The 53,607-nt window shown below is 44.4% G+C and overlaps 2 protein-coding genes across 3 annotated transcripts; both read right to left on the reverse strand.

The window, feature by feature from the left end:
- Positions 1-3,371: 3,371 nt before the first annotated feature.
- Positions 3,372-29,250, reverse strand: msrb3 (methionine sulfoxide reductase B3). 2 transcript variants are annotated; one of them, XM_018756063.1, is made up of 7 exons: positions 29,129-29,250; positions 18,024-18,151; positions 12,391-12,499; positions 11,354-11,431; positions 9,740-9,768; positions 4,705-4,802; positions 3,372-4,420 (listed from the first exon to the last, which is right to left on the reverse strand). In XM_018756063.1, exons 2-7 carry the CDS (start codon positions 18,097-18,099, stop codon positions 4,214-4,216), a joined length of 597 nt encoding a protein of 198 aa, XP_018611579.1. In that variant the 5' UTR covers positions 18,100-18,151; positions 29,129-29,250; the 3' UTR covers positions 3,372-4,213. The 2 variants fall into 2 exon arrangements, with proteins under 2 accessions (XP_018611579.1, XP_018611578.1); XM_018756062.1 differs by lacking the exon at positions 18,024-18,151.
- Positions 29,251-34,582: 5,332 nt separating this feature from the next.
- Positions 34,583-45,424, reverse strand: lemd3 (LEM domain containing 3). Its single transcript, XM_018756116.2, has 13 exons — positions 43,880-45,424; positions 41,584-41,624; positions 41,260-41,329; positions 40,968-41,044; positions 40,651-40,730; positions 39,868-40,013; positions 39,526-39,627; positions 39,307-39,409; positions 37,987-38,165; positions 37,695-37,776; positions 37,156-37,261; positions 36,989-37,067; positions 34,583-35,009 (listed from the first exon to the last, which is right to left on the reverse strand). The coding sequence occupies exons 1-13, from the start codon at positions 45,276-45,278 to the stop codon at positions 34,846-34,848; spliced, it is 2,628 nt and encodes an 875-aa protein (XP_018611632.2). The 5' UTR covers positions 45,279-45,424; the 3' UTR covers positions 34,583-34,845.
- Positions 45,425-53,607: the final 8,183 nt, after the last annotated feature.

Raw genomic sequence — 53,607 nt, forward strand, 5'->3', positions numbered from 1 at the left:
TGAGTACCAGTTTATTGCTCTGATAGGGACACACCAAAGAGAGATAGCTGGACGTAGCATCTCATTCAGCAGAGGCAAAAAGGGTGCTGTGAAATGAAAGCTGCATCACGCTGGAGGAGACATGTACAAATAGCTGAGCTCACAGCTGGGCCACATAAGATCTAGTGCTAATAAAGCATGGTGGCGCAGCTCAAGAAGAACCATTACAATGCATGCAGCATCGTATGAGTGCTTTTGCTGCAATGGCCTTGTGCCATGGTCTGGGAAAACGTTCCCCCTCCAGGGAAAAGGCAACAACTGCTCCCAGCAGTCCTATCAGCTTGGCTGGAAAACATTACAGAGAGCCGCGGAAGCGGAACATGACCCGTTGGCAAGGTAGGGTCGCCCCTCTTTGATGGGCGTTGGGTCCTGTCCCCTCCCTGTTGAGCCAGCGGGCCGCCCTGGGTGAATCCTGGGTAGGACGGCCTCCTGCAGAAAGCAGACTTGAGGAAGGCCAGCTGCCTTGCCAGGGCCCGGCGTTCCTCCGCAGTCTAAACACACCTGACTTGTAAATATTCTTTATTGCGTCCGTAACGTAAACTGGGCCTCCAGCAGGCCAGGCCTGGCGCTCTCTCAGTGCTGTGGTGAGGAGGACTTTCCCACACTCATAAAACGGGTCCCGCTGCTCTGTGTCTAAACAATAGCACTCCTAAAAGGGAGCAACGGGGACTGTGCCGGCCCCCGTTAAGAGGACCCTGTCCGCCAGTTCAAGCCACCCACTAAGACAGAGCCACAATAAGCGCTGGGGGTGGGGTGAACTGCCCCCTTACACTGCCTGTCGGAGGGCTTACATCACGAGTGTACCCATATATGGATGCTTATTCCATCACTGCTGTATCTGCTCAGACTACTAGTTTACACAAGTGATCAACATCACTACCTACCTGCACCTACAAAGAAAAAAGCATATATTGCAATTTTATTACTTGGCAGCTTCCATTATTCTAAGCAACTCGCACAACTTAGACATTTTAGACATCAGTATTTACACAACCCCACCTTTTTCAATCATATGTGTGGCGTCTTAGCTGCTGGGTTGCCTGATGTCACCACGCAATGTATCGACCAGCTTTTACATGGAGTAAATGCATTGCACTGCCCACTAATGATAATTCGGATGCAGGCAAAGGTCATCATCATAACAGCAGAGGTTGCGGAGGTTATGGTTCTGATAAGGACAAGTTTTGCCTACGTCAATTCGTACTCACCAGACTGAAAGTACTGTGCAGGATTAGCCTGTAACATACGAATGAAGTCCTAGCACTGATGGTTTGGAGCACTTGTTGGAAACACATGGAAAGCTAACAGTGGTAATGAGCTGGGAAGTCCAAGATTGAAAAATCAGTGTTTTAGGGAGGGGATTAATTTATGGAAACTCAGAATAAAACTAATACGTAAGCAAAGAGTTGGGGGGTGTGGTGGCGCAGTGGGTTGGACCAGGTTCTGCTCTCCAGTGGGTCTGGGGTTTGAGTCCTGCTTGGGGTGCCTTGTGACGGACTGGTGTCCTGTCCTAGGTGTGTCCCCTCCCCCTCTGGCCTTACGCCCTGTGTTGCTGGGTAGGCTCCGGTTCCCCGCGACCCCGTTTGGGACTAGCGGTTTGGAAAGTGTGTGTGTGTGTGTGTGTGTGTGTGTGTGTGTGTGTGAGATAAAGCTTACCACATTAACTACATCTTGCATCACCCTACTCATACCAGCAAGAATGGCAAATGTGTCCGTGAATGAAAGGTGAGCAAGGACAGAACGAGAACTCGAGTGGCCACATGTTAGCACCACGTGGCACTGCGAACGCTTCACTCACAGTCCTGCATGATGTGTAGTTTGCCTTGTGAAAATGACAGTTCCAGTCACAGTCAGGAAGTTACTGAGCAGGGCAACACAAGTGTGCTCTCCGCACATGGAAAATGCCTTTGTTGTTTTGCCTCTGAAATAGGGGGTGTGGTGGCGCAGTGGGTTGGACCGTAGTCCTACTCTCCGGTGGGTCTGGGGTTCAAGTCCCGCTTGGGGTGCCTTGCGGTGGACTGGCATCCTGTCCTGGGTGTGTCCCCTTACGCCCTGTGTTGCCGGGTAGGCTCCGGTTCCCCGTGACCCTGTAAGGGACAAGCGGTTCTGAAAGTGTGTGTGTGCGTTTTGCCTCTCAGGTTGTGAGAACTGGATTCAGCAAAGCAGGCCAAGCTGAGAACAAAGCAGGATTCCAAGGCCATTTCCCTGGAGACCCAGTGCAAGCCCCTGTGGCCAAATGTTTTCATTGTGCATACTAGGCTACCAGATAGTGAATTCCTCTTGCACCGACACATGGAGTTCCGCATTCAGCAGTGTGCGCCAGCTGAGAAATATGAAACGCACACAAACAAGCAATTAGGTGAGCAGCAAACACCTCTCATGCACCACCGCTGTCCTCTGTGGAGATGTTTTCCCAGGATCTGCTGCGTGGGAGAGGGTGGCAGGGGGTGTAACCGCTGCATGCTCAACTGCTCTGAGCCTTGCCGCTGTCCCAGGAGCGCAGAACACTCGGGGGGGGGGGGGGGGGATTAACAGCGAGCCATCAATAACACTGCCAGGTACACAGAGCGCAGCATGGGCTGCGTTGACCCAACCGCCAACACCTTCATATCAGTTGACCCATGTGTGAACCGGGCTCTGCCAGCGCCGTGCTCACGCCTTGCTCTTCACAGCCCATCAAGTGTGCTTATGTTTGTCGAAATTTCATGAACAATCTGGAGTTACTGTGTTTCACCACCAAGCAGGGAGCTCTAACACACTTTTGCTTGACAAATTGAGTTTGATCACCTTATGGAGATTCAATTCAATTCAAATCAATGTATTTTTATAGAGTGCTATTCTCACACAGTGACACGGAGCACCGAACAAAGGATCAGGAGGCGTTAAGAAGGTTAGCTATACATCAGATTACTACAAGAACTACAGTAGGTGTAACTGATATTTATTTGATCTTGAATTTTACTAATAAAAATCGAACAATCTTAAAGTCTGTTGAGACCAACTGAAATTAATAAAGACAAAGAGGAAGCACTTTAAAAACCACTACACTCATATTCACTTCACACTGCAAATTCTTTTAGTAGCTCTTCATAAAAGAGGGAGCTGGTAGTATACTGGTTAATGCTGCTGCCTTTGGACCCAAAGGTTGTAGGTCTGAATCTCATTTCTGGCTGTTATACCCTTGAGCAAGGTACTTACCCTAAATTGCTCTAGTAAAATTACCTGCCTGGGTAAATAACTGTAAATAGATTAATACTGAATTGCCTCAAAGGAGAGTGCCAGCTAAATATTTATAAAATAAAAACCCAGAAGTATGAAAAGTAAAATGTGTCAAGTTTTATTGAATTGCAGTACTTCTCAATACTGCCAGTGAATCAAAACAAAAATATTTAATCGAAGCAAAAGGCACTGGACACAGGAGGCAAAACGCACCCGCACACATTAAGATCATCTTTGTTCAGACTAAACATGTCATCTCTTCCATCCTATTTGAAAGAATGCTTTGGTCTCAGCCTGATGCTCATTACAAAGCACTTGCATAGTGTTTTTCTTCAACTTTCCAACTAGCAGTATCAAATGCCATGTCAAAATATAGTCACAAAGTATACATATTTACTTCTCAACATATAGCTCTGGAATATATTTTTCTGAAGAAAAAAATAACAGCTATGAATATATTATAAAAACTTTTGTAAAATGTTTAAAATCAATAGTGCCTAACAAGGAGAACAGCAAACATCTGTCTTCTTTACATAACACAAGTCTTTTTTAGCTGGACTGAGTCTTGGAAGGAGATATTAGCAGGGAAGATATTAGAGCAGTTAAGTATAGGCTGGGACTATCTATCCTGTGGGCATTTAGGTTAACGATACTTGTTGCTTAGAATGACGGAGACAGTACGGTGTTTAGTTTTAGACCACTGAAGCCCAAAGTGTCTTCCGCTGGGGAGCGCCACAAGTGTTTAAGGCAAAGGGTGTTTGTGGCCAGAAGTGGACATAGGCAATCATATCAAAGGGTCATTCAACGATGACCTTGAGTCGGGGGGGACGACACGGGTGGCGAAGCTCATCTGCAGCGTTGGGTCTGTGGAAAGTGGGAGACCATGGTGAGATGGAGACAGGAAGCCCATATGTCCATGGAGACAACAGAGGTCAGGAGGCTCAAGCTGTCACAATCAGAGCTCTGTTTTACTGGAGGCCATCGCCCCCTCCGTGGCACTGCTGGGGGCACCTTTGCCGGCCCCTCCCAGCTCTGCTGCCACAGATGGGCTGGGGGCAGCCTGCTCCCGCGGCTGGAAAGCCAGGGAAGCCGAGTTGATGCAGTAGCGCTTCCCAGTCGGTCGGGGCCCATCGTCAAAGAGGTGTCCCAGGTGAGCCCCACACTGGAAAAGCAATGAGGTGAGCTTTACCGGGCCATAGGTAACCTGGAATTGTCACTCTTTTCACGGATGGTGCAAAGGACATAGTGACTGAAAGATTAAGGGTTCAGCTGTACAGGATGATGTCTCAAGTCCAATGATAATCACTTAAAGGAAGGGTCTTCCTCTGTTTTACCCCCTGGGAGAGGTACTGAGCTGCACTGATTCAGTAAATACCCAGCTGAATAAATGAGGAAAAGCTGTGAATGTGCTTGGAAACGAGTCCCTGTCCATGAACCGAGGCATACCTGACTGCAGGTTGTCTCCACTCTGTGCATGCCGTGGGAGAAGTCATCTGTCAGGGTCACAGATTCCTCCTTGATCAGGTCGTAAAACGAGGGCCATCCTGTACACAGAGGAGCAGAGCGGCGGTCGGATGCATCAACGTGCCAAGCTGCTGCAATCGCCATTTTTATGCAAAGTCACACTCCGCCCCGACTGTGGTACCGAGGCTCTACTGCATGGCTTCAGACTTAAGTGAGGCTACAGTGCTGCAGGAAAACGTTATGAATGATGGTTATGAATGATTTAAGGCTGGTGGTTACGAAGGGCTGAAATATCGTGCAGCAAACCGTTCTTGTCAGAGTCGAATCCTTTCAAAACATTTCTGGAAATGAAGCAGTTTGGCACTGGCAGTATATCACAGCAATGGCAGCACACAGAGCGAAACACCCACACAGCCCACATTCTTGAACCAGCTCCCACCCCAGAAATAGTATCGGCAAGAGTCACGTACTGGCAACAATCGCAAAGGAAAAATAAGTGAGAAGACGCAGGCACGGCATGGCATGGCAGGCTGCAGCGACGTCAGCGAAGCGGCTGCAATGTCATGCTCCTGCAACAGCTTTGGGACAAGGTGTGTGTCCGCAAGGCTAAAACCATTTTTCAAAAGTGGGCAAAAGTCCTGCAAAGAGAGACAGACTCTGTGGAATGGGATTTAGCTTTGGAATGTGCATCATGGTGCACGTCACACAAGCCTGACATTGTAGGACCTTGGCAGCCCTTACCACCAGAACACAGTGAAATACTGTGATTGTGTGTTCAAAAGTATGGAAATGACGTCACGCCACTCAGCATTTATGTACATATGCAAACACGTGTGTGACCACGGTGTGCTTGTGTGGTGATGTGTGGGTGTATCTGCCAGCGTGCCTGCCTCTCAGTGTGTGTGACTGCATACAAGTGTGTGAGCGAGAGAGGGAGAGACTGGAAACAGAGAGATGTAGGATTCCCTCTGCCAGTCCTTGGCCGCATCCCTGCTACTTCAGCAAGCGGGATCAGAGACAAGTTCCTCTTTCTTTTTCGCTGCCTGCCAGCGCAAATGGTTTATTTTTCTAGCTCATTCCAACTAGGCTCTTGGTTCAACCCCCTCTAACTTCCCTTTCATTTCACAAGAAACTCCTAACTTCCTTCATAATTAGAGACTGGGACATGATGTGTAAACAGTGTGTTCCAATACTGCAAATATGAAAACGTGGACATTTCTTTACAGACATTTCACGGCTGCGGTTGCAGGCAGTGACGGCATCCATAGGTCACATTATTCATTTAAAAAAAGGGAGAAAGAAAAAAGCAGGAGCAGACAGTTTCTTCTGTTTTGCCTGTAATGCTGCGTTTCACAATGACAATATTCCTTTCAGCTAGAATTTGATGACAAAAGACTCTTAAACCAGACACACCACTAGACTGCACCATTCTACACAAACACACGACACACTACTCACTAAACACATCTGTCATTTTTACATTAAAAGAGCCCATGTGCAGATACTTGTGCCACGTTCACTAGTTTACACTGTGGTGTGAGACAAACTGGCTGTACTCAAGAATCATGTGTCTGTATCCAAATCCCTCCTTCTGTAACATAATTCAATGTATTGTATGTATTGTTCTCCGCAATGTTTGTCGTTTTGGAGAAAAGTGTCTGCTGAACAAATAAGGGCGGCTGGTGCGTCAAGGTTGGAGCTGCTGCCTTTGGCTCCAAAGGTTGCGGGTTCGATCCCCACCTCTGGCTATAGTGCCCTTGAGCAAGGTGCTTGTCTTGCAATTGCTCCAGTACCTTCACCCAGCTGTGTCCCTGGGTACCTAGTTGTGGCCCTGTGATAGACTGGCATCCCATCCAGGGTTCTTCCCCCACCCCTTCAGCCTTATGCCCAATGTCTCCAGGATAGGTTCTGGCTCATTGCAACCCCGCTCGGGACCAGCAGTTCTTGAAGTTGGTTGAATGAATAAATGTAAACACTGAGCCTCAGGGTTTTTGTTCAGTAAAACCATGGGCAAACCTTCACAGATATTCTGACACGTAGTACCAACAGTGGCTGTGTTTCAGGCTGGTGTCTTCCAGGTCCTTTTCACATGATCACAACACATCGGACTAGCAATTACACTTTCTGAGCATAGCGTTCTGGGAAAGAAGTCCTACAAAAAAAAAAATCCAAAGATTCCGGATGCAAACCAAAGAACACCTTAAAATACAAATATGTGGAATGTTGAAAATTATTTACAAGTGAACGGAACAACCCTCCAAAAAAGTAAACAGGCAATAAAGTGCCTAAAGAAAACCTAATGTGGCCTAAACATCAAGCAGAAAGGCAGAGGAGAACTGAAGCTGAACAACCGTGAAGAACCACCATCAGAGACGAGGAGCAAGGTTGTGAGAGAGGAAAGAACCCGCCCATCTCTGTCCACATCTCGGAAAACTCAACTTGAATGTTCGTAACAGAAGAAGTCGGTGTGAAATCAGGCAGAAGGGATCTGAGGTTCCATATCCTGACCATTTTCTCCCTATGTGGCTTCTTCCCACCTTTCACCCCAGAGCTTACTGGTGCCATACACTTGTAATGTCATACCACCTTACCATTCTTCTACACAGACACAAACATCTGACAAGCACAGATTACCAATTATAGCTGTTTTACAAGATACCAAAGCAACTCAGTTTTAACCTACCTACAATCATTTACTCATATATACAGCTGGGTAACCTTACAGGAGCAATTCAGGGTAAGCACTTTGCTCAATAGTACTACAGCTAGGATTCAAACCCGCAACCTATGGGCCCAAAGGCAGACAAACTTTAACCACTACACTGCCAGCTGTTGTTGCTGCTGCTCTTATCAAAGTAGTATATTAGTGACATTGTTGTGACTGCTACTGTGAGCATGTGGCGTTAAGGTGGCATGGTGGCACAGCGAGTAGCACTGCTGCCTTACAGTGCCTGGATGGTGCAAGAGGACATGGGTTTGATCCCTACTCAGTCTGTGGGGGGTTTGCATGTTCTCCCTGTGTGTGTGTGGGTTTCCTCCCACAGTCCAAAGACATACTGTTCAGGTTCACCCACAGTGTGAGAGTGACAGAGAGAGTGTGTTCCACTGATGTATGGAGGAGTGACCCATTGTAAGTAGTATATCTAGCAGTGTAAGTCACTGTGGTGAATAAGGTGTGTGGGCTGATAACACTACATGGAGTTCATTGGAAGTTGCTTTGGAGAAAAGCATCTGCTAAGTGAATAAATGTAAGGTGTTCTGGAAATGCTCCACCTGTACTTGTGTGTGGCCCTGCCTTACAAAACACATAGTTCATGTACCTTTCTATACACGTCAATAAAATAAAACACACTAACGCTAGGTGCCTGAGTAGGAAAACGGAAAGGGCTAGTGGGAGGTATCCGTGAAACTCAGCAAAGTGGTCAAGAAGGGTGCCCAGTACAACAAGCAGACCCCTAAGGGCAAGTGCCAGATAAACAGGGAGCCTCCAGCTGGACACAACTACAAAGTGACAGCATTCTGTTTGATTCCCAGAGGATACAGGAATTGAAGGACTCAGAGGGGGAAACGCCCGTGTTAGGGACAGTTGGGGAACTAACCCTCAGACACACTCTATGTGCATTCATCCCATCTTCACCCCAGAGCGGATAAGTTCCGCTCAAAAACTCGACACTAATTTATTTGGCCTTTTGGAAACTAGCCTTGGCCGAACGCGTCTGAGAACTCCATGTCCTGCGTTGCTTTTATTCATATGGTAAGTACTTTCACAATTTCTCGAGATGCATTCAAGTCGTAGGCTAATGACGTTCAAATGCAGCCGGCAACCCAAATAAAGCATTAAACAAACAAAAGCAGACGGCTCTAAAAGACTCCATGCTGTTTAAATTAGTCTATCTCATGGTGCTCCAAGCTGAACCGTGACAGTACAGTACATCTCAGAATCAAGAATATATTTCAAAACTGCGTAGGAGAGCAAAACTGAAATCGTGTTTGATGTCAAAAGGCAGCAATTAGGAGCAAAGGAATTCATCTGGATTATGTGTGACAGAACTCTTGTGTTTACAGCCAATAAAGTGGATCTCAAAATCCCAGATAGCATTCATTAAAAACGCCTTGCTGGAAATATGTTAATCTCCTTAAGTCAGCGCATTGTTTTACATTAGTGGCGTAATGGGCAAAGATTAATAGCCAGGTCTATCTTCTTTAAGCGCTCTTCTGCTAGCCCATTAGACAGACCACCACGTACACACTCATCCTTGCGATGAACCATAAAAAGGCTTTTAAGGTCGAGCCTTGAAGTCACCAGAGAGAGTGAGTGAGAGATGGAGGGAGGGAGGAACGCTCTCATCTGCGCACTGTGTAGGTGTGTGGCCCGCATCGCCTGCCGGCCTTCTTCATCGGAGCAGCCAGGTTTTATCAGACATCCCCTTCCATACCATTTGTACACCGATCAAGCGAGTATAACCTGGCCACAGTAAATTCAGTAATTCCACTGAACTGTATACATTTTTGGCTATTTTATCAACTTACATGTGGCCATTTCAACAATATGTTCTTTTATGAAGATGTGTCAGTTTGAGCTTCATCGGTCTACCCTGGACACAGAAAAGGGTCAGAACCAAAAGAAGAACTGATCACCGAGTCCCTTTCAATTATATATTCATATCTTATTCATACTTTTTGTGTTTGTTTGCTCTCTCGCATCATATCCCATCTGGACACATGTGTGGATGAAACTAAAGATGCTTAAGGTGCACGGTGTGTGTGTTTGTGTGTAGGAGGCCTTCCTCATTGCTCAGCTGCTCTGAATCGGCCCAGACTCTGGGGCACAGCAAACAGGGGTGCGCTGCTTTAAAGGGTGTGTGGAAGGCAAGTGTGTAAGTGTTGAAGCTGAAAGAAAGGTAAGAACACAGGGTAAAACCCAATAATGACCACAGCAGATGGACTTCCCACAGTGTACAGGAGTGGAGTACAACTTTAAAGAATGTCTTTCACCCTCGTGTCAAGATAAACATACCTGATCCAGAGTCAAACTTCTTATCAGAACTGCAAGACAAAGGAAAAGGAACAATAAATAAGGAACAGTTTTGTAAAGATGCAGAGCATTCACATGACATGTTACACAGGTAAGATTAAGTGATGAACCAAGTGACCCTACAAATAAATACAAATTAGCAGCAGGGAAGAATTAAGTGGGTATCAGAAACAGTAAGTAAATCAAAATAAATTCCAGTCAAAACCATTTTAGCACAAGGATGTTGGATTATAACTTGTTCCACATTATCAGGTAACAGCTGGACCAAAAAAAAAAGAAAGAGAAAAAAAGGCAAATATTTGTTATAACAGACTGAAAGTCAAAGTCACAGATCTGTCGAGACAAAACGGGCTCTGTTCAGAGCTCCCCCTTGTCCCCACTCCTGCCCTGGAGAAGGTGAGGAGAATATCTTGCAAACAGCGACCGGGCAGCTCGTGCACGCCGAGAGGAAAAGCAGAGGTTATCAATCTCCGGTGGGAACGCGGTGTCGGAGCGGCCGGGTAATGCGTCCCATAAATCGGGAGGCCCTTTGAAGCCATTTGCGGAGCGGTGGGAAAGCCGCTGTGGCAGGAGCACCCAAAGGCCCCCTCCGCCAACATATGTCTGATGTGCTGTCAAGCAGCATTAACCCCAGCGGCCCTCTGCCAGGCTGCACTGTGCCGAGCCATGACACGCCCGCTGCCCTCTTGAACTGATCGCAGGGAAGAGGCACAGAGCGAAGAACTGGGGGGCTTCGTACGACCGGCGCCCATCGGGTATTTTGGAAACACCTCCGAAGAGCCCTGTGCTGCAACTGCTTTTCATCTTGTACACTTACGCTACAGTAGCACCCCGTTGTTTATCGAGCTGTGTGGACGTCACCCGATAGATCCACGGCTGCGGGTTCAGGCCCATGTTAAGGTGAAGACTTCATCGTTACTAGAGCCATTTTATTTCCCATGTTTCCATTTCCAACTCTTTCATTACAACACTCTCCAGTTAATACTTTGTTGAGAAGCGTGGAAGGCGGAAGTGCCTGGGATACGACCATGGCACGTCACATAGCTATGAGCTTCCCTTAGCTTCCTCGCATCTTCGTCGCCTATGCTCATACTGTGACGGCTCCGGTGCTCCTCTCGCCTTTCAAATGTGTCATTTCTACTGTTTCACACTGAGTTTTCTATTGTGTGTGTTTGACTTTATTATTATTATTTTTATTGCAAACTACAGTTTGGATTCTTGGAGAAAAGCTTTTGAGGAGTTTAGTGGTGTTTTTAGAATGGTTTGGGGTGTAAAGGGGTGCAGTTTGGAGGGCAGGAATGCTCCCCAAAAGAAATAACGGCAAAAGTTCATTTAGCATCTTCACCTATTGCTCTGTTGGTGGAGAACAAATTAAGGGTATTAAGCCAGGAAAGCCTGTACTGTCATGTCTTCCCACAATACATTGTGTTCAAGAGAATTGTCGGAATGGGTGTTTCAATGCCATACAAAGGCTGGTTAAAGTGGGGAGGGTTCAAGTCTGGGACTTGCAAATGAGGGTAAAGGAAACAAAAAAAAAAAAAAAAAAAAAAAAAAAAACAGCCAGCCAGCCATCAAGCAAGACACCAAGGTACTCACTCGAAGAGAGGGGCTCCACACACCACACATGTATAGATCCCATCATCCTTGTGGTCGGTGAACTCCCCTCTGAAGGCACTAAGTACAGAGGAGAGATGGGTCAGCCGAAAGATCGGTGGAGCCAACACCAAGGAACAGTCTGGGGGCACCAAGCACAAAGACTGGATGCGACCTGTTACGAAGGGGCCGTCTGCAGAAAGCAGCCTAGCAGTGTGTGCAGGTCGTGTAGTCAACGTACCACAGAAGACAATAGTGGCAATCTGTGCATAGACTGACAACTTTCCACTAGAAAGACTGTATGATTTTGAAGATTAGAACTGAGACACACACAGAATGTCCATATGATTGGCAGCTTCTTTAGAAAACCATTAATACCGAAATGTACTTTCACAGCCGAAATCACCAAACCTACAGGCTGTGCTCTCAAATCACTCACTCACTCACTTTCAAACAGACACACTGAAACCACTCGTCCCAAGCGGAGTTGCGGCAAACCAGAGCCTAACCCGGCAACACAGGGTGTGGGGCTGGAGACACACCCAGGACGGGACACCAGTACATCACAAGGCTCCCCAAGCAGGACTTGAACCCCAGACCCAGCAGAGAGCAGGACGCGGTCAAACCCGCTTGCGCCACCCCACACCCCTTTCTCAAATCAATCACTCCAGACTATATTTATATATTGATATTTACATGGACTCCCCTGTAATCACAACCACCGTGATCAGGTGGTTGTGGAAATGATTAATTTTTTCCATTTTCACTAATATTAATTTTTAAAGTTAAGAAAAAGTTAGTCAATGTATTTACTGCAGCTTTGTGAGACTTTTAGAGAATCTAACCTGAAAACACATTGACATGCATCTGTATTGCTAAGCCTTTATTGATTGTCCATAAAACTTGCATTCTGTGTAAATCCAGTCCCTCCTACACTGTCAGACTTTCCCAGTTTTCATACGTTGAGGAGGCAGCGCAGCATGCAGCAGGTCCACCTGTTCTCCTGCCTGTGCTCCCCAAACCAACGCAAGGGGACCCACCTCTCAGTACCTCTCTCCTGGGTGACGTGGAACTGGATGGGTGTGAGGCGCCGCTTCAGCTCATCGTGAGAAAAGACCACTGGCCACGTCTTCTTACGTCGGCATGCTCCTGTGGGGGCCAGTACATGGTGAGCTAAGCAGAGACCCCCAAGCCCACCCAGAATGTTCACCCCAGCATGGTGCTCAGACATGCTCTACCCACTAGAGTTCCAGGCGAGAGTCAACTCAGCAAAGTCGTGGGGCTCATGATCCACAGCGATCGTTCAAAAGGAAATTTACGTCTTCAGTAGCTAAACAGGCTTTAACAGCCCAACCCAAATAATCTTGTCTTTATGTTGTGTTTCTCTTCCAGGGTCTCGCACACAATACCAGCTCTTGTCCCGCAGTGAACCCTTGTTCAAGAAGCTACACTTAAATCACAGCAAACTTTACTTGACGTTTATCCCAAACATAACTTTCGCTGAGACATTTTTCAAAAGGTAGCCTTATGACTTCCAAGCTATTTCGAAACTAAATGTAAAACTTTCTCTGCACTTCACACCGATTGCGCCACAGAAGCTACGTTAAGAGCCAATATTAATACACAGTTTTCCTACTGAAAGAGTGCTTCCTAATCTTAACGCTTAATGTGGACTCTTACTTTGCTGTGCCTCTTCAGGTACATTTCCAGCATGCACAGATTTCAGGGAATTGTGCCCCAGGACAAACGTCCCCGATTAGACTTGCGCTAACAGTGTTGGGTGTTGGGTTGTGCTCTTCTCTCCCGACACAGACACTGCGAGGGAGGTGTACAATTTTCACTCCTCCTCTGAACTACACGTCGGTGTAAATGACAGCTTTGGCTGCCACAGTAAACTTGAGGAGAGATCAAGAAAATAGGTAGGTAAATAAGGTAAGCAGGAGTTTCTTAGCTATTTACTGTAAGATCCTAAAATTCAGCTTTGCACAACCTTTAACCAAGGCTGACCTTTGGTATCAACTAACATCTAGAATGTTTTCTACAGCTTTGAAATACTACTAAATTAAGGCATTTTTTCCCATTTAATAATTCCAAACATTGATACATGCCTTTTTTATGCCACAAACTCAACTAGTGCAATACTGTACTCTCCAAAATCCAAACACCACCTTTGACAATTTCAGATGCTCAGGCAGAAATTATATCAAGAAGCACAGAGTGTGATTGTGTTACACTAGTTTGAGTGGCTGGAGTGATTCCCAGTGAAGTGCAGGACAGACGTTAAAATCGTTCTTCCTGCTCATAAAGCTCTGAAGGGTTTCACACCTCGTCCAGCAGAGCTCATTAGTATGTGGAAGGGCCCCTTCAGGAAGAGCCCTTTCTTGGAAGTCCTACAAAAAACAAACTAATAGTAAGTGGGAAAGCTTTCGGTTAGTGGCCCAGTAAACTGCGAAACAGAGCACAAGCTCATGTTAGAAAGGGCAGAATAATTCAATCTAGTCTAAGGCCCAAGGAATTACTTTTCCTGAGCACACTGGTTAAAGCTTCATTCAGTCCATGATCTGTCACTGTGTGCTGTAACCCATCCGCTCCTCCAAGACTCTGAGTGAGGAGCACCAGGTGAACTTTGTGTGCTTCCACCTCCAACCCGTCACTGCTGGCAATGCTTGACACACTGAAGATCACCTGCTGACAGACAAGCAGGGCTCGGATGTGAACCACAATGTCCGGGAAATGCTCACAAAATACTCATGTTTCCCCAAACTGAGCAATTTCACTATGTCCAAGAGAGGCAGCCAACAAGCTGCCCTTGGACACACACACACACACACACACATACACACACACACACACACACACACGTTTACCTTCTTCTGTACTCCTATAGTGTTTTGTTTCCATTCCTCTGCTCTCATGTGTTATTACTGCTACTTTTCGCAGCATGTTAAGTGTACCGGGGCAACATTTTGGGAATGCCATTCTACTCAAATTTATTGCAATTGTTGATTCAGGTTAATACTTGCATTGGGTTGAAAAAGAGATAAAAATACAGTTGATCCTTGCCTGGAACAGGAAAACAAACAGATTGCACTTTATTCCTACAAATTACAGTACGTCTAGAATACAAGTAAAGATGTGCTACAGCCAAAGTATTCCATGAGCAAAAAAAAAACACAACAAAAAAGGGGGAGAAAAAAAAAAAAAAAAAGGGTGGTGGGGGGGAACCCAAGTCTATAATGCAAAAAGAGAAGAGCAGTGACCATAAAGGACAAACAAACATTGAGGCCATGTGTGTGTTAAAAGGGAGCAGTTCTTTGGAAACATAGACCACATGTAACACACGTTCCCATTTGGAAAACTAGCGCCGCACCGTTCAAAAGTTCGGGCCATCTAGGGTTACAAAGTAAATGCAATCACTCTCAATTATTCCTCAATGGGGTTTTTGTTGAGGCTAAGACAAGAGCAAGGCGCTGCTGGCTCCTTCAAGAGACAGAAGAACACAACGTTGATGACCGAGCACAAACATTCAGTCTTTGAGAGAAACAAACGATGGGAAATCACTGTTACAGCAATCTCTCATTTTAATACCTATGGTGAGTTTGTCTCAAGCCACACTCTGAAATTACTGTAAGACGTCCAGGGCACTTTGTGTAGAGGTGATGAGTGAACCTGCACAGGAGTGCTAACAGACTGATTCTCAAAGCTTGCGGTGTTCAGCTCTCAATGCGAGCGGAAAGCTTATGGCCGAGACGACCGCAAAGACAAAGACGATGCGCGACCCTGATGAAGCATCCTAACTTTGCCAGGATGTGCAGTGAAAGCGTCCGTTTAGGTTTACAGCGCTGACATGGCGATGCCTTATGCAAAACTGAAGGTGTTAAAAAAACAGAAATAAATGAAACACTGATGGGTGAAGACTGTTGAGCCATGAATAAAATTAGCGATTCCAGAGAAGTACCACAGTACTCGAATCGTACATTTCCACCATAATGAGTCTTTGGGATGTACGAATATTCACATTTGCCTTGCTTAAAGGCTTCTTTCAGCCAAATCAAGCATCATCAGTGCATGTGTAACTTTACACTGGTTCATTCAAAAAGCAAAAGAATTCTTTCTCCCTAAAACAAATAAGTTTTCCTGAAGTTTCTGCCTGAACTCTTTGAGGAGGACCTGTAGGAGGTGACTTTCTTCTGAACTTCTTCCCACAAATAAATGTGACCAATAAGACCTACTATTGACTGCTGCAATACATATACATACATACAGTTTCAAACAAACACAAATTGAGATAAACTTTTTTTGATAAGTTTTCCTCCTGATATACGTATGGGGGCACATAAAAAGCCAATTGTGCTTCCAGGCATCTCGAAGCACAGATGTCCATCTGTATGTCATTTAGTCCAGGAGACACAACTGCAGTTTTAAATTACATGGTATTGGATTGCAATTGCCTGACATTGTAAGCTGTGCTCCTTCACTCTTTTCTTTTACCTTTTCCTTTTCATTACACTCTTCATCAGTCTGATTAAAGTTTATCCATTTTATGTGATTCCTTTGCCGTTTCAATTTTATGCTAGCGTTTTAATTTTTTCCCCCTCCCCCACCACATACGTCTCCCAGTGGTGATGTAGCCTTTTGTCGTTTTAAAAATAACCCAACGCGGCACTGTGGCACCCCATACACTAAGTATGTGGGGAATTCCCAGAAAAGATTGAAACCATGTGAATGAGGTAAATTATGAGGACTTTAAAGGACCCTTCTGTGAATGGACTCCATTGATGGACTTGTTCCATCCCATTGGTGGAAAGCTGCTTCTCGACGGACTGGGGGTGCAGTGCGGGGCGGCCGGCCGGCGAGGCCGAGGTGATCGTTCTCATTTACGGGACTCCTGAGCTCCATTCTCTGGGCGCGACAGGCGAGCGCAGCGGCGTACGGCAGCTTCAATTCTGGGAGGTCGGCGAAAGAGACTCTGCACTTTCTCCACTTCTCTCACTCTGTCTTTTGTGGGCAACTGAAGTGGCATTAGCAGAACTGCTGCAGGAATGCGCTGCATGTCATACCATACAAATTATGTGGCCTGGTGCACACAGAGGTCAGCGTCCAAATTAGCACATTTTTTCCCTACATCCTGGCTTTTCAACCTCAAATATAAATATTGTTTCCTAATTGTAAGCCAGGTTTGTTCTTTATAACCCCACCCCTTTGCTTATTTAAACTTGTCAAACTTTGGGCTCTATTTAAAAAAAGGCCCCCTGTTTCTCTCTTCCTGTTCCTAATAAGCCATTCAGTCCACCTAAAAGTTGAGAAATGCATGTACTATATAAATTACTCTGTTTGGATTGCATTAGACAGTTTTTCTACAAATAGCTCCTGAATTAATCAAATCTTTCAAGTATGTTTGCCCACAATGTCATGCAGATGCAAAGTTCTGCATGGCTTAATTGAGCCATCTAAGTACACACTCTATTGAGTATTTCAGTCTATGTGCACCTCTTTTTTCTTACCAACATTAACTTTTTAAACATTGCCTAAATTTATCTGTCACACCAAAACAATTAGCTTCAGACCAAATAACTGTTCCATGTTTATAAAGCTTATTCCAATTTTGTTTAAGGGATAATTACTATGCAGTGATACATCATGCATATTCTAAATGAAGATCAAGTAAAACTGAGTAAATTTAAATAAAAAAAAAAAAAAAAGAATACCTTAAGACACACAATTGCCAGCACTGGAACAAGCAATACAAGTGTTTAATCTAAAGTGTTTCTTGCTGGCACAAGAAACACTTAGATTAAAAATAGATTAACGTGATTATTGCAGTACAGTACAGGTAAGCTCAAAGGAAGCCAGGCAGCATACCTTATGTAGTCTAAAAGGCAACAAAAAAAAAGCATTTGTTTTGTGAGGGGTGGGTGGAGGTTGAAATAAAGAATGAGCCCAAAAAAGCAGTGAGCCAAAAAGTGCTACTTCCAAACAGGGGCGAGAGAACGTTGCAGGAAAACACACACACCCTTGACACAGTCCTGGAAGTGGCAGCTGGGCTCTTGTCACAGCCTCAGCATCACGAAGTCTGCTCAGCGATACACTTGTTGTTCATACCTATTTCTAGCCTCTCTTTTTTTAATAATACTTAAAAAAAAAAAAAAAAAAAAAAACACCTCTGGCTTCCCCTACTGGTCTCCTCTAATACTACAGCAAAAAGTTGGTATTTGATACTTAAATTGCTCATTTCTCATAAGATGTATTAAATGTCTTTCTTTGCTCTAAAGAAATACGAATCGAATGCAGGAGAATCTGGGAATAAAAGTGGGAATACTTTGAAAATAAATTACAATTAACCACTGCAATTGAGCAGTCATTCAGGGCAAAATACTTTTAAACTGAGGCCACAAACTTTTAAAAAAGAGCAAATGAGAGTTTTAAAGTAACCCTACTGAAGCACTATCTCCAAACTGCTGCCCTACATTTGTCCTGTAAAGGACTGCAGGCAGGTTTTTCTGCATTGGACTCTGCCCCTTCAACCAAACATTTATATAAACACACCCATGCAAGCAGAGACGCAGACACACACACACAGGAAAACCTTTCTCTCCGTGTCCACACGCACGCACGCACGCACGCACGCCAAGGGCTCAGAGAAGTAGGACACTCCACGCAGCACCCAGTTGACCTGAGGGGAGCCCACAGGGCCGCAGTGCCACAGGCTGGCTCTTAGTCACCAGGTGCAGCAGATTGAACCCCGACATGGCCGCTGGCTGCGACGCCCGCCCACAGTTTGCCCCCGGGGGGCCGCTCACACTACAAAGCAGGGAGAAGGAGAGAAACAGAAGAGGTCAACAACACCGTCCATCACATTGGGGGCCTGCTCCTGTGCCTGCTTGACTCAGCATCGAGGAGAAGCATGCAGAGAGCACGAGGTACACGTACACATGGAGAAGCTGGCAGTGGCGGTTAGTGATGGCGAAATCAATCAATCTCCATCGCGAATGGGAAACATCTCATTTCCCTCCATTTCCACCATTACCCGTGATTGATGGGATGCTTCCAGTGGGCCACGGAGGCCGAGACCCAGCGCCGCCGAGGGAATGGACGAAACATTTCGTACAATTAGGCTCGGAGGGGTTGAAAGTTCACCTCTCTCATTAGTGCAAAGGTATTAGTGAACACATGATTACTTTCAAACGCAACAGGACAAAAGCAAAGGTTTTTCAAAAATGTTTATTTTCTTCCTTCTTCCCTTCTGATGAGAAGACACCAAGCAGTATGCCTGCAGAAGCATAAACTGAGGTCTGTTCCACTGAGAGCCCATATTTTGAGGAAATGTACAGAAAAACATTTCACTCTGCAAACGCTACATCTACAAGAACCACTGACAACAAAATAACACAATGATTAAAAAGAAGGAATACACATCAGGCCAGATGTCACCTTTCATATTTGGCAGGATGTAGCCTAAAAGTAGTGGTTCTCAACCCTCTCCCTCTATTCTGCCATTAGCTCAACTAGTTCAGGTAATCAATCATCAAGCCTTCAAATTATGTGTGGTAACAGAACATAAGAGGTAATAAGGGGTTTCAGAACCGCCACTTTAGTGGCTAAGAATTTGGACTTATAACCAAAGGGCTGCTGCTTCAAGTCTTGAGAAGGGATCTGCTGTAATGCCCCTGAGAAAAGTACTAAACCTTAACTGCTCCAGTAAAATGTCCAGCTAATAATAAACTTTTATGTAGCACTTTCAAAAGCAGCTTGTCCAGGCACTAAAAAAAAGTATACAATGTGCAATAATAAAACACCAAAACAAGAATCACCAATAACACAATAAAATGAGGGGGATCATGAGAGGAAAAATTGAAAAACTTGGGCATAGTGGTTAAAGCTGCTGACTCTGGACTCAAACATCATAGGCTCAAATCCATCTCCAGCTGCAGTAGCCTTGAAAAAGGTATTTATCCTAAATTGCTCCAGTAAAGCTACCAGTTATGTAAATGGGTAAATAACTAACTAGCTTAACATTGTATGTCACTGGAGTGTAAGTGTAAAACAAAACTCAAGTGAGTTACTTGAAAGCAATTCAACATGTAAGGTTTAAGCCTGGATTTAAAGGTGCTTGCAGAAGGAGATTCCCTGATGTTCTTGGGAAAGAATTTCCACTTTGGGTACACAGCAGTCTTATTTTCTGCAGAACGTAGGTGAGCACAAAGGCCCCATGAGAAGCCAGGGTGAGATGAACGAACACTATGAGGTGGCGAAGAGGTGCCAACCCATGTATATTTTTGTAAGCATAAGGAATTTGAAGTGAGGTAAAATGGGATGCAGGCTGGCAGTGTTTGCCAGGTGGAAAAAATTTTTTAACTGTGAATCAAAAGTAACACCAGGGTTAAACAGAACTAGGAGGGTTTATCATTTGGATTTAACATACTCTGCCACGTACAGAGTGGATCCGGCGTTTATCTGTATAGAAATGATGGGGCCGACAAGGAGCATGAGGTGACTTCAGTCCTGACACACTTTAGCCTCAAGGCATCCAGGATTTAATATGAAAAATTCAGTAGGACACAACTGTGAGAGCTACTTCACTATTAGGTTTACACCTTTCTACATCTGAGTAGCAGCACCATAAAAACTATAGCTCAAACTATGAGATTTTAGGATGTGACCAAGTGGTGATGTGTTAAATAGCAGAGAGCCAAGTATGGAGCCCTGTGGAACACCACACTTTACATCCTTAACTTCAGGAGTGAGAATACAGTTAAGAGTTATTATACTTTAAGTGCTTATCTGAAGTAGGAAAGAGGTGTCTGGAATTGTTTTGCATGGATTCACCAATATGGGAGAAGTAGCAAAGCGATGAAGCACATTTGATGGCTTTCTGCTATTCAGTCAGTGTTCGTTCCTTGCAGCGCTGCAAATGGATATTCCGTTCGGAAATATGCCATCTACATCTTAGTTTGTAACATACCGTCTTCGTACGAGGCCCTGTGGGAGTGTGTGACAGAGAAGGTTTTAAGAGGACCTAGAAAATCAAGGGTGGCCAAGTGAGAGGTTTTAAAGGTCGAAAACTTTTCATTGAAGGAGGTGGGGACTGGCGGAGTGGAGAATGTGGTGAGGACAGATTCAGAGAAGAAACTCTGACCAATGAAGTGTCAATTTCGGAATCTTACCGAATGCAGAGACGAGATTGCCGAAGGAGGCAATTCGGAACCAGAAGGAAGAACTGAGTGATGAGAAAGACAAAATCTGTGATATGAAAGATGAGAAAGCGGTGAAAGCCCCAAGCATTCCAACACAGCAAAGAAATCTGCGGCAAAAGCAGAGCACGGAGCGTCTATGTGGATAATAAAAATCACTCATAACAATCTTTTCATGACTGAAGACAAACGCAGAGTAACTCAAACTGACCCAAGAAGAAATCATTGTTTGAGAGGTCTATAAACTATAATAACGGTTGGAGATTAAGGGACAGACATTCAGAGCAAGACGTTCAAGCGGGGAAAGAGAATGGTAACGGCACTTATGCAATACTGTAAGCTGTAGACAAGCAAACCACCACCAAAACCAGGCAGCATCTAGGCAAATGAGACCCTCACCTCGTCTGTGCAAAGTTCCCATAAAGTGCAGGTATTTATCATCAAGAACGAGCGCATTAAAAAACGTATCCTTATTTGCACAAGAGGTGCTCAGGAGGACACACGTAGTAGGTGTCGGTGGGATAGTAAGACTGGCCATAAACTGGGTTTTCCAGACTGTTTCAAATTCTACTTTCTGTACGTAGCCCACTGTGGCTGGGAGAAAGCAACAACGTAGATCTCGGAGGTCACAGAATCCCAAAAAGACGACAAAACTCAGTTGAATAAGAGTGAACTTAAGTAACTATGGATAATAAAGCACCTCAAAGCAATATTACACTTGCAGATGTTTCGGCGCATGAATGATCCACGTCCTTTCAGAAGCAAGCATAGAACACAATTTACATAAAGAAAAAAACTGATAGCGTAGTGCTGCTTGACAGTGATGGTGTGATTGTTTCTTCAACCAGGGTTTTTATTCATACACAATATTGAAATGCTGACAGGTACACAGAAGCCATGCATTTAATCTACTGTTCCATCTGCCTGAGGATACAGCATGCAAGTGCTTCTCCACGATGAAGGACTTTGCTTGCAACGAAAAACCCTCATGTTCTGTCACTGGCCTCTCTGGCCAGTAATGTGCAAGTCTTTAAACCGTAGTCTCAGTGCCTTTCGGCCATCCTAGCGCCAGTGGACGACCTCATCTCCCATACCCCGTGGGGCTGGACGTGCCCATCCCTAAGCAGCAGCACCACTTGATAGTACCCACCAGAGCAAAAGTGGGATGGTGAGGAGCATCAGGGGTTCTTTTGAGGGTTAACATGAGGTCAGCATTGCAGGAGCAACACTGCTAACAAGAACACAGCCGGAGTGTATGGGGAGCAGGGCCCCGCCTAGTGGCAGCATAATGCTGTGCCCCACAATCAGAGGGAGCAGAAGGCAGAGCAACATGGCTTAGGAATGTATTGAGCTTCACCACCTGGGTGGCATGGTGGCACTGTGAGTAGTGCTGCTGTCTCACAGGGCCTGGGTGGTGCGAGAGAAGGTGGGTTCAATCCCTGCTCAGTCTGTGTGGAGCTTGCCTGTCTTCCCTGTGTCTGTGTGGGTTTCCTCCCATAGTCCAAACACATGCTGTTCAGTTTCACCTGTACTGTAAGTGACATAGTATGTTCCATGTATGGATAAGTGACCCACTGTAAGCAGGTAGTGTAGTGGTTAGAGCTGCTGCCTTTGGATCCAAAGGTTGCAGGTTTAATCCCCACCTCTGGCTGCAGTACCCTTGAGCAAGGCAACTACCCTAAACTGCTCCAGTAAAATTACCCAGCTCCCTAAATGGGTAAATAATTGTAACCCTATGACAGTAAGTTGCTTTGGAGAAAAGCATTAAATAAATGAAGTAGTGTATCTAGCAGTGTAAGTCACCTTAGTGAATAAGGTGTGTGGGCTGATAAAACTACAAAGAGGTCATGGGAAGTCACTTTGGAGAAAAGTATCTGCTAAATAAATGTAAATTCCACATTTGCAGCATTGTCTAATTTGTAGAAATAAAAAGCAGGTATATATTAGTTAAAACTTCATACAAAACATTCTGTGGTTCATACAAGAAATCCATTCTTTGAGTACATTTCTTACACTCAAACACACAGTCAAAATACAGGAAACTAATCTGAACTCTTTCCTCAAATCAAAGTTTATTAAGCGGGGGGGGGGAATCGGATGAAAAGCTGAAATTAAAATGCTAAAAGTTTCCACATTCCTCAGATTCCTCTCAAACTTTTGGCTCCCCAGTACAAAAATGACCACAGCAGCTCCTTAAGGATGAGAAGCCTGTCAAGTGTTTCATTTATCCAGTGCAATACCACAGCCTTACACAGGGTGGCATAGTTACACTTGTTCACTCCTCCACCTGTTAACCACTTTTCAAAGTCAGCTTTTGGTAAGGCAAAATATATAGAGAATGCTGGGAATTACAGGAAGTTTTCCCAATTTACCAAAACACTGTGTAAATCAAAAATTAATCCACTATGACCCTTAAAACTAGACTCATTTTCCACTTCATTATGTACATCTAGATGGTATCAGATGGAAACTTCATCTTCTAATTTTCAGTGCACAGGAGAGAGATGCCACATGATCTTCTACTACTATAGCCCCTCAGCTTCAAGGTTAGGCAGGTCATAAATTCAAAGGTGGCTTTCTGCTTGCTACTGTGGCACTGAGCTGTTATTTTTGCACTTGTGACCTTGCCGTTAGCTTTAATGAGTGCGGTTATTCTCTTCTGGGGTTTCTCATTAATGAGGTCTTTTCACTCACAGTAGTGCTGTCGAGTGGATGTTGTTTACCGCACCATTCTCTGTGAACCCTACAAACTGTAATCCACAAAAACCCTAGGAACGCTGCTCTTTCTCAGATGCTGAAACCATGGCATTACATCTATTCATTTAGCAGATGCTTTTCTCCAAAGGGATGAGCAGCTCAGAAAAATACAAAAAGTACATTACATCAAAAGGAGACATTTGGATGAAGACGTGTGATACTTGAGTCCAGTTATTTTGTCACATACTACCATATGAACTAGTATACACTACACCATGAGCTACACACAGGCTTTTTCAAAAATTTAACAATAATTTAATGAAAACAGACAAGTTTGATAAGGGACAGCTGATAGCATACTGGTTATAGCTGTTCTCAGAGGACCTAAGGGTTGCAGGTTCACTCTCCAGCTGTAGTACCCTTGAGCAAGGTACTTACCCAAAATTAACATTAACAGTACCATTATCCCAAAATTAACATTACCTAACATCCCCCATTAACATTACCCTTACCCAAAATTAACATTAAGATTACCCAATTGTATACACTGATCAGGCATAACGTTAAAACCACTGACAGGTGAAGTGAATAACACTGATTATCTCATCACAATGGCACCTTTCAAGGGGTGGGATATATTAGGCAATAAGTGAACAGACAGTTATTGACTTTCATGTATCCGAAGCAAGAAAAATGGGCAAGAATAAGAATCTGAGCGACATTGACAAGGGCCAAATTGTGACGGCTACACGGCCGGGTGAGAGCATCTCCAAAACAGCAGGTCTTGTGGGTGTTCCCTGTATGCAGCGGTTAGTACCTACCAAAAGTGGTTCAAGGAAGGACAACTGGTGAACCGGCAACAGGCTCATGGGCGCCCAAGGCTCACTGATGGGCGTGGGGAGCGAAGGCTAGCCCTTCTGGTCCAATCCCACAGAAGAGCTACTGTAGCACAAATGCTGAAAACCTTAATGCTGGCCATGATAGAAAAGCATCAGAACACACAGTGCAACGCAGCTTCCTGCGTATAGAGCTGCGTAGCTATAGACGGGTCAGGGTGCCCATACTGACCGCCATTTACTGCTGAAAGCACCTACAATGGGCATGTGAGCATCAGAACTGGACTGTGGAGCAATGGAAGAAGGTGTCCTGGTTTCATGAATCACATTTTCTTTTAAATTACGTGGACGGCCGAGTGTGTGTGCATCATTTTCCTGGGGAAGAGATGGCAGCAGGATGGACTATGGGAAGAAGGCAAGGTGGCGGGGGCAGTGTAGTGCTCTGGGAAGTGTTGTGCTGGGAAACCTTGGGTCCTGGCATTCATGTGGCTGTTACTTTGATACGTACCACCAACCTAAATATTGTTGCAGACCACGTACACCCCTTCATGGCAACAATATTCCCGGAGGGCAGTGGCCTCTTTCAGCAGGATAATGGACCCTCCACACTGAAAAAATGTTCAGGAATGGTTTGAGGAACGTGACAGAGTTCAAGGTGTTGACTTGTCCTCCATATTCTCCAGATCTCAATCCGATCGAGCATCTGTGGGATGTGCTGGAAAAACAAGTCCGATCCATGGAGGCCCCACCTTGCAACCTACAAGACTTAAAGGACCTGCTGCTAACATCTTGGTGCCAGATACAGTAAAACCCCGCTATAGTGCACCCCGATTTACAGAAAATTCAGATACAACACAATGGGTCTTTGGACCCTTTTTTGTTCTTTGCAGAAAGTGAGAAACTAGACTGAAAATTTCAAAAGTTGGCAAGTTGACAAAATTTAGCAAACTTATATTTACATTTATTCATTTAGAAGACACCTTTGTCCAAAGCGACACACATCTCAGCAAAAGTACAATTTATGCATTACATTTGTGTCTTACAGAATGAGTAGGTTAGAAATGTAAGTAACAACCATTAACTCCCAGAATTCTTTAAATCAAACGTAATATACTTGCCAGAAAGTAAACATGCAAAAACAGTCAAATAAGGGCGATTTAAAATGTTTAGTTAACATCTGGTCAGTTTGAACGCTGATTTTCTTGAATCCCAATTCAGTGACCCTGCTTTTTTCACAATGACATTTTATGGATCCTAACAATTGCATTTTAATGGGGTTTCACTATACCACAGGACACCTGCAGAGGTTTTGTGGAGTCCATGCCTCAGAGCTGTTTTGGTAACACGAGGGAGACCTACACAATATTAGGCAGGTGGTTGCAATGTTTTGGCTGATTGGTGATAATGAGTAAAATAATTCTAAGTACCTTAACATTATAAGTTGCTTTGGGAGAAAAGCATCAACTGAATGAATAAATGAAAATTAATAAGTGCTCAGTAAATATGGACATGTTTATGAGATCAGGGAGAAGTGAGTCCAAAGGAGGTTAAGTTTTCAGACCCTTCTTAAAATGTAAAGAGACTCAGCAGCTTTAAGAGAAGTAGAGGTCATTCCACCACATTGGAATGATAAACCTTTTTGCCTTTGAACCTTTTCTGTGTGGGACCACCAAGCTGGCAGAAGTGGCGGAATTAATGTAGCAAGTGATCAGGTCTTGTAGATACTGGGGAGCAGATCCACTGATGGTTCTGTAAACTGTAACCAGAGTCTTGAATTTAATCCAGGCAGCTACAGGAAGCCAATACAGGAAAACAAGTAGTGCATATGACCTGCATAGCAGGAAAATCTGGGGGAAGCAATTACTGGGCCAAGGGAAGAGGTGTAGATTGAGAACAGGACCCAGTACCAAGCCCTGAGGAACTAGCACCAACAATACCACATTCAGAATAGCTTAGATCATAAATCTTGGCCATTCTACTGCTTAGTTCAGCTGAGCCTCATCCATGTTTGCATGCTTTATAAATCCTGAGTGGCACCCTCATCATTTGCTATGGGGTAGCTCATGCTGTTTGCTTTTAAATGAGCAAGTACATCTGAAAGTATTTCTAGAAATACCACAAACTTCACAAGGTTGTGTATTAAATTATACAATCTACATGTCATTTCAGCAGTAATAAAACTTAATTTCTTTCACATAATTTTTCCCTTTCAGTTAACCACCTAAGGTACAAGCTCAGGACTGTAAATAGACACTCTGAATGACACTGAAATCAAAACTGACCATAAAGTAATACTCCAATGTTATCATTACACAGCCTTCTGGTTCACTGTACACTAATTTTACCTATGAGTGGGATGCAGTGAGAAGGTCCACATGTAACAGCTACACATCTATGCCAAATCCTGTCTTAATTCTTTTCTAAATGTCCCAGGACACTCCATCTGACCTGAATGATCACTAGGTACAGCAGATCTATAAATAAAGATAGAGCTCAGTGTTCAAACCCATGGATGAATCAGCATCTGGAACCTGTCAAAGGTTTTAAGAGAATATGACATAGTATTTATTAAATGTATGTATTACCATGACACAATCGCTCAGTCTGAATATATGACTTATCACATACATATCAATGTTTATCTTGTATCTGCTCATTCCAGGTCAGGTGTTAAGTAACAATCACTTAACATTATTTAGAAATTGTAAAGATTGATGGTGTTCATAGCTCAGGTTGTTTGTCCAGATGTTCACCGAGCTTGGCATTCAGACTGCAAACTTTTGCAGTTTCAATGCCAAGCTTGGAGAACACCTGGACATTTCATTATGGAACTTGGGCTGTCAATCTCAATGGAGGAATTAAAGTACTGGTATACAGGATTCAACTACTGCTGCCTCACACTAGCTGGATAACCTTTTCCTTTAAGTCTACTCAACATTCTATTGACAAGAAAGCCAACATTCCAAAAACAAAAATATCACACTGATGAACATAACTATATTTGATGCTGTTGTCCAAAACAATATATTTCACATTTAGTATCAAAGCTGTTAAAAAAAGAAACCAACAGAAAAATGGTCTGTTTCTGCTGCTGAACTTGACATCTTTTTAAAACTACCGTTTTTTTTTTTTTTTTAAATTCTAATGTGTACTAAATTCTCCAATGACAGCTTTCTTTAAACCAGATTTTAAAAAAAAAGGTTTCATGTTCACTGCATCCATTTGAATTGCATCATTTTTCTTTTTTTAGTTAAGTATTTATACCACTACTGTGCATCAAGAAAATTCTCTTTTATGCAAGTAGTCAGTAATAGGACAGAGTTACCATTCTGAAGGACTAACCACTCAAGTTTTTTTTTTTTTTTTTATAAAAAAAATAAAGCCCTTAGTGAAGCTATTTGCAGAAAGGGCAGAACTTCCAATGTCCTCAAACTATGGGCTGTGGTATCCCTTAAGATCCATGCTTTTTCCAAAACCTAGCAGATGTGTATAAAGAAAATGTATCATTCACTGCCTGGAAAGAGAAATTAACTCCAGAAGCATGGATAATTGAATACATTAAAATTGTCACAAAAGAACTTAAAAGTTTATATTCAAAGACTATGTCAACAGCAAAGGACAAGCAAACTAAACTCCACTAGTAGCATATCATTCTTATTGGCTTTCTCTGCAGGAACAGGCTTTGAAATCTTGAGTGTGATAAACCAGGGACGGCTTCTATCACATCCAGGGAAGGAAGTGCACAAATGAGTCACGGGGGTCACACACAGTGCTAAATAGAGAAATATTACAGTCATCAGCAAAAACAAGCTGCAACACACATTCAGTACACAAGAGAGTAGCTGATACTATGAGATCAGCACTGGAACAGCCTGCACACAGCACTGCAGCTTCTGCCTACAAAAGATGGTCAGAGGTTAGAATTCATACCCAAGACTCATGACTATTGTTAGGGTTGAATGGCATTAAATATTTAAAGCAACACAGCTTATCCTCATGGTTGTGTTATATGACACTGCAGACATCACACAGTACTGGGTTACAGATTTAATTATGTTAAGACAATAAGCAGCACTCACATTCATGGCAATGCATTACAAAAATAAATGGCCAATTTACAAGGCTGCTTTGATCATCATCATCATCCCTGTGGGCTTCAAAACAAACCAAAAGCATTTCACTTGGATTTAAGGAAATTAAAACATATGCTACCAAGGGGATGTGTCCCCCCCAATGTTTGTGTGTAACCCCAGAGTACAGTACTACTATTTCTCTTCACTCACTAACACGTGACAAGTTGGTAGGCTACTGACATAAATATCTAATAATTTTAAAATGAGAAATTACAGCAGAATAAAAGAACCCTTACGGTTTGGGTTAAACATTACCTATTCAGCATCTACAGGGTTACCGTAGGCGTAGACAATTTAAAAATAGTGTTAACTAAGAGCGTCACATCCAAACAACTTAACGCAGCTGACGTCACTTGTGCACGAGCGCGACGAAAAAACTGCGTTTGCTCGAACAGGTCACATTCAAAGAGAAAAACTGAAGAAATGTATAAAACTCTGCTGCTTTTCTGGGGGGAGTAAAACGAACTGTAGTATCTGTCTCAGATGTTCCGTTACATATGCTATGGTCATTGCAGTGCAACGACAAACGTCGATACAACAATTTATCAACGACAACGTCATGATGCAGCGACTAAGGAATACAATCAATGCAATGAGACAGACTGTGTGTAATTTTTACGACAGCTTTCCAAAAATATAATGCAGCGACCATGGCATGATGATTTAAATAAAAGACAAAATGTCACGATATACCAGTAATAATGGCGGTTAAAAATGCGCAATAAAACTGCACATACTGGCGAAAAGCTCCGACATCTTTCACCAGCAGAGAAGTGAATGACATGATCGTGATCGTGATCGGGGGGTGGAAGAGTGCTGGAGAACGCCAGAAAACTCTGAAGGCTCTTCAAAAACACACCCGTGAACGTCAGCTACATTTCATGGCAGTCGGTTTAAAAAGCAAAAGACGCGCAGACCTACCTGCGAAAGGCGATAATGAGGCGAAGAAGAGGAAGAAACAAACGACGCAGAAGCCGATGACTCCGCGGCGCCTCATCCGTCGCCCACGCAGCAAAACCCGGTATATGTCCGTGAAAGGCTGCCGAGCGATGCATTGTGGGAAATTCCAGCGCTGCCGAACCCCCTACACTTCTGTGATGGGCTCAGAAGCGATGTATTATGGGAAATTCCAGCGCTGCGGCCATATCCAAATATGAGCAAGTAATAGCTCCCTGTCATATCGCAGCGGAGCTTCTCTACAGAAATACTCTTACAAAGAAGTGAAAGCTATGAGCCACTCGATTTAGTTTACACACCCGAGGGAATTTCGCGTGCACCTTTGCAGAAGTAGTTGTAACCATCTCGAGAGAAATGACCACAAATACTTTATTTTAGTGTAGGTAGGTGTTTTCTTTTAAAATTAATTTAATCTTTAACTAACGCCACAGCATAACTAACTGGGTCACTACAACATGATCATAAAGAGAGTCAGTATAGCAAGAAAATGCAGATAACTAGTAAAAGCAGCACAAGGGCAAAGGTCAGCTTTTTTTTAGTTTCCCTGGAACTTTGGTAAGATTAAAATACTTTATTTTCATTGTATATGATACAATGAAATTTTGTGTGGCAACCTAAACCAGCAGAAGAAAGAACAAAAAAATGTATGATACATATTATACAATATGTATTACACATCCATACAATGAGGCAGTCTACTGTGACAAAGTACTTGGGGTGTATTAGCAGCAGTTAGAGGTGGGAAAAATATGAGCAAAGTCACTTTAAAGTGCTCAGTACTTAACAGCCTTAGGGAATAAATGTGAGGAAGTGGTGGAGGCTACAGGTGTCACCTCAATGGGAAGAGTGCTCTATAAAAATAAACTCAAGTGGAATTTAGCAGGGCTGCTCGTGGAGCAGTATGTAAGAAGTTACAAAAATGTGTCCAAATCTTATAGAACTCATTACAATTATGATGGAGGTGAACTGATAGCAAGTGGATAGCTGCTAGTATAGTAGTTAGAGCTACTCCCTTTGGACCCAAAGGTTGCAGGTTTGATCCCCTCTGCTGAGTGTAGTACTCTTGAGTAAAGTACTTACCCTAAATTGCTCCAGTAAAATTACCCACCTGTCTAAACGGAAATAATTGTAACCTTCACATTCCAAAGGTGCTTTAGAGAAAAGCATTAGTTAAGTAAATGTGTTTGCTTTTCTTTGAAAAGTAAGTTAGTCAACCAGATATTTATCTAGTAAAGCTTTGAGTAATTAGCAGTAATCTATAGTAATAAAACTTATTTTCTTTTTAAGCATGTAAACCTACACATATGCTTTTTATCTTCATCAACTCAACACTTTGCTTGTGATTTAATAGGTATATATAAGAAACCTTTGTTAATTATGTTTTGAACTGTTGAAAGAACACCTTTCCGTAAGTTTGTATCCTACCTCGCATTCCCAGAATAGGTGTGTCAAGGTGCCAGAACCAATATTATGTTTAAAGTACAACCAACATTTCTCTGAATAAGTACTACAAAGCGACGCTGGACTATTAATAGCCTTAAAACTTTTCCTGAACAGTAGTTCTGGCAGGGAAAACTTTAGCACACATAGAAAACCAATCAGGTCATGTCTGTCTCAGTGGCTCAAAAGAACCTGTACCACTGCTAGTTAAAAGGGTATATAATATACAGACTGTACCATTAGTTAAAATTTATTTCTGAGATGGACAAAGCTCATCATCATTTAATTTGTGAATGAAAAGGTAAAGATCTGTCTTGGATAACAAAAAATGACTCCATGCCAACCCACCATGAGTACAACCCAACCTGGAACGAGCTAATCATGCTGCATTTTTGTCCTGAATAGTGAAATTGCATATTCTGTAAAGAAGGAAATGTTACATTCTGTGCAAAATATGTACATTACAAATATGTAAAGCCTCAATTTGTCAATTGGTATGAATAGAATCGATTCATGTTGGCAGGAATAGTCAGCTACATTGCCCAAATTTTAAAGAGATTAGTTTTCTAACCTAAAAGTTCACTATAATTGAATATCTGCTGATGTGTCTATTCTTCAGCTGTATTAAAGTAGAAAAGTACATTGTCGACATAGAGGGAAATGCAATGATCCTCCAAATATCAACCAAATCAAATCAATCATTGTTCATCTTCCAGAAGTGGATGCAAATTTGTCTTGATTGCCATCAATTAGTTAAATCAGCAGTAAGGTGCTCAGAACATTTACAGTACTGATTAAATAATCCCACGTGAGACACGAACTGTGCGGAATCCTTGTTTGGAACATAAACTTGGAGAATTGTATGCTTGGGACTAGTATAAACCTACCCTCTGAGTCTTGCTCAAAATCAATAATAAAAGGAGTGTTTAAGATGGTGGCGTGAGCTTCGGAGTAGAAATAAATGTGAGTACCTCAGTCCCTTTTAAGGTATAATCACTCCCAAGGAAAAGATGGGCTTCACAAGAGTAAGAAGCAGTAGCACTTTAAGGAATGTTAAAGAGCAGTATCAAACCAAAGAAACAAAGCACAAAAAAAGTCATCAGAGCACACTGCACCCCCCCCTAAAAAAAAACCTGTGGGTCACAATGTAAGCAAGAGAAAGGAGTCCAACCTTGTTCTCTTCTCATTTTTCAGCCACATCAATGCTTCAAACTCACCATAAATAATATAAATGAACATAAGAATAAAAGCTCCAGTAATAAATAATATAGCTCCATAAGATTTCTTGTAAAAGAAACACATTTCTGCTTTCAACTTTCCAGGATACCTATAGTATGCAAGCCTCTCTCACTTCTTCCAGGTGGACAGAAAAGCACCCTGATTCCAGACTCATAAGCACATCCTCCCTTCATGTATGAGTCTAACCAGGCAGGCTAATCCATGCTAGATGTTTTACACGAATGGGGGATTGTAGCAGACAAGTGTGCTGTTTGTTTACAGTGCTGAACAGCAAGAATGTGAACACTAGACTAACAAAACTGGAGTGTAGTCCAGAGATACTTAGAATTTAGAAATGATTTGTGTATTTAACCGTTTGCTTGGCAGGCTGACAAGAGGTGAGATTCCATGGCATCCCTCACCATCTACCTGCTTTCAAAGTCTTCATTATGCAGTTGGTATGCTTGGAGGTGTCAGACCAGGGTGGAGTTCAGTTATCATTGAAAGTAACACCTCCCAGGGTTCATTTCAAATATGCCTTGTGAGCCCAGGCTACTAAATCTACATTGTTTCTACTTTCCGTTGTACTGTGCGAATTCTTGCCCCTTTCCGACGAGAGTGGTAATGTTCCATGTCCCAAGATTCAGGATCCACTGCATTGGTCTAAGCCACATGGATCATTCTTGGCTCTGCCCATCACCCAAAAAGGTATCACAGACAACCCTCACACCTTAATTTGTACGCAGCAAGCCACAAGGGCAACTCTAATCTTTTTTGAGCTTGTATGGACTACACTGGTCCACTCGCTACTAAGCGCTCACTTGTAATCTTCCTAACCTCTCCAAGGGCCCAGGACCAGGGATTAGTCCCAGGAATCTCAAGCGGAGGATGCTCCAGTTTCCATTTTATAATTTCATGGAGGTATTTTGTATTTGTTGGTGGTTTAACACTGTACATTAAAAACAGCTCACATCTATGTCGACTTCAGCTTTAAAGGAGTAACAAGCAACACACAGTTAAAAACCCCCTAATAAACCTTTAATTCCAATTGTTTTTACAAGACAAGTGACAAATTACATTTGAACATCAGCAGTTTTTAAAACTTCTGGATATTGTACACCTTCCCTTCCAGCTTGCAGGCAAGGATATTGGTCGACTTAAACAGTATTCTGTAATGTAAAATAAGCTGCATATAGTCCATATTACAAATGTACAGTTTTTACATAAAATACACCGGAAGGAAAAAACAAAAGGGCGCAGCTGGATATAAGCACCACCCAGGAGAAGTGTTAACGCCAACTTTTACATTCGCTCTGGCAAAAACACGTAAAAAATTATGTGCATCGAAGTCAGGCTGAAACATACAAAAATATAAACATCACCATGATGTACACAAATACAGCAAAACTCCTGGCTTGAATTTTGTTTGTATAATAACAGCTTTGTGCAATAGAGAGAATAAAGCGTATATAATTCTGACACCTTTGAAATCCAAATACATTCTCAAGAAATGCAGTGCCAGAAATTATGCTTCTAAAGTTAAGGCACAATTCGGTCATCTGCAACAGGGAGTGTGCATCAGGTCTGATGTTTAAAGTGTCCATATCTTATACAACTGTGCTGTAAATACTGAGCTGGTGCTACACTGCATTAATTAAAACAAGCTGACTTGCCTTAGATTTGAAACTTATTCAGTACACTGATCTTACCTTAGAATTTACTGACAAGCATTTGTTAAAAGGAAGTTTTTGAAAGGAAAAACAATTGCATAAAATTTTAATCACTCATCCCTGTAATTTTCTCAGTTACATCTGAACTGTTAGAATTCTCTTTAACAGTATGGTGACTAAAGTGTCATTAAGCACCACCATTAAAACAAAACCATCATTAATCATGCTCGGTCCATAAGAGTATCAGCTGAAACGACCTTGGAATTCCTTCACATTTGCCAAAGACCATAATGAGCTCTGCAGCAATGACTTTGTATATCAGACTTAACAGTGCATCTTTTCAAAAAATCAAAATTGCATCCCAAGTAAAATATGTTAATTCAGTGTTCTTAAACGGTTCAACTTGGAACTTCAGAGTAATGAGCATTCCGGTAGTAGCACCGGTAGCATTTACTTTTTGGTGGGCAGTGCATCAAGGTCAGTCCAAGATTCCCCTTGGTCTGGAACATACCACGATGTCAGTTATAACGGTGGCTGGGAAAAGGCAGTGTGAATGACAGTGTCTGTTGCAGCACCAGAGTTATGATACATCCTCACGAGGCCACCTCAGAGACACACACCCCTGAAGTGTGTGGAAATACGGAATGCAGTGGCTGCCTGACTTCACCCCGGTACTGGTCGCCTCCCTTTTGTTACAGCCTGAAATGCCCGTGAGCATTTAGCGTCCACACTTTTACCTCTCCATACAGATGTAGTTGGTATAATTCAAAAAAGTAGCTTATAATTTGCATTTTAAATATGTTTTAAATATGTTAATTTGACAAAGCTGCTGCCACCACCATGTATATGTATTTACAACACCCCATGTAAGGTTTTGTGCATGCCTTTGACTAGAACTACAAAAGAGTACATCTTCTCAAACATCTGCAGAAAATAAATATCCACAATAAATGGTACAATTGAAAGCATAAATGGGGCATGTTCTAACCAGCACATGCAACTACTTGATTCAAAGGCAGATGAAAGTTATGAGGATCTGAGACCAATTAAAGGAAAGGGGGAGCAGAGTTTCACTGAAATTTTATAAAAAAAAATTAGACCTACAAGTTTTTCATAAAGAAGAATGTGAATATAAAACTATCCTCTGCACCAGTGTAGTGGACTGGAACTCTCACATGCAAAACTCCAGAACTATATCTCCCACAGCCCCCTCCCCATGTTCTGTGACTTTTAGTGGGCATCAGGTCCACTTCTGTTCCACTTTACAAAAGGTGGGGGGGTTTCTGAAGCTGCCACATGCACAGGTCTTTGGGACAAAGGGGGCTGGCAGAGGGCTGTACCTCAGACTGAATCTCACGAGAAGCCCAACAAGCTGTCTGTGCTGGGCCACTGACGCAAGTGTGAGAGGCTGCTCATGTGCTTGCTGGAAGGCTTCAGTGGGGTGATGCAGCCCACCGCCTCCGGGAAGCGCTGGTGGTAGCGGTCCAAGCGCAGGTATTTGACAGTCACCAGTTTACCTGTGGACAGGGTGGAACATTTAGCAACCAATGTACTGCTGTAGTGCTGTGTGGAAAAGCAGCGCAACTCTTAAGTGGTCACCAAGATCAGATGTCTACCATTAGTTCTCAGTTGCCTTGAAATTCCTCACTTTGTCACAGAACGTGCCCTCAGTGTAACATACAAGCTGAATACTAATCCAAATATAAAAAACTGGAGCAGTCTGTAAAACCGATATTCAAAATAGAAATACTGAGTTGGCCAGAGGTGGGTAGTCAAAAATGGAACAAAGTATTGCTAAGTAAAAGAAAGTTCTTGTCCAAAAGTTTACTTGGTTAAAGGCCCCCCACAAGCATAAACAATGACAAGTACTGAAGTTACTGAACATTTCTTAAGAGGAAGTCTGAACTTCTGAACCCCTGTTAGCAAACTCATGTTTTTCCATGGGTTAAAACTATACCTGCATATCTCTCAATTTATGAATTGAGCTGAATGAATGAATTTGTGCGCCAATAATTTAGACCTTGTCAATTAGACTAATCAAATGCAAAACACCATGGTCTCCAAGATATTATAAATCAGACTGTCAATAGCCACTTGTCAAATGCTGAGTCACAGTAATCTAGAGTCTATCCTGGAAGACTTGATGATAGGACACCAGTCAACCACAGGGCAATCACACACACACAGACACACTATAGGCAAATCAGAGCCACCAATTCGCGTGAATCATCTTTATACTAGGGATTAATAAAGTATTATCGTATCCTAATAGGTTGAATGTGTCACAAGCATACAATTTAAATAATCCATACAGGTTCAAATAGTTGTGTCCTTTAAGAAGGAACAAGAATAACTGGTAAAATGCATCCAGCTTTACTATAGAATTAGGAAATTGTGTTAATTATATTCAGAAGTTATTCAAAACTAGATAATGGCAAACACACAAGCTCACAGAATGAGTATTTAAAAATCTGTTATAACAATGTAGGTGAAAAAGGCACCCTGCGTGCAGCTTTGCATGAAACATGCATGGAAAATGTTGTGTTAGTCCATATCCTTAAATTAATAAAGTAGTGGGCTGCCAAATAATTTAGTTCAAAAATAAAACAGCTATGATGTTGTGGAACATCATGCAATTGAAGAAGAGAAAAAAACAGGGCTTACTGGAAAAATAAGGCTGGGGCAAACCACTCAAACCCAAACAAATTTGCAAACAAAGCATTACCAATGTTATCAGCAATCCTAACAAAAATATTAGCAGAGTTTAAAAACTTCAGAAAATTCATGAAGAAATACTTTGGACTTCACCTTGGGGAAAGAAAAAAAAAAAAAAAAGCTATAATACTTTGAGTCGAGTTTGAGCCGATTTGATCTGTGACTCAAACATGATGGGGACAAAATTTCGTACAAACCAACTGCACTTGGTTCTGTCCCCTCACTTACCAATCGCGTATAAGCCAATTCTATGAAGATTTGCACTATAGCAAAAATGGGGGCATTACAGGGATAGCTGGTAGTGCAGTGGTTAGAACTGTTGCCTTTGGACTCCAAGGTCACAGGTTTGAATCTCACCTCTGGCTGTAGTACCCTTCAGCAAGGTACTTATCCTAAATTGCGCCAGCAAAATTGCCCAGCTGTATAAATGGGCAAACTAACTTAGTGTTAAGTAGCTTAACACTAAGTCACTCTGGAGAAAAGCATCAGCTAAATATAAAAAAGTATCGATGCCCAAACTACTCTGTAAAGTACATTTTTGGCAAAATTGCACTTTATGAATGATGAAGTAAAGGGAACTCATTACTGCCCACCTCTGGACAAGAGTCCCTTAACAAGCTGAAATGCAAAGCAAGGAACTCTGACACGTAAGCTTCTCAAACTCCAAGTTACCAAGGCAGAAACACTGACTTCTGAAATCAAATCATGGGTTACTGTGCAGTGATAAGGTAAACTGAGTTCCTCAGCTCTTAACTGAACAGCGACAGGGTATTAATCTCACCATCAAACCAGGAGCCATGCAGTGCCTTGAAGGCCTTTCCAGAATGCTCAGCTGAGAGACACTTGACGTACACACAACCCTGCAAAGACATAAGGGAAAGTCATTATTGAGAAAAGCATCTCAAATCATTCCTATTCAGTAAGGGATTTCAGAGCAGAGGCACCAACTTCGCGGGAGTTCTTGTCCACGGCAATGTGCACAATGCCGTCGTTATCGCTGCACTTCTCCAGGATGGCCTCATGAATGGCCAGGTGCCAGTTGTCCCCCACTTCCCTGTCAAGAGCAAAGACAAGGACATTGTCCAATGAGCCATTTTGTCCCCAAAAATCTGTTCAGTGCATTTACTCATTTGTACTGTAGAAAGCATTTCTTTAATGTCCCTGTTTTACCACTTTCAATATGATACTGGCATTTTAGCAGTTGAAACTACCAAAAAATATTTGGTCACAAAGTTAATCTGAAATTAATACTAGTTAAACCTAAGGAATTACCTGGATTCCAAACTACCCAGACTGTATACTTGTACTAAGTTTATCAATAATTCTGAACTTGACATATGGATTAGCATTTATTCAGGCTAAGAAAATTAAAACAATTAAATGCAAGATTCCACTGAATTACACTGTTTAAAATTAAATGACACTGGTTCTTAACAGTTTACTTGGAATGACATTTCTAAATTAAAGATTAAAAAAATTAAACTTACATTACTGGGTCAAACATGTTGCGAATCTTCAAACAAGGTGTTAGGCTGTTTGGGGGAGAGTTCCTCCTATCAAGGGGGAATGCTGAAGGACAAAGCAACTGTTTTTATTCCATGGATGTATAAGGATTTTTTTCCACCACAATCATTCAAATGAAAAGGTCATAGGTCAACAGCCACAGACTACAATTTCATTCTGCTTAAAAATCCCTTCATATTTTATAAGTGCAATGATAAAAGAAACATTTCTATTTACCAAGGACTACCTTTACATGTCAGTGAAGGATATTATTACCTTTGCCTTGCCACACTTTGGAAGGTATGGAGGAAATCTGGTCACAGGTCAGTGAAGGCTGGATCCATCTCCACACCAGGAAGTCTGCACCTTTGATCCTCTGGGTTTCAGTCTGGATTCGGGACTCATTTGTAGAGAGGAAAGCCACAGCCCGCTCCCACACTTTCTTCATTTTCTTCCTGTGGGGGGGAAAAGATTATTTCCCCCCCCACTACATGTATATGTACTAATGTTTATTTGAGAATATGCTTTCCTCTAAAGCAAACTACACCATTTGGTATGTAGCTGGGTAACTTCGCTGGAGCAATACAGCAGAAGTGTGCTGCTCAAGGGTACTACAACACTATTTGAACTTGGGTCCAAAGAGAAAGACACTGGCTATAAACTCTACACTACCTGAAGGACCAGTAGGAGGTAAGAGAGGGGTTTAATTTTGCTCTTGCAAGGCCATTGCTTATGGGGGTTCTTATTTTATTTGAGCACATTTGAATTTATTTCCATTGCATACGTTAGCTCGGTCATTGAAGCCAAGTTGCAAAATTTTAAGTGAAATGAAAACCATTTCATATTTACACATTCACATTTATTTACTTAGCAGACGCTTTTCTCTAAAGCGACTTAAAATGGATACTACGAGGTATTACCAGCCCACACAACTTATTCACCAAGGTGACTTACACTGCTAGAGACACTACTTACAATGGGTCACTCATCCATACATCAGTGAAACACACTCTCAGTATCCGATATAGCTCTATATATCTCTCATATCCGATTTTAAAAAAAAAATGTAGTCATACCCCAAGATGCACCCATTCCAGTTATGGAAATTTGACTTTGAGGACTTTAATTTAATAGCCCTGCTTTGTCTTATGAGGGATTTCTTCACATTTACATTTTAGTTCATTTGGACTTTGGGACTTTGTGTGCCTCCCAACAGCTGATACTACACTACAGACAATACAGTCACTATTTCAAACCCATGTCTTTTGGAAACTGGAGCACCTAGGAAAAAATTTACAAAGACAAGGGGAGAACATGCAAACTCCACATAGACCAAACAGGATTTGAAGCCATGCCTGACCGCACAGTCCAGAAGCTATCAAACACCCACACTACCCTTTGCACCACCATGGCACCCTGTATGAAAATCAGAGAGCATGTATTTTGTGCCATCAATAAGTTTTACAAGCTGCGCAATAAAGATGACTGCATGTTAATTTGGATGGTCTGGTGGATATGACAAATAACCAAGGTGGTCCTTAATGGACCTGCAATTCTAACAGCGTTGCACAGTTAAGACTGCCAAGAGATACTGACCTCTCCTGAGGCTGGACGAGCGAGTCACGCACGTGGGGGATGGGCAGGTAAGGCTGCAAGTCTTTGTTCTCCAGGCACGCATCGCCATGGCTCTTCAGCACACCTGGGTGTCAAAAGGTGTCAGCATGTGATGTAGGAATGACCACTCACCCCAAAAACATGGTGCTCCTGCAGCACCATGACACAAGAAGGGCCAGCCAAGGGATAAGGGCTGCACACCTATGATTTTCTCCACCATGTCATACATCTGTCGGGTCTCTTCCTCTTCCTTCCTCCAGCGGTATTTCACATACAGCAGGACACCGAATATGACTGCTACACCTGAGCAAGAAAGATGTTCAACACCAAATAGACTCCAACTGGATATACTCCATTCTGTATTATACTCTAAATTTATGAGTTTTATTAAAAAAGAACTTGGAATAAACTAAGCAGTAATTTAACTTATGCTCTATAAAGTTTGTACCCATCTCAAAAAAAACCCTGATTATATTCAGCACAATAACCCATGAGTTGAATGCAAAACTTGAGGGCTTTTGACAATAAAGAGACAAGGGTAACCAGCAATGAAGAGGAGGACCCGATGGATGACCATGAAGAAGGCACGTCGGAAGCGGCAGATGAAAGACATCTTGGGATGGGTGGATTCAAGATGTGTGATCTTCGATACTGTCGTCACAGCTTCGCCAGGCTGGCTGCCAATCAACCTGCAAAATACAAACAGAGTGTTGATCTGTCACAATTACATACAGAGGGAAGGCCTGTGGCCCTCCAATAAATACTAAAAAACACATTTAGGTAGATAAACAGAGGTCCTGAGCCATATCAATTGGCGTTTCACCACCACTAATTTGCACTAAGGAGATAAAAGCCAGCGGCTGACATCTGTCAGTTCGGGATGGCAGTTTTTGCTACAGCTCTCAATCTGACAGATTTCCCCAAAAAGATTTGTAATTTAACACAGGTGAGTATCAGGTTGTCCAAACAGCAACTTACAAGGTGGATACAAGTGTATAAAGGTTTGCCCAAGACAAAGCTAGAGAACACTGCTGGAGAAAAGGGCTTTGGTGTTAACCTAAATCAGAGAGGGGGAAAAATTAAACCATACAATCAGGTAATCCTTCTGTTGGCCAGAATAGAAGCCTGTGTAAAAAACAGACTATTGCATTGCTACTGAAGACACAATTTAACAGGCTACTACTAAACGTATAAAGCGCAGCGTCTTTGTTCCACCAAGAAGCACACAGCTGACAGGACACCAAAGCGAAAAATAGCAGGGTGAAAGGGAGGAACTTCTGAGGCATCTGGGAGATCAAGGTGGTCTTGACCTAATGAAATGATTACCGTATGCCCACATCTTCTCCTGTCTTGATCAGCCATTCCAGAGCTGTGGCTATGAGCTTCTCATAATTAGCATCTTGATTCTAGAATTAATAGGGAAGAAAAGCATTGCGGACCATTTTGAACCTTCAGCAAATAAACAGACATTTGAGGTTACAACGAGAAAACCACTGGTGGTGGCTGCTTTTTAACTTGTTTGCAAGGACCTCAAATTAACTGCAAAAACATGGGTTAGAATCTGAATGCATGCAAATCACAAAGATTAAAAAGGGATTTAAGAAAAACGCTTGCAGAGGATAAAATATCTGGTACAAACCTACCATTAAGAACTCTGAAGCCTCGTTGTAAGAAAGACTTCTGTTCAAATGGTGAACGTGATCTCCACAGTCATGTTCACCTGTTGAAATTGAATTCAGAGTGGATGTCTGAACTATTGACCCCACATCATTAACTGACCTCTGGTGAGGCCAAGTTCAACTGGGTCACTACCGTAGGAAACTGAAGATACTGCAAGGTTCTATTACCAATACTGGCTGCACTCAAATGTTTACAAGGGATGCTAAATGCTTCCAAAACAATGTTTATAAATCTGCTAAATCAAGTTAATAGTACCTGCAATGTTCGCCAGATGGTCATGCAGCTGAAGAAGTAATTTGAGAATCGTTTCTTTTTCCACTTCACCCTGCAATGAAAACATGAGCAACGTTTTAGTGATATTTCCTAAAACAGCAATGTGTTGGTAAAGTCTTTTGTGGTAGTTTAATATTTCAAAATGTCTTAAATTACTTAAGGGCATTATTTTTGAGCTGCAGTCACTTCATGATTAGTTCAACGGTTAACAAGAAAAATGGATGCACCACACAAACTTCACACCTTTTAATTAACTAAAAAAAATTAAAACTGCCAAGAGATGAGAATAGTAGAACAGACACTTACATAAGCATTATCAAACTCAACTCCAAACGGATGATTCTTAACTGCAAGAGAAGAGAACAGTATCATCAGAGAAATTAAACACAACCATCTCAAATACGGCTTAAAAGATATGTAAGCAAGGGAAAGTCCAGCTCTACAGAACAGTTTTCAAAAATGCAAAAATAAGAAGCTTGTGGTCTCTGCCTTGACTCATGATGCACTGCTTGTCCAGACAGAATCCACAACATGACACAATTACATGGATGCGGTGCCTACACAGGGTACCTGAGCTTGGGAAAAAAGCCACACTATTGTAGAAAGAACACACAGCACACTACAGAGAAACCATGCACAGAAGTCCAGTGATAAAGTCGTGCCAAAAATGTACGTTTTCTTCCCTACTTTCCATGGCACATTGACAGCTCTGTGCAAATGCATTCAAGCACTTGCTCTGCTAGGCTCAGCACCAATGGAGCATCACCCAAGCAGCAGCCTGGCAACTCACCGTGCCACTGCTCTTTTAAACACTTAAGAGTTTAGCTTGTCTGCGACCTACATGGCTGCTGAGGGCTCTTTAGCTCACACTGCTGCTGGAAATCTCAAGCATGTCAGGTAAAGATTTCATTACTCGCTTCCTCAAGCCCAAATTTGTTACTTTTCACACCCACACTTCAATGGAACAAAGACCTGGTGTGCACCTCAGCTGACAAGAAAGATTGATCAACCGGGCTCTGGCAACAACGCAAATGAAGACTATTAACTTGCATAGCTAAATATTGTTTGTGCACAACCCTCGACAGGCTCTGCAGGAAACCACCAGCGAGACCTTGCAGCAAACCTGCCAATGCTCTGACAGCACCACTCCAAACACAGGCTGTCAAGCCCTGGTCAGTACACCTGTGCACAGTAATGTTATGCTGCAGGACTCCACCTGGAGAGCATCCGCCAAAAGGGCTTAAGTTACTCGTGTCAACATGTGGGGAAAGGTAGCAGGAAAAATTTGAGTCTTCTGCCAAACCAGCAACTGGCAGCACAGACAGTAATCTCCCGCCAGGAAATAATCCTTATGCATGGTCTGGAGATCCAAAGTATTGTGCACGAGTAGCCTAGGAGTCACCAACACAATAGCTCAAAAACACACATATCTACAAGAGCTGGAATCAGTCATACGGCAGAACAAAGTCCTGTTAAGTTCACAAAGCATGATGTTTATGTCAACAGATAAACCTTCACACAGCTACTCATGTAATGTCATTGTTTATTTAGGAATGTGATTAGGAATTGCTGATTATTTGGATAAAGTTTGTGTTTTTCTTTCCACCATCTGAATCAACTACATCACACGTAGCTATTCATGTGATGTACATTGATTCATACGCTGGAAAAAAAAAAAACTGCACTTAATCACAAGTCTGCATCTAAGTGTCTCTTTCAGCTAACGTAATGTACACATTACATTTCATATGAAATGTACGTCACTTTGGAGAAAAGCGTCTGCTAAACAAATGTAAATCGAGGAAAAGTGTGGACAAGGTCACAATTCTCAAACGGTGAGATGATCTGGCTTGGAAACTAAATTTCATTTAATGCAAGTTATTACTCCAATGGCAATGGAGTTTTTTTTTTTTCTGGAAGCAATTGTTCAAATCCAAGAACGCATTAATCCTGAGAGACTCAAAATAACACCCTTGAAGAAAAACAGCACCCAGGGGTTTTAGATCCTTGAGTCATACCTCTGAACCACTACATGTCCCTCAGGCCAATCCCTGTCTGCACTGTCTGGTACTCAGACAGTCTGAGTCACACAAGGGCCCAAGTGGGGCAGTGGGTTGTGTGACAGATTCCAAGATAGTCTGACAATCAAACAGCAAATTCCATCCTCTTCCCCCTCACTGGTCCCCAACCTGAGAGGGATGGAATTTGAAGGGTCTTTGAATGTTAGACCTCTCAATGATTTGCCTATGCCTATATATAATATACACGGTACTGTTCTTGAACCTATCAATTCCTGGGAAGTACCATTTATCAAAGCTACTACAGAGAGCTGAGATTTGAACCCCAATCCTTCTGACAGATCTAACCATTATGCTGTGCTGCCCCATTCGCTGTGATGCACTCAAATGAGAATCACATTATTTAAAAGTGTGCAACACTAGTGATTAACCGCAACTGCAGGTTACACAGCGCTGCCTTTGACTGAAGCGGAAGGTTACAGCTCGAATCGCACTGCTGCTGCTGTAAAGAAGCTCAGTAACACACACAATCACCCTCACAAGTGCGCAGGAAACAGAGCCCTCGCCGAGGAACAGCTACTCACCGACCCCTTCCGTCTGCGCCGCTCCGCCGCCGCGCATCCGCACGTACACGAGTCCGAGCAGCACGAAGAAGAGGCACGCGGCCGTCAGGAGCACCGTGGACAGGGAGTGCGCGCTCAAACGCCCGCCGCCCGACACCTCGTCGCGTCGGAACTGCTGCAGCAGCTCGTCCTCCGGCACCGCGGGCTTCGACGGCGGCGGGCTGAGCGCGCTGAGCGGGCTGTACGGCCGGCTGGGAGCCGTGTGGTTGCAGCGGTCCTGCCGGGCGAGCGCAGGGAGGCTCCGGTACACCGCGTACCGCGGGCGCACACTGAGTCCCCACCTGGCGCCGCTGTCTTCCCCCCCGACGGCGGCGTGGTGGTGGTGGTTCGAGTGAGGGGCGGAACCGCAGTCCTCCATGATGATGTCGGAGAGCGAGTCCGCCGTAGACTTGTAGCTGCGGTTCCTTAGGACGCCCCAGGCGGTCCGCCGCGCCGCCTCTTCCGACGGTCTCCGCTCTCCCGCTGCGTCTGGAGTCCCGGCGCCGGGCGAGTCGTCGAGCGCCACCGCGCCGCCCCCCGGGGCTTCCTGGCCGCTCCCCGCCGCCGCCCCCCTGACGCTTCTGAGCGGATGCGACGGCGACTTGAACGGGCTCTGTCTGGAGCTCGGGCGTCGATTGCGGTGTCTCCCTTCCTCCTCCTCCTCCTCCTCTTCCGAGTCAGAGTACCGCCCCGCCGACGAGCCGCTGTTCGGCCCGAACGGGGACCTGCTGCCGTTCAGAGAGCGGCTTTCCGGCGTGTCCGCCTCACGCCGGCCTGTCTCACTGTCTTCCGCCGCGTCCCCCCACCACGGAGCCGCGCTGCCGCCGCTTCTCCTTACCAGCAGCAGCTGCCCCGGAGAGGACTTCCCGAAGTCGCTGCACACACCGCCGGCCCCTTCTTTTCCGAGGACCCCGAGTGTTACATTAGGCCCTGGCCGATCCTGCTGGACGCCCGAGCCGCGGTCCCTCCTGGCGCCGGGCTGCAGGCCTCTCTTCTTCGGGTTCACCTCCACGTCCGACTCGTCGGAGCTGAAGCCCAGAGCGCCCTTTCCCGCGGACACGGAACGCTTGGCGCCGAGCGCCGCACGACCGCCGGGGCTCGAGGCGCAGCTCGGGGGCGTGACGTCACCGCGGGCTGGCGCGGCTCCGAGTCCCGCAGCTCCCGCCACCGCCGCGCTGTTACTGTTGCTGCTGTTACTACTAGTGATACCGCTGTTTCGGCCTTTGCTCGATCGCGCTCCCCGCTGTTGCTGGTCCTCGCGAAGCTTCTTCAGCTTCTTCAGGTACACAGGTCGCGTGCTCTCAGTCACCGGACCCGGGACAAACCCGAGGCGCTTTAACTCTGAGGAAAGCTCCTCGTCTGTGAGCTGCGCGGCCGCCATCTTTGCACGAAACTCGCACACGGAGGCCTCGGCGGGAAGTGACGTAACCCGGAAGCGACCCAGACAGACTATGTTACACAGGCGCGTCGCCGGTCCGCAAGATGCGGCCTAGTAATTCCCCTCTGGTCTCGAGTAAAAGTTGAGCGCACTTTGTGAATAAATGTTCGGAAACGCAACATTTACTATTCTTCTACTTGTTTTTTTGGTGTGCGCCCACATTCTGCACATTACGTTAGAGTTTTCACTTTTATGAGCGTTCAACTGCTTCTAAAAAAGGCAAAATCTTTGATGCTGCGCATAGTAAACGCAGTTTCTTTAAGCTTTCGGTACTCGGAAGTTATCCAAAGGGATTCATTAAATTCAATATAAAGTAATCATTAAAGACAATATAAATATAAATAATAAGAGCTATTGTTGCAGACGCAAAAAAAAAAAAAAAAAAAAACAAAATTAAAGAGAGAGACGTGAGAAAAAGTGTACTGAGAAAGACACGAAGAAGTAACCAAATTGCAGATATAGTGCTGTGAATACTGACTTGGCCTGGTGCTGATATATAATTTGTATAAATTGTTACACATTTTTATATATCAGGAAATTTTACTGAAACGGTAAAGCTGAAGAGCCATCATTAAAGACACTGATCTGTAACTGAAAGGTTGTCAGAAAGCAAAACTTGAGCAGATTGCATGTGCTGAATTTCTCCAGTGAAATATCCAGTTGTAAATGGGCAAAAATGTAAATCTATAGTAGATTATAGCATAAAGGTATGACAGCAGTGTCTCTCCTTGGAATTCAGGCTGCAATCTCTTGGATTCATAAGACAAGTTTCTTATTCGCTCTCTGCACTCCCAAGAGAAGACTGGTGAAGACAGGGAGGCTTGATGATGCCCTGGAGAAGATATAATATAACCAGCATATTTACCCACTATTTCTAGCCTCAGCTGGATATTCAGTGAAGCTGTTCGGGTACAGTAACATACACAAAGGCACTGAACTGGAAACCCAAACCCTGGAACCTGCACAGAGTACTGTCGTCCACAGGGATCTCCAACACTCCAGGGCGAAGAAGCCTCCAACATCACTTGAGTGCTCTATGTTCTGTAGTACAGCACACTTGTATGTTATCGATAAAGGAAAAACGTGCTGATTTGGATCAAAAGCATTAGTTGTGCATAGTGTTGGTGCAAGCAGAGAAAGCATTTGTAAGTACAACTTGTTGGCCACTATTCCTCTCCTGAACTCTGGCAGTCTGGCTGTGTGCTAGTACAGAATCTTCAAGGGTACTCACAATACAGCATCTGACACTCAATAAATGTATGAATATGTCAGAGGCATAGCTGATAACACACTATGCAAATTTCAGTCCTTATTTACTTTATCCATGCGATAGAGTTTAGGTTTAAAACCTTATTCCCAAAGTAATCAATATTATTCTCACGCAACTTTCAGGTACTGCAATTATTATCCTAAATCCCATTGCAATGATCTCTTTAAAATACATTAAAATTGTATGAAGTCACCTATACTCTATTTAAATGCTCAACATTACAAACAATAATACAATTATTTGGCAATAAATACATGACATCAAGGGGGCGCGGTGGTGCAATGGGTTGGACCGAGTCCTCCTCTCTGGTGGGTCTGGGGTTCAAGTCCCGCTTGGGGTGCCTTGCGGCGGACTGGCATCCCATCCTAGGTGTGTCCCCTCCCCCTCCGGCCTTACGCCCTGAGTTGCTGGGTAGGCTCTGGTTCCCTGCAACCCTGTATGGGATAAGCGGTTCAGAAGGTGTGTGTGTGTGTGTGTGTGTGTGTGTGTGTACATGACATCAAAATGCATTGACCAAATATATTAATGAATCAGTGAAGGGGGTGGTCATATTGTAAGCAATCTTGTTCAAAAGCACACACACATTATGGTATATACGTGAGATTCTCAAAGGGGGCTGTTTCCTCAGAGAAAAGACAGTACAGTACAGTAATTTCCTAACAATGGTGGGATGGGTGCAGCTCCTGTGTTGACCACTAGGGGGCCTCTGGAAACTAGTTCCAGGTACAAGAAATAGTGACCCCCAAAAGGGATGAGTCTATTCATCCTTTTTTTGCTAAATATTGCTTTATTTACTTACTTTAGGATCTTTGAGTTTTAAGGTCCAAGCAATACCACAGAGCCTGTTAAAAATTCATTTATTATTTTATTATAATTCATAATTTTGCACCTTGCAGGCTTCCACTTACTATGGGAATATACCGTATAGAGCTTTGGTTTCAAGATGTAACGAATCCTGCTGGCCACAAAGTAAAAAACTCAAGAATCATTTCATGACAGGACCAAATGAAAAGATGTAAAAAAAAAATAATCACATTTACTGTATTTGAAATATCCATCCATCCATCTTCCTCCGCTTTTATCCGGGGCCGGGTCGCGGGGGCAGCAGTCCGAGCAGAGTACTCCAGACCTCCCTCTCCCCGCACACCTCCTCTAGTTCCTCTGGGGGAACCCCAAGGCGTTCCCAGGCCAGCCGGGAGACATAGTCTCTCCAACGTGTCCTGGGTCTGCCCCGAGGCCTCCTCCCAGTGGGACAAGCCCGGAGCACCTCCCCAGGGAGGCGTCCAGGAGGCATCCGGAACAGATGCCCGAGCCACCTCAACTGGCTCCTCTCGATGCGGAGGAGCAGCGGCTCTACTCCGAGCTCCTCCCGGGTGACTGAGCTCCTCACCCTATCCCTAAGGGTGCGCCCAGCCACTCTGCGGAGGAAACTCATTTCTGCCGCTTGTATCCGCGATCTCATTCTTTCGGTCATGATCCAGAGTTCATGACCATAGGTGAGGGTAGGAACGTAGATCGACCGGTAAATTGAGAGCTTCGCCTTACGACTCAGCTCCCTCTTCACCACAACAGACCGGTACAATGACCGCATTACTACAGACGCCGCACCGATCCGTCTGTCGACCTGCCGCTCCATTTTTCCCTCACTCGTGAACAAGACCCCAAGATACTTAAACTCCTCCACTTGAGGGAGCAACTCCCCCCTAACCCGGAGGGAGCAATCCACCTTTTTCCGACTGAGAACCATGGCCTCGGATTTGGAGGTGCTGATTCTCATCCCCGCCGCTTCGCACTCGGCTGCAAACCTCCCCAGTGCACGCCGCAAGTCTTGACTTGATGAAGCCAACAGGACCACATCGTCCGCAAAAAGCAGAGACGAGATCTCGCGGCCACCAAAACAGACACCCTCCGTTCCCTGACTGCGCCTAGAAATTCTGTCCATAAAAATAATGAACAGAATCGGTGACAAAGGGCAGCCCTGGCGGAGTCCAACATGCACCGGGAACAGGTCTGACTTACTGCCGGCAATGCGAACCAAGCTCCTGCTCCGGTCATACAGGGAACGAACAGCCCGTAGCAACGAGCCCCGAACCCCATAATCCCGAAGCACCCCCCACAGGATGCCACGAGGGACACGGTCGAATGCCTTCTCCAGGTCCACAAAACACATATGGACTGGTTGGGCAAACTCCCACGAACCCTCCAACACCCTAGTGAGGGTATAGAGCTGGTCCAGTGTTCCACGGCCAGGGCGAAAACCGCATTGCTCCTCCTGAATCCGAGGTTCGACTATCGGTCGGATTCTCCTTTCCAGTACCCTGGCATAGACTTTCCCAGGGAGGCTAAGGAGTGTGATCCCCCTGTAGTTGGAACACAATCTCCGGTCCCCCTTCTTAAAAAGAGGGACCACCACCCCGGTCTGCCAGTCCAGAGGCACCGTTCCCGAACTCCACGCGATGCTGCAGAGGCGTGTCAGCCAAGACAGCCCCACAACATCCAGAGACTTGAGAAACTCGGGGCGGATCTCATCCACCCCCGGAGCCTTGCCACCGAGGAGTTTTTTGACTACCTCAGCAACTTCAGCCAGGGTAATGGACGAGTCCCCCTCCGAGTCCCCAGCCTCAGCTTCCTCTACGGAAGGCGTGTCGGAGGGATTGAGGAGATCCTCAAAGTACTCCTTCCACCGCCCAAGAACATCCTCAGCTGAGGTCAGCAGCGCACCACTTCCACTGTAAACAGTGTTCGTGGAACACCGCTTCCCCCCTCTGAGTCGCCGGACGGTTTGCCAGAATCTCTTTGAGGCCGACCGAAAGTCTTCCTCCATGGCCTCACCGAACTCCTCCCAAGCCCGAGTTTTTGCCGCGGCGACTGCCAGAGCCGCGCTCCGTTTGGCCCGTCGGTACCTGTCAGCTGCTTCAGGAGTCCCATGAGCCAGCCAGGCCCAATAGAACTCCTTCTTCAGCTTGACGGCATCCCTTACTTCCGGTGTCCACCACCGTGTTCGGGGATTGCCGCCGCGACAGGCACCGGAGACCTTATGGCCGCAGCTCCGAACAGCCGCACCGACAATGGAGGAGCGGAACATAGTCCATTCAGACTCAATGTCCCCCACCTCCCTCGGGACCTGGTTGAAGCTCTGTCGGAGGTGGGAGTTGAAGACCTCTCTGACAGGGGCCTCCGCCAAACGTTCCCAACAGACCCTCACTATGCGTTTGGGCCTGCCAGGTCTGTCCAGCTTTTTCCCCCGCCATCGAATCCAACTCACCACCAGGTGGTGATCAGTTGACAGCTCAGCCCCTCTCTTCACCCGAGTGTCCAAGACATATGGCCGAAGGTCAGAAGAAACGACTACAAAGTCGATCATCGACCTCCGACCTAGGGCGTCCTGGTGCCAAGTGCACTGGTGGACACCCTTATGCATGAACATGGTGTTCGTTATGGATAAACCGCGACTAGCACAGAAATCCAATAACAACTCACCGCTCGGGTTCAGATCAGGGAGGCCGTTCCTCCCAATCACGCCCCTCCAGGTATCACTGTCGCTGCCCACGTGGGCGTTAAAGTCCCCCAGTAGAACGACAGAGTCCCCAGTGGGAGCGCTTTCCAGCACGCCCCCCAGGGACTCTAAAAAGGCCGGGTACTCTACACTGCCGCTAGGCGCATAAGCACAAACGACAGTGAGAGACCGTTCCCTGACCCGAAGGCGTAGGGAGATGACCCTCTCATTCACCGGGGTAGACTCCAACACATGGCGGCTGAACTGGGGGGCTATTAATAAGCCCACACCAGCCCGCCGCCTCTCACCTTGGGCAACGCCAGAATAGTGGAGAGTCCACCCTCGATCGAGTAGAGTGGTTCCAGAACCCAAGCTGTGAGTGGAAGTGAGCCCGACTATATCTAGACGGTATCTCTCAACTTCCCGCACCAGCTCAGGCTCCTTCCCCGCCAGTGAGGTGACATTCCAAGTCCCAAAAACCAGAGTTGGCGCCCGAGGTTCGGGTCGGCCGGGCACTCGGCCCCGACCACCGCCCAAATCACAACGCACCGGCCCCTTATGGTTTCTCCGGCAGGTGGTGAGCCCACCGAAGAGCGGCTCCACGTTGTGGCTTCGGGCTGAGCCCGGCCAGGCCCCGTGGGCATAGACCTGGCCACCAGGCGCTCGCATGCGAGCCCCCCCCCCAGGCCTGGCTCCAGGGTGGGGCCCCGGTGACCCCATACCGGGCGGGGTAAACGGACGCCTTGATTTTTTTGTCATAAGGGGTTTTTGAACCGCGCTTTGTCTCGTCTGTCATCCAGGACCTGTCTGCCATGGGAGACCCTACCAGGGGCATGTAGCCCCAGACAACATAGCTCCTGGACTCATTCAGGCACTCAAACCCCTCCACCACGATAAGGTGGCGGTTCACGGAGGAGTGTATTTGAAATATATAAAGCATTTATCAGTGCTTCTTGATAGACAATTACAACAGATATGCAGGCCCTGGAAAATGGAGTGAGTTAGTTAGGAGATGTGGGAAATTAAGGGAATGCACAGGATATCATAGCAACAAAAACACTGCAGCTTCAGTTTAAAATGGATGCCAATCTATATGATACATTGATTTTTTTCACAGCAATACTTCATTCTCTAACAGGTCAAAATCAAAAGCCCAAAAGTTCTATCTTTTGCCTCCAGTGTGGTGGAATGATCTGCCTGTGTCACTCAGAACTGCTGAATCTCTCTCAGCATTCAAGAAGGGTCTCAAAACATATTTGTTTTTCATACACTTCTCTCCCGACCTCTTGTCTTCTCCATAAATTTATACTACACTATTTGTCCTAAATGTATTTGCATTTCCTATTAATTCTATATGCTAATAGTCATGTAATGTTATTGTTACCTGTTTAGACATTTTGTATGCTCGACCAGTTCTATGTGCTGCTATCCATGTAATGTATTTTGGTTTAAACACCCACTGACATCAGACAAATTGACTGGACTGAAAGTTGTGTGTCTGTGTCTCTCCGTCAGTTGGTGAAATACACTTTTGTTTTCACTTGTACATCACTTTGGAGCAACTGCTAAACAAATAGATGTAATCATTAGACTGGCTTCTACATTTATTTGTTTAGCTGATGCTTTTCCCCCAAAGGCAGTTACAATGTTGAGCTACTGACACTTATTTACCTGTTTGCACAGCTGGGTAATTCTACTATAGCAAGAAGCCAAACATTACCATAAATACTACAGATTTATTAGAAGTGAACAATCTGGGGATTATCGCTATTCTTTGCAAATTTGTAGGAAATACTTGAGGTGCAGCCTTTCTACGACCAAACTCCCACTTTTAATACAAGCTTTTTTTCCCCGAGGCAACATGCTCTTACAACACCTGTAGAAGAGTTTTTGGGGGATGTCAAAGTAACACACGTTTGCTCTTTTTTATGGGGGGTACGGTGGCGCAGTGGGTTGGACCACAGTCCTGCTCTCCAGTGGGTCTGGGGTTCAAGTCCCGCTTGGGGTGCCTTGCGGTGGACTGGCGTCCCGTCCTGGGTTTGTCGCCTTCCCCCTCTGGCCTAACGCCCTGTGTTGCCGGGTAGGCTCTGGTTCCCTGTGACCCCGTATGGGACAAGTGGTGAAAGTGTTTGTGTGTGTGTGTGTGTGTGTGTGTGTGTGTGTGTGTGTGTGCTCTTTTTTATTATGTTCTTTTGAGTGCTTACATCCTTCTGGAACCTGTACCTTTGCAACGACAGCTTCTGACAAAGACAAGATGTGTGTGCAGGGAAAGGGAAGATGCAGCTCCACACAAGCATGCAACGTGCAAACTCTGCAGAGCAGAGCAAGGAATCCAACTTCACCACTTATAATGAACATTTATACATAGTGTGCACATTGTCAGTATTACCGATATTTGCAAACATGCTAGAACGACTGCCCTGCCGTCGCACATTCTTCACCACTGTGACGCAGCCATGGGGTGATGCCGCTAGAGGGCGCGCTGGAGACTCGTCTAGCACCGCGTATCGCTGCTCTTTACTCTTTTTACCCGTCACTTTCACTTTTCACACTGATCACTGTGAAACATTTAGCTCAGAGTCATCAGTTCGCTGGAATACAAGTCTTTGTTAGGAAGCCCGTACAAACATGAGTAGAGTACTCACACCCCACGCACACTGAGCAGGGATCGAACCCACGTCCGCTCTCACAGCGCAAGCGCAATGACACACCAGCGCTCCCCGCTGCGCCATCGTGCGCTCCATGACGTCACACAACGGAAAATTTGGTGATGAATGGAGTTAAATCTGTTGAACGCCATACGTGCAATAAAATAATATGAATTAATCATTTGGAAAAAAACATTTCAGTAGAACAAAACTTTACAAGTGTGGAAATGTGTACTCAGTACCACCACCCGAAAGTAATTTTGAAATCTTGAAAAATTTCCTGTCCCGTGAAAAGAAGGCGAAGCATAACTCCGTGAATTTTTTCAAAATGTGATTTTAGTGAGAAGGGTCACTGACATCCATTGATTTTAGTGTGCAGATTTACAGTGAATGGGAGTGTAGGTGCTAAGGCCATTGCCAGTAAAAGCAGTGGCATGTCGGTTAAATTCCCTCATAAAAATGAGGAATCTAGTTCAGGACTCAGTGCGTGGTCATCTTCTGCCTGCTCCTCTGGGCTGCCTTATTCGGGACATGTGTGTCTAACAGCGAGAGACAGGCTTCGGATCTGCTGTTTAACCCCCGGGCTTTTTGTTGATACACCTCCAGGCTGGCCTGTCTTCCTGTCATGATCTCTTGATCAAACTGGACAACTCACTCATTTTGCCTACCTCCTCGGCTAAGAGTCTGGGAGTGATGATTGACTCAAGTCTTTCTCTCAGCACATCGAAGCCACAACCCGGACCTGCAGATACATCCTGCGTAATATCCGCAGGATCCGTCCCTATCTAACAACACTCTGTGCAACTACTTGTCCAGGCCATGATGACATCCCGCCTGGATACTGCAACTCTCTCCTGT

This window comes from Scleropages formosus, chromosome 24 (genome assembly GCF_900964775.1).
Source record: "Scleropages formosus chromosome 24, fSclFor1.1, whole genome shotgun sequence".
Lineage (NCBI taxonomy): Eukaryota > Metazoa > Chordata > Actinopteri > Osteoglossiformes > Osteoglossidae > Scleropages > Scleropages formosus.

What these genes read in the sequence shown, in the direction of transcription:
- msrb3 (XM_018756062.1), bottom strand. Translation starts at nt 29,204, where the DNA reads ATGAGGCGCCGCGGAGTCATCGGCTTCTGCGTCGTTTGTTTCTTCCTC. An exon ending in CTCATTATCGCCTTTCGCAG is followed by an intron (nt 12,500 to 29,128) that starts GTAGGTCTGCGC and finishes TGGCCCCCACAG; the next exon opens with GAGCATGCCGACGTAAGAAG. An exon ending in TGTGGAGCCCCTCTCTTCGA is followed by an intron (nt 9,769 to 11,353) that starts GTGAGTACCTTG and finishes TTTGTCTTGCAG; the next exon opens with TTCTGATAAGAAGTTTGACT.
- lemd3 (XM_018756116.2), bottom strand. Translation starts at nt 45,278, where the DNA reads ATGGCGGCCGCGCAGCTCACAGACGAGGAGCTTTCCTCAGAGTTAAAG. An exon ending in CATGGTGGAGAAAATCATAG is followed by an intron (nt 39,410 to 39,525) that starts GTGTGCAGCCCT and finishes TTTGACACCCAG; the next exon opens with GTGTGCTGAAGAGCCATGGC. An exon ending in CTCGTCCAGCCTCAGGAGAG is followed by an intron (nt 38,166 to 39,306) that starts GTCAGTATCTCT and finishes TCCCCCCCACAG; the next exon opens with GAAGAAAATGAAGAAAGTGT.